The 71,938-nt window shown below is 47.5% G+C and overlaps 2 protein-coding genes across 2 annotated transcripts; one reads left to right on the top strand and one right to left on the bottom strand.

Moving 5' to 3' along the window:
- Positions 1 to 55,069: 55,069 nt before the first annotated feature.
- On the top strand, positions 55,070 to 59,594 carry LOC123071878 (E3 ubiquitin-protein ligase RGLG2). The gene is made up of 11 exons (XM_044495447.1): positions 55,070 to 55,702; positions 56,534 to 56,618; positions 56,705 to 56,845; positions 56,927 to 57,040; positions 57,122 to 57,219; positions 57,763 to 57,842; positions 58,006 to 58,111; positions 58,232 to 58,359; positions 58,453 to 58,639; positions 58,759 to 58,815; positions 58,929 to 59,594. The coding sequence occupies exons 1-11, from the start codon at positions 55,376 to 55,378 to the stop codon at positions 59,007 to 59,009; spliced, it is 1,404 nt and encodes a 467-aa protein (XP_044351382.1). The 5' UTR covers positions 55,070 to 55,375; the 3' UTR covers positions 59,010 to 59,594.
- Positions 59,546 to 61,954, bottom strand: LOC123071879 (probable proline transporter 2). The gene is made up of 6 exons (XM_044495448.1): positions 61,716 to 61,954; positions 61,371 to 61,595; positions 61,124 to 61,218; positions 60,725 to 60,911; positions 60,273 to 60,613; positions 59,546 to 60,192 (listed from the first exon to the last, which is right to left on the bottom strand). The coding sequence occupies exons 1-6, from the start codon at positions 61,822 to 61,824 to the stop codon at positions 59,812 to 59,814; spliced, it is 1,338 nt and encodes a 445-aa protein (XP_044351383.1). The 5' UTR covers positions 61,825 to 61,954; the 3' UTR covers positions 59,546 to 59,811.
- Between the last annotated feature and the right edge of the window lie 9,984 nt (positions 61,955 to 71,938).

The raw sequence follows: 71,938 nt of genomic DNA, 5'->3' as shown, positions 1-71,938 counted from the left end.
GATATATTATCATTGACATCTTTTATGATTGGGAGCACTCATTAAAATATGACATGCTAAAGAGTTGAGGTTGGACAAGGAAGATAACATAATGAGTTATGTTTTCTTATATCTGAGATAAAGTATGTTGTCATGGATCCTCTAACATGTTGAGCTTGCCTTTCCCCCTCATGCTAGCCAAATTCTCAGCACCAAGTAGAAATACTACTTGTGCTTCCAAATACCCTTAAACCAGTTTTGCCATGAGAGTCCACCATATCTACCTATGGATTGAGTAAGATCCTTCAAGTAAGTTGTCATCGGTGCAAGCAATAAAAATTGCTCTCTAAATATGCATGACTTAGTAGTGCGGAGAAAATAAGCTTTGTACGAACTTGTTGTGGACGTAATAAAAGCGACAAACTGCATAATAAAGGTCCACATACAAGGGGCAATATAAAGTGACGTTCTTTTGCATTAAGATTTTGTGCATCAACCCTAAACGCGCATGACAACCTCTGCTTCCCTCTGCGAAGGGCCTATCTTTTATTATTATCCTCTACCTTATGCAAGAGTCATAGTGATCTTCACCTTTCCTTTTTCATTTTATCCTTTGGCAAGCTCAGCATGTTGGAAAGAGTATGATATATATATATATATATATATATATATCTAATTGGATGTAGGGGAGCATGAACTATTATTGTTGACATCACCCTTGAGGTAAAAGGTTTTGGGGCAAAACTATAAGCCCCTATCTTTCTCTGTGTCCGATTAAAACTCTGTAACCACAAGTATCGCGTGAGTGTTAGCAATTGTGAAGGACTAAGTGATAGTTGAGTATGTGGAGTTGCTTTTAAGCTCTGACATAGACTCTTTCCGATGTTATGATAATTTGCAGTTGCTTCAATGACTGAGGTTATAATTTGTTGGTGCTCAATAAGGTTTCTGATTCATATTTTTTGCTTTGTGAAAAGATTATCACTTGAACATAAGTAATCATATGACAAAATCTCTACATGTTGCTGTTATGGAAATAATCATGATGCCTTCATGCCCGTATTTTATTTTTATCGACGCCTCTACCTCTAAACATGAGGACATATTTATTGTTATCGGCTTTTCGCTTGAGGACAAGCAAGGTCTAAGCTTGGGGGAGTTGATACGTACATTTTGCATCATGCTTTTATATCAATATTTATTGCATTATGGGTTGTTATTTCACGTTATGTCACAATACTTATAGCTATTCTCTCTTATTTTACAAGGTTTACATGAAGAGGGAGAATGCTGGCAGCTGGAATTCTGGGCTGGAAAAGGAGCAAATATTGGAGGCCTATTCTGCGCAACTCCAAAAGTCCTGAAACTCCATGGAATATCTTAAAATAAATAAATAAAAATCATCGCCAAAGATGAAGGCTAGGGGGCCCACACCCTGCTCACGAGGGTGGGGGCGCGCCCCCTTGGGGCGCGCCCCCCTACCTCGTGGGCCCCCTGGTGGCTCTCCGACGCCCATCTTCTCCTATATGAAGTCTTTCGATGAGAAAAAAATAGAAGGCAACCTTTCGGGATGAGACTCGGCCGCCACGAGGCGGAACCTTGGCGGAACCAATCTAGGGCTCCAGCAGAGCTGTTCTGCCGGGGACACTTCCCTCCGGGAGGGGGAAATCATCACCATCGTCATCACCAACGCTCCTCTCATCGGGAGAGGGCAATCTCCATCAACATCTTCACCAGCACCATCTCATCTCCAAACCCTAGTTCATCTCTTGTATCCAATTCTTGTCTCCAAGTCCGGGATTGGTGCTAGTAGGTTGCTAGTAGTGTTGATTACTCCTTGTCGTTGATGCTAGTTGGTTTATTTGGTGGAAGATCATATGTTCAGATCCTTTATGCACATTATTACCCCTCTGATTATGAACATGAATATGCTTTGTGAGTAGTTACGTTTGTTCCTGAGGACAATGGAGAAGTCTTGCTATTAGCAGTCATTTGAAGTTGGTATTCGTTTGATATTTTGATGAGATGTATGTTGTCTAGCCTCTAGTGGTGTTATGTGAACGTAGACTACATAACACTTCACCATTATTTGGGCCTAGAGGGAGGCATTGGGAAGTAATAAGTAGATGATGGGTTGCTAGAGTGACAGAAGCTTAAACCCTAGTTTATGCATTGCTTCGTAAGGGGCTGATTTGGATCCATATGTTTCATGCTATGGTTAGGTTTACCTTAATACTTTTGTTGTAGTTGCGGATGCTTGCAATAGAGGTTAATCATAAGTGAGATGCTTGTCCAAGTAACGGCAGTACCCAAGCACTGGTCCACCCACATATCAAATTATCAAAGTACCGAACGCGAATCATATGAGCGTGATGAAAACTAGCTTGACGATATTCCCATGTGTCCTCGGGAGCGCTTTTCCTATTATAAGAGTTTGTCCAGGCTTGTCCTTTGCTACAAAAAGGATTGGGCCACCTTGCTGCACTTTATTTACTTTTGTTATTTGTTGCTCATTACAATTTATCTTATCACAAAACTATCTGTTACCACTTATTTCAGTACTTGTAGAGAATACCTTGCTGAAAACCGCTTATCATTTCCTACTGCTCCTCGTTGGGTTCGACACTCTTACTTATCGAAAGGACTACAATAGATCCCCTATACTTGTGGGTCATCAATACATCATGATCTTTCAAACACGAGGAGCTTGCCAAAGGATAAAATGAAAAAGGGAAAGGTGTAGGTCACCTTGACTGAAGCATAAAGTAAAGGTAGGAACATAAAGTAAAAGATAAGCCCTTCGCAGAGGGAAGCAGAGGTTGTCATGCGCTTTTAGGGTTGGATGCACAAAATCTTAGTACAAAAGAACGTCACTTTATATTGCCACTTGTGTATGGACCTTTATTATGCAGTATGTCGCTTTTATTGCTTCCATAACAAGGTCGTATAAAGCTTATTTTCTCCGCACTAATAAATCATGCATATTTAGAGAGCAGTTTTTTTTGCTTGCACCGATGACAACTTACTTGAAGGATCTTATTCAATCCATAGGTAGATATGGTGGACTCTCATGGCAAAACTGGGTTTAAGGATAATTGGAAGCACAAGTAGTATCTCTACTTGGTGCTAGGAATTTGGCTAGCATGAGGGGGAAAGGCAAGCTCAACATGTTAGAAAGGTCAATGACAATATACTTTAACTGAGATGTGAGGAAACATAAACCATTACGTTGTCTTTCTTGTCCAACGTCGAATCTTTTAGCATGTCATACTTAATGAGTTCTCACAATTATAAAAGATGTCCAAGATAGTATATTTATATGTGAAACCTCTCTTTCCTTATTACTTCCTATTAATTGCAACGATGACCAAGACTATGCTTATCATCTCTCAACAACTTTTAAGCCTCATACTTTCTATGTGTGAAGTTATTACCATCCATAAGATCAATATGAAGTCTTTTATTTTTTTTATTCTTTCTATTTTTCTCAAGATCATAGCAAGAAAGCAAAGCCCTTGACTCAACACTAGTCTTTATTATAGATAGCTCACGGACTCGATTACATAAAAGAGATCACAAAGCAAAACTAGAAACTACTTGATATCAAAACTTCAATCTACTTGATCAAGATACTACTAGAAAGGATTGAACTAAATAAAGCGGTAAAGCTAGGAGTGTGATGGTGATACGATACCGGGGCACCTCCCCCAAGCATGGCAGATGCCAAGGGGAGTGCCCATACTCATGTGATTATGCCCTCGGAAGTGATGGAGGTGATGATGATGATGATGGATAATCGCACATTGAGCGTAAAAGCTCCTCCAACTTGCGGATAATGCCCTTGAGTCCGGCGATATGATCCTTCAACAAAATATTCTCCTGTGTGAGATATTTATTCTGTATGCGAGCTAACTCAATCATCTTGAAAGCTTCTGATGTGGAGCATCCCACGTTCATCCCCATGTACACTTCGACTACTCTCAAAGCCCCAAGAGGACATATGACGAGACCTCGAATATACACCACTGGACACAAGGTGAACTCGCTCCTCTCCGAACCTTCACTTTCTACATGTGAGACATGGCTACTACCTCATGCATGGATCTTGCATATACTCAGGTACGACCGAGACGACCATGGAGAATCCAAGGACCAAGGCCAAGCATGGAAGAGAAGGAGGAAGAGAACCTGGCCGCTCCAGAACAAGCGGTACTACCGCCTACTCCAAGCGGTACTACCGCTGAAGCCACCCAACCGGAACAACCGGTCGACTACCGCCCAACAACCGCCCGAGCGGTACAACCGGCCGACTACCGTCTAACAACCGGCCGCCATTCTGTGATCAAGCGATGCAAGGCCGGTACAGAGCCGGTTCTACCGGTTTCTGCCCAAAGACCGGAACAACCACACCGACCTCCGGTACAACCGCTGGCTCCTTCGACGCCAACCTCCAGAAGCCAGCGCCTGACCTCCCAGCGGTAGTACCGCCTTCCTCGGCCGGAACTACCGCCCCTCATGAGCTCTCAGCGGTACTACCGGCCCCATGACCGGTACTACCGGCCTGCCTGCACGCAGTGCACTTACCCCTTCGTGGCCTAGCACTATATATACTCGTCTCCTAGCTTCGTATTAGGTTTAGCATAGGTTTAGCTCATATTTTGTGTGAGAGCCTTGCTCATCCACTTGGCTACTTCTCCTCGGAGCTCAGGACCTCTTCGGAGAAGATCCCCCAAGCGGATTCAAGACCCCTTTCTAGGGAAGACCATCAAGGCCTCCGTACAGAGAAGAACGGTTCCTTTGTATCCTTACCTTTGTTGATTGTGGATCATATGTATCTCTTTGTGTTCGGTGATCTAGCACTTGTGTGATTGATCTCTTGTTGATTGAGTGTTTCTCTCGTTCCTCCCTGTGTTTTCCTCATGTTCTTCCGCGTGTTCTTCGTGATTCCCCGTAGGATCCTCTCCAAACGTGAAAGATCGTCCACATAGGGTTCCGCCCTACATCATCTTGGTATCATGAGCCACGTTGATCACGTTTTTGGAGCCCCTACCCCCTGTTTTCTAGCTTGATTTTGTTGTTTTCTTCCTAAATTCGAAAATTCCCACCAAAAATAGCCCCAAATTTTTTTGTGATTTGTTGGTTTGATGATGTTTTGTTGATTTTGATCCGTGGATTTGCTTGGTTTCAAGTGGATCTAGCATTCCCCCAAGTTTCCCCTCTTCTCATCCACGAAATCCATCCAATTTTGGCCCCGAAATCATCCGCCCCAAAATCGCGCCCCGAGTCGATCTGCGAAAAATCCCGACACGAGCGGTACTACCGCCCCTCCGAGCGGTACTACCGCTGAGTACCACAAGCGGTACTACCGCCCGTCCGAGCGGTACTACCGCCCATGCCAGTTTCAGCGTTCCGAGTTTCACCGTTTTGCCCATAACTTCCCCATCCGGAGTTCGATTTTCGCGTTCTTTAGCTCGTTGAGTAGCTATTGACATCCCCCATCCATATAGATAGGTTCCAACACCATTAGACTCCATAAAATTTTCGAAAATTTGGCAAGTTTGCCTAGGCCTTCCACCATATAATCCGCATAGCCACCACCGACTTCCGCAACCTAACCCATTTTGTTCCATATAGCATTAGTGGTTGCTTGAGTAGTAATTCGAGTCTCCTAAGGTGTTTCGGCTACTTAGGGACAATTGCTTCTTCATCAACCACCACCACCACTTCCGCATAGGCGTGCCCACCATACACTTCCGCCACCCCCAACTTAACCCAATAGTTGTTTGAGCTTGTTTGAGTTGTGGCTTGTGTCTCCTAAGGTGTTTCGGCTACTTAGGGACGGCAACTTCAACTTCGACACATGTATAGCCATCACTCCACTTCCGCATTGCCAAGTGCAAACCACCACCGCTTTCCGCTACCACCATTTTGACATTTGACGTTTGAGATTTTGAGTTCGCGGTTTTTCCGTTTCCTAAGGTGTTTCGGCTACTTAGGGACGAGACTCCATCATCTTGGTCTCTACATCAAGAACACCGCCACTCATCATCGCCACGGACGGTAACCTCCATATCATCTTGGTATCGTGGTATCCCTCCATTGTATATTCCCCTTGCAAATTGCATTGTTAACACCTAGCCCATTTTGCGTTACTTGCCTATCGAGACTAGCCATTTGAGTATTGCCGGCAACGTGACTTGTGCACATTAGTGATCATACTTCCCATAGCATACATACCATATCATCGTGGTACATATATTGGTATCATATCTTGTGTCACAAGTTTGTTCCCGCATATACACAATTGCTATCTTGGTTTGTGCATTGTGCAAAAGTGGCCATAGAAAAAAAGCTTTTAAGCAAAAGAAAGAGAGCAAAGAAGCTTGTAAGCAAGTGCCATAGCATCATACCACATTGCATATAAGATTGTCATATCCAATCATCTTGGATCATCTTGAGAGAACACCGGGAACCATACATACATAGCATACTTGGGATAGAAAGTTTATCCATCTTGCATCTTATAGGTTGTGCACAAGTGTCATATCCGCCTATTGAGCAATCGTGCTAGCGTCTCTCTTGAGTTGTGCAACATGAGCATTTTCCGTGGATTCCACATTTTGTGCTCATTCCTTGGTTGCACGACCCCATTTATCTATCCATGTGTGTGTTTCCGTGTGCCACATATTGCTATTGGTCTATTTGTTTCACTTGCGAATTTGTGAATCTCTTTCAACATTATTGACTCTTGCTAACATTTTGCATTAAATTTTTGTGCCACTATCCTCACCGAGCTCCACTATAAGCTTTACTTGTGTAGGTGTGAGAACCGACAAGGATTGGTACCAATAGTGCTATTTCATTGTCCGCATTTAAGTGAACTTGATTCATTTTCAACATCGGTCAAGGTACATTGGTATAAGTTCTTCTCTTTCTCCCACTCATATTTGCTCGAGTCTTATGATGGATAGGCAAGGCATTTCCTCTCCGGTCCTCGACAACAACGACGGCGTGAACAACTACATAACCAAAGCGTCTATCTTCGATCTACAACGACAAGTGCAAGGCACACAATCAAGATTGCGAGAGCGCATCGAGAACATCTCCATCGACATTCATCACTCCGAAGCAAGGAGAAGGGACTACTTCGACAAGAAGCTTGCCGCACATAAAGAGGAGCAAGATGCAAGGATGGAGGAGATTAGAGCCTTGATCAAGTCTTCTTCCCCTTCTCATCTTCAAGGAGGCGACATTCAAGCCACAAGTCTTCGGAGCGCAAACAAGATGCAAGAGCAAGTCGTCCAAGTCAACATCTACATGGCGACCACCATCACGTTCATGATCAACATCGTCATGAAGGGCAAGTCACCTCCAAGCATCATGTGCACGACGACGACGAACACCTCCAAGGAGCTCAAGCACGACAACGACATCATCATCATGAAGATGCTCCACAAGCGCAAATGCACAAGTCCCAACAAGCCCTACTTCACGCCAAGTCGAAGATTCATAAGCAAAAGAGAAGACCGCGAGACAAGCACCACCAAGACGGTGCTACGGCTACATCAACCACTTCGGCATCTTCGCCAAGTGTTCTCAAAGCATCTTCGCCTTTGGACGTAAGGCATCTTCGCCTACTTCCCACAAGTACGTGTAACGCCCCGAGCCCGATGTGCCAGGTGTCATGCAGTTATTCGATGTTGTTGCGTTGTCTTTTTCTTGCGTGTTGCATTCATCATTGCATCATGTGCATTGCATCATGTCATCATGCCATCATGTCTTTTCTTTTCTTACTCAACTAAATAAATTTTATGGATCTTCGATCCATTTAAATCGAGGGAAGGATGACTTCTCTTTATAATATATCCTCCCGATATTAGTGGAGCTATTATAAAATAATCCATTCTTTGGAGTCACCATAACACACTTGCAAAAATCCCAATGCCTTTTATTATTTCAATTCTTGGCCTCTAACTTTGCCATATATTCTTTCGTCATTTTCCGGAGCTCCACCTAAATTTTCAACATTTTTGGACATTTCTAATTCCTATCCCTTGTTCAAACCTTTTCAATTAAATTCAAATGACTTTGAATTTAATTCTTGCAATCATGTCCAATCCTACTTTTCTTTGACCGGGCGCATTTTTGTGAGTCCGGAGAAATTAACCACATGCCCTAATTCTTCTTCCAACCTTCTCTTGTCTTCTTTCCTTTCTTCTAATTCTCTGTTAATGAAAAGAGAGAGGAGGAAGAGAGAAGCCCAGCCGCCACTTGTGTCCAGCTAGGCCCATTTGGCCCAAGGCCTCCCGCAGCCCACTCCCTAACCTAAACCCTAGCCCGACTCCCTTCTTCCTCTCGTTTTTCCCCTCGCGCCGCCAGGAGAGCCCCAGCGCCCGATCCCCAACTCCTCCCGATCCCCTCATCCTCTCCCTCTCGTCTTCTCCCGAGCTGCCGCCCTGTTGCATCGCCGCCCCGCCACCCGCACAGCCGCCACCCCCTCTCTTCCCGAGGCCCGAGCGGGAGCGCCCGGCCTCGTCTTCTCGCGCGGCCAGCCGCCTCGACGGCGACCTCCAGGTCCACCGCCGCGCCCTCCTTCTTCTTCCTGCTCGAGGAGCCCCACGACATCACCATGGATGGCTGCCGCCCGGTTCGGCCTCTTCTTCGAGCAGAGGAGGACGCCCGTAACCATTGCCTCCCGCGGCGCCCTTTGACCTTGCTGCCAGCCGAGCCCGAAGCTCCGCCACTGCTCCTCGTCGCCGGAGTCCCGCTCCTCTGCCTCCCTGCTTCGTCCGCCGTGACGTCCGGCCGCCGTGCCGTCATGCTGCAGCGCCACCGGCCTCGACCTTCCTCCCCCCCCTCGCCGCGGCTGCACCCTGCATGAGCTCCGCCTCCTCTCCCGCGCCTTCTTGCCTCCTCCGCGCCCATCCCCTGTTGCATCTCCGTCGGCACCATCGCTGTGCTATGGAGCTCCTGCCTGAGCCGTCCCTTTCGGCCAACTCTGTTCCTGCCGCCGCTGCTTTGATCTTCCCTGGTGCAGCTTGTTTTCCAACAAACGGCAACCCGATGGTTACCTCCACGCCAAGTACCATCGACCCTTGAAGACCCCGTGACGTCAAGTTCCTCACGACGACCCCGGACATCTACGAGACGAACGTGTACAACTACCGTCGCCGTGTACAACTACTTCCACTACTTTCCACGATGTCCATGAACCACTACCGTCGCCCCGAAGATGTTGGATTCGTCAAGTACCTCTCCGAAAAACGAACGTGTACCACTACTTCCACGACGCCCGTGAACGTCTACCTCCACGACGACCCGTGAGCGTCTACGGGATGTACCACTACCGTCGACCCGTGAACGTCTACTTCCCTCTACGAACGCGTACCGTCCCGTTTGCACGCTACAAAGGTATAGCCACCGAGATACGTCCGAGAACAAATGCTTGTGTTGTATGAGACGCACCCCTTTGTCTGCACCGTGTCCGTTTTGACACTCGTTTCCATGCTCCTAACCCGTGGGAACCCCGGTTACCGGGAGCACCCCACCGTTCATCACATGACACGCTCCCGTCACTTTCTTTTGCACCGACGTCTCATTGAGTTGTTGGCGTGGCACCCTTTTTGTTCCGCCATGACGACTAAATGCTTCATAATGCTCATGTCAACTTTTAATAAAAATTGCATAAACTTGTTCATGTCATCCACATCATGATAACAACAATTAATATGTTTAAATTGTTGTTGCAATAAATTACTAATGCATATGGGGATTTACCGGATTTGTTGTTTGTTATATCCGGCCCCATTTAAATTGCTTAGTTAGATAGTTTCTTTTATGCTTCACCTCTTGTCATGCTTAATAACATTTAATATTGTTGGGTACATTACCGGGAGAGAACTAAATAACTTCAATGTGGTGTTTCGTCAATATGCAACTCGTTGCATATTGAGCTCCACTTAATTTGTAGGATTGTTTTGTGCATTTGGTCATACCATGCCTCTTTAACCGGACATGCATCATACTCGTTTGTGCATCATGCCATGTTGATGTGTTGGTTATTTACTATGTTGTGTGCTTCTTTTCCGGTGATTGCTTCTTCGGGTTGGTTCCGATAACGTCGCGTTTGTGAGGATCCGTTCGACTACGTCCGTTTATCTTCTTCATGGATTCGTTCTTCTTCCTTGCGGGATTTCAGGCAAGATGATCATACCCTCGAAATCACTACTATCTTTGCTATGCTAGTTTGCTCGCTCTTGCTATGCCAATGCTACGATGCCTACCATTTGCTTGTCAGCCTCCCAGATTGCCATGTCAAACCTCTAACCCACCATGTCCTAGCAAACCGTTGATTGGCTATGTTACCGCTTTGCTCAGCCCCTCTTATAGCGTTGTTAGTTGCAGGTGAAGATCGAAGTTTGTTCCTTGTTGGAACATGGAGATGTTGTTCCTTGTTGGAACAGGTTTACTTGTTGGGATATCACAATATATCTTACTTAATTAATGCATCTATATACTTGGTAAAGGGTGGAAGGCTCGGCCTTATGCCTGGTGTTTTGTTCCACTCTTGCCGCCCTAGTTTCCGTCATATCGGTGTTATGTTCCCGGATTTTGCGTCCCTTACGCGGTTGGGCTATAATGGGAACCCCTTGACAGTTCGCCTTAAGTAAAGCTCTTCCAGCAATGCCCAACATTGGTTTTACCATTCGCCACCTAGCCTCTTTTTCCCTTGGGTTTCGCGGACTCAAGGGTCATCATTATTTTAACCCCCCCGGGCCAGTGCTCCTCTGAGTGTTGGTCCAACTGTCAGCTACCGGTGACCACCAGGGGCAACTCTGGGTTGGCCTACCCGTACCTAAGACAATCTGAGTGTGCCCTGAGAAAGAGATATGTGCAGCTCCTATCGGGATTTGTCGGCACATTCGGGCGGTGTTGCTGGTTTAGTTTTACCCTGTCGAAATGTCTTGTTGTACCGGGATACCGAGTCTGATCGGAATGTCTCGGGTGGAGGTCTATTCCTTCGTTGACCGTGAGAGCTTGTGATGGGCTAAGTTGGGACACCCCTGCAGGGATTTAAACTTTCGAAAGCCGTGCCCGCGGTTATGGGCAGATGGGAATTTGTTAACGTCCGGTTGTAGAAAACCCGAAGTTGACCTTAATTAAAATACATCAACCGTGTGTGTAACCGTGATGGTCTCTTTCCGGCGGAGTCCGGAGAGTGAACACGGTTGTTGGAGTTATGCTTGACGTAGGTAGTCCAGGATCACTTCTTGATCATACCTTTATCGACCGTGCTTTGCCTTCTCTTCTCGCTCTCATTTGCGTATGTTAGCCACCATATATGCTAGTCGCTTGCTGCAGCTCCACCTCATACCTTTACCTTACCCATAAGCTTAAATAGTCTTGATCTCGCGGGTGCGAGATTGCTGAGTCCCTGTGGCTCACAGATACTTCCAAAACCAGTTTGCAGGTGCCTATATATCCGCGCAGATGACGCAACCAAGCTCAGGAGGAGCTCGATGAAGATCTTGTCCTTTGTGTTGTTTCTGTTCTAGTTGATCAGTAGTGGAGCCCAGTTGGGGTCGATCGGGGACCTTTGTCGCATTTGGGGTTCTTCTTTTATTTTGGTTCCGTAGTCGGACCTTGATTGTATCTGGATGATGTAATGCTTTATTCATGTAATTGTGTGAAGTGGCGATTGTAAGCCAACTATGTTTCTCTTTCCCTTATGTATTACATGGGTTGTGTGAAGATTACCTCACTTGCGACATTGCTTTCAATGCGGTTATGCCTCTAAGTCGTGCTTCGACACGTGGGAGATATAGCCGCATCGAGGGCGTTACAAGTTGGTAATCAGAGCCTTCCCCGACCTTAGGAGCCCCATTGCTTGATCGTTTTTAGCGGCCGAGTTGTGTCTAGAAAAATGTTTTGAGTCATTTAGGAATTATATATCGGAGAGTTTAGGAATTCTTTTTACTCCTCAGTCCCTTCGTCACTCTGGTAAGGCATCCTGACGTAGAGTTTTGACTTTTCTCTTCTCAAATTTCACTAAAATTTTTAGGATCACGCGGGTATCTTGGAATCGTTCCGATGGTTTTATGATGAGAACATTGTCTTGGTGCCTTCTGTCAGGGGTTTTGTGGAAGTGTCCCGGGGAGTTGAGCTCTGAGGTGTTGTCGTCATAATTTTATCGTTGCAGTTCTGGAATACCTGAGTTTAGTACGCCGACATCGAAAATCTCTTTTATGCAGTTGTTGGTGAGATAACCCCGATAACCCAGTACTGAGGTGAGTACGGGAGTATTGCCATGACTCGTATAACGGATGCTTTTCGAAGGTTGAGGTAGACGATTTCCGAAGGTTTCTTGGTTATGTGTTGAAGGATGGATACAGCTGGATGTAGGATTTGCTAGTTTTGGGTGAGATATTATGCTTCCCCTGTATCCCCAACACCTGATTGCATAACCGGAAAATTTCGGGAGTTTCATAGGTGGGAATTCAAGTAGCTCTTAGGATATCTTTCTGACGGATGTATGATATGAAATTGGGGTTCGACGTCTAGTGGTCCGCCTATTCACGGTTGGTTTTACAGTGGTCTCGTTGTGTCTTAAAGAGTCCTTGGCTATGCCGACTCGGGGACACTTCGTATGTCATGTGCACTGCCTTGTACATGATGGTGCTGTACGATCGAGCCCGTGTAGGCCCCACCACGAAAACTTCGGACGAAATCTCTATCATATGTTTGTTCCGGCTTATTTTGCAAGCCAATCTTTTGTTTTGTTTTATTTGTGGTATTCGAGTTGCTTCGAAGTCAAATGTTGATTCCATACCTTCCCCAAATGGTGTTCTCATACTTCTATGTGAATACTAATCCTTCTCGATCATCGAGTTTTTCATGTCAATCCTTTTAACCGGTGTGCTTCTCTTCAAGTGGATCCGTTCATTTCAACATCCGCAAGATCACCTCTCAGTTCTCTCAACGGTGTTTGTTTCATCCGTCCCAAGTTGTTTTTGTTTTCCCGCCCTCCCACCCCTTTTTCTTCAAGGATTCAGATTTCTTAACCAAGTATCCTTTTATTTTTGTGAAGTTTCTCCATTCTTTTCCGTCAATGTTCTTATCCGGTGATTTCCCATGAAGATGCTCAAGAGTTTCAAGTTCATCATCCTCCGTTTTTTTTGCTTCTCCGGTGGATTCAAGTCAAGTTTTGTTGATCATACCTTTTTCCTCATTTCAATGTCTTCTCATACCGGTGCACCTCATTATCATTCTACTTCTCGCTATTTGTTATTCCGGAGTGCTCAAGATATCTCGAAGATTCGTGTTTCCACTCTGCATTCGTTCAAGCTCTTTCGAGATTGGTATCTCATTCAAGTCATTTAATTCAACCGGTGCAACATCTCTTTTAAATCTTTTCAACGGTGTTCTTTTGAGTGGGCCCTAACCCACAGGTCTTTTCCCAGGATCTTACCTGACTCTTCTAATTCTCCCGGAGATGTCCTTAAAATTCTTTCGAAGTTTGACGTAAGAATGAGTTATCATCAGTCAAATGCCATCTCCTAGTTCTTTCACAATTATTTTTCATCGTTGGCTCAACCTCTTCGTTTTGATTCTTTCGGAGTGTCTATATAATTCTTGGTGGTGTTTCGCGTTGTCATTCTCATCATTTGAAGACCGAATAAGAGTTTCTCTTTAATCTTGCTCTATTCTCTTCAAGATTCATGGTGCTAGCTTGTTGCCATCCTCTCATAATTATTTTCGATTGTGAGAATCTTTTTCACCCATCAGGAGATATTCAAGAGTCTTCTCAGTTTGTCATCCGGAGTCCATCAATTCAGATTTATTCATTCTCAGTTTGCAGTTATCATTCTCCGATCTTACCGGTGCCTTGTTCAAGTGATCTTTAATCGGCTCGTGCTCTCTTCGTTCTCATGTATCTAAATACCCTAAAGTATCTTCATTCATTTTGCAATTCTTCCCGGTGATTTGTGCATTTGCTACGTTCAATTTCAATTCTTACGGTGGTTCCTTCAAGAGTTCTCTTTCTTTGTTGTCATATCAATTCATTCGTTCTTTCCAAATCCTACCGGTGGTTCGTTGAAGACCTTCTCAAGTTTATGCCATATCTCTCTTAATCCTTTCTACAAGAATAAGTGGTATGCCAAATCCGTTGCTTGTCATCAATTTAAATTGGTGAAGGATACGCATAACATAATTCTTATTCTGGTTTCATCCAAGTGATTAATCCTTTCCTTCAGAGTTTGTCCAGGAGGAATAAAATTCTTGGCTGCTTGTTGTTCATCTTTCTTCCGGAGTTCTAAGTTTTCCGCATTATCTCGTCGCGAAACTCCATCTGAATCATCGCAAGGCTTCACCTTGTGTTTCAACTTCTCTTTCTTTTTATCATCCTTTTATTACCAGAGTTCTTCATGGAGGCTCTACATGGTGGTTCATCAAGGATTCCTTTCATTCTTCAATTGTTCTTCAGGTTTTCTCTCGAAGTTATGACCCGCCAAGCTATACTCTAAAATAAACATGGTGCTCAACACATGTTTTGTTTTGAGGAGCTCAAGTATTCTTCATCTTGCATTTCGAAGTGCAATTCTTTCTACCTTATCTTTTGAGGTGGTATTATGTTATTCTTGATAATGTTCCCTTCGTGTTTCATGATTCACAAATTATCAAGAATGAGGTAGTTTAAATCCATTAATCTCGTCATTGGAGTTATCTTGGATTATATTTCACCTTAAGCCTTCCCTAAGGATGGTTGTTATTATGGTGCTTATAAATGATCCAAGTTTCTTCATTTATCCTCCCGGTGAAATAAGTTTCTCGTCTTCTTGTTCATATCAATCCAATATTGTTTTTCGTAAGTGGCAGGTTGTCACCTCATTATTTGAGATGTACTCCACAAGACCATAGCAAGCTTATCTTTTCGTTGTTGGTTTTCCAACAACTCCGTTCTAGCATTTGTTGTTATCGTGCTCTCTCAAGATCTTGTTTCACTTTGTTCATTCCATTCCACTCTTTCTTCTATTCCGGAGGCATTGTGATGCTCCTCTTTTCAACCCATCATCTCGTTTGTCAAAGATCATGTTCTTTTCGTGCTTATCCATTTAACCAGAGTGTTGTGTCCTCTGCTCAAGTTCTTTTCATCTTATCTAGTCTTGTATCACTTTTCAATCGGAGTGCTGTTCGAATTTGGTCTTCCTTGATCCCCTTCCTTAACCGGCGCGTTTTCAATATATATCTTCCCTTCAACCTCAAGGTTTCGCAATGCTCTTTGTCCCTAGTTTCTAACGGAGTGTTTTCGACTTTGTTCTCCTTCGTTCTATTCTTTTCTCGAATTTGCTCAACCTCTCAAGGTTCATGGTTTCACTCATTGGTCAAAGAAGCAACTTAGTTTTACCGCTTCTCTTTCCCTTTCGTTTTCCCTCCGGTGCCATTCTAGATCTCGGGACGAGATCCTCTCGTAGTGGTGGAGTGTTGTAACGCCCCGAGCCCGATGTGCCAGGTGTCATGCAGTTATTCGATGTTGTTGCGTTGTCTTTTTCTTGCGTGTTGCATTCATCATTGCATCATGTGCATTGCATCATGTCATCATGCCATCATGTCTTTTCTTTTCTTACTCAACTAAATAAATTTTATGGATCTTCGATCCATTTAAATCGAGGGAAGGATGACTTCTCTTTATAATATATCCTCCCGATATTAGTGGAGCTATTATAAAATAATCCATTCTTTGGAGTCACCATAACACACTTGCAAAAATCCCAATGCCTTTTATTATTTCAATTCTTGGCCTCTAACTTTGCCATATATTCTTTCGTCATTTTCCGGAGCTCCACCTAAATTTTCAACATTTTTGGACATTTCTAATTCCTATCCCTTGTTCAAACCTTTTCAATTAAATTCAAATGACTTTGAATTTAATTCTTGCAATCATGTCCAATCCTACTTTTCTTTGACCGGGCGCATTTTTGTGAGTCCGGAGAAATTAACCACATGCCCTAATTCTTCTTCCAACCTTCTCTTGTCTTCTTTCCTTTCTTCTAATTCTCTGTTAATGAAAAGAGAGAGGAGGAAGAGAGAAGCCCAGCCGCCACTTGTGTCCAGCTAGGCCCATTTGGCCCAAGGCCTCCCGCAGCCCACTCCCTAACCTAAACCCTAGCCCGACTCCCTTCTTCCTCTCGTTTTTCCCCTCGCGCCGCCAGGAGAGCCCCAGCGCCCGATCCCCAACTCCTCCCGATCCCCTCATCCTCTCCCTCTCGTCTTCTCCCGAGCTGCCGCCCTGTTGCATCGCCGCCCCGCCACCCGCACAGCCGCCACCCCCTCTCTTCCCGAGGCCCGAGCGGGAGCGCCCGGCCTCGTCTTCTCGCGCGGCCAGCCGCCTCGACGGCGACCTCCAGGTCCACCGCCGCGCCCTCCTTCTTCTTCCTGCTCGAGGAGCCCCACGACATCACCATGGATGGCTGCCGCCCGGTTCGGCCTCTTCTTCGAGCAGAGGAGGACGCCCGTAACCATTGCCTCCCGCGGCGCCCTTTGACCTTGCTGCCAGCCGAGCCCGAAGCTCCGCCACTGCTCCTCGTCGCCGGAGTCCCGCTCCTCTGCCTCCCTGCTTCGTCCGCCGTGACGTCCGGCCGCCGTGCCGTCATGCTGCAGCGCCACCGGCCTCGACCTTCCTCCCCCCCCTCGCCGCGGCTGCACCCTGCATGAGCTCCGCCTCCTCTCCCGCGCCTTCTTGCCTCCTCCGCGCCCATCCCCTGTTGCATCTCCGTCGGCACCATCGCTGTGCTATGGAGCTCCTGCCTGAGCCGTCCCTTTCGGCCAACTCTGTTCCTGCCGCCGCTGCTTTGATCTTCCCTGGTGCAGCTTGTTTTCCAACAAACGGCAACCCGATGGTTACCTCCACGCCAAGTACCATCGACCCTTGAAGACCCCGTGACGTCAAGTTCCTCACGACGACCCCGGACATCTACGAGACGAACGTGTACAACTACCGTCGCCGTGTACAACTACTTCCACTACTTTCCACGATGTCCATGAACCACTACCGTCGCCCCGAAGATGTTGGATTCGTCAAGTACCTCTCCGAAAAACGAACGTGTACCACTACTTCCACGACGCCCGTGAACGTCTACCTCCACGACGACCCGTGAGCGTCTACGGGATGTACCACTACCGTCGACCCGTGAACGTCTACTTCCCTCTACGAACGCGTACCGTCCCGTTTGCACGCTACAAAGGTATAGCCACCGAGATACGTCCGAGAACAAATGCTTGTGTTGTATGAGACGCACCCCTTTGTCTGCACCGTGTCCGTTTTGACACTCGTTTCCATGCTCCTAACCCGTGGGAACCCCGGTTACCGGGAGCACCCCACCGTTCATCACATGACACGCTCCCGTCACTTTCTTTTGCACCGACGTCTCATTGAGTTGTTGGCGTGGCACCCTTTTTGTTCCGCCATGACGACTAAATGCTTCATAATGCTCATGTCAACTTTTAATAAAAATTGCATAAACTTGTTCATGTCATCCACATCATGATAACAACAATTAATATGTTTAAATTGTTGTTGCAATAAATTACTAATGCATATGGGGATTTACCGGATTTGTTGTTTGTTATATCCGGCCCCATTTAAATTGCTTAGTTAGATAGTTTCTTTTATGCTTCACCTCTTGTCATGCTTAATAACATTTAATATTGTTGGGTACATTACCGGGAGAGAACTAAATAACTTCAATGTGGTGTTTCGTCAATATGCAACTCGTTGCATATTGAGCTCCACTTAATTTGTAGGATTGTTTTGTGCATTTGGTCATACCATGCCTCTTTAACCGGACATGCATCATACTCGTTTGTGCATCATGCCATGTTGATGTGTTGGTTATTTACTATGTTGTGTGCTTCTTTTCCGGTGATTGCTTCTTCGGGTTGGTTCCGATAACGTCGCGTTTGTGAGGATCCGTTCGACTACGTCCGTTTATCTTCTTCATGGATTCGTTCTTCTTCCTTGCGGGATCTCAGGCAAGATGATCATACCCTCGAAATCACTACTATCTTTGCTATGCTAGTTTGCTCGCTCTTGCTATGCCAATGCTACGATGCCTACCATTTGCTTGTCAGCCTCCCAGATTGCCATGTCAAACCTCTAACCCACCATGTCCTAGCAAACCGTTGATTGGCTATGTTACCGCTTTGCTCAGCCCCTCTTATAGCGTTGTTAGTTGCAGGTGAAGATCGAAGTTTGTTCCTTGTTGGAACATGGAGATGTTGTTCCTTGTTGGAACAGGTTTACTTGTTGGGATATCACAATATATCTTACTTAATTAATGCATCTATATACTTGGTAAAGGGTGGAAGGCTCGGCCTTATGCCTGGTGTTTTGTTCCACTCTTGCCGCCCTAGTTTCCGTCATATCGGTGTTATGTTCCCGGATTTTGCGTCCCTTACGCGGTTGGGCTATAATGGGAACCCCTTGACAGTTCGCCTTAAGTAAAGCTCTTCCAGCAATGCCCAACATTGGTTTTACCATTCGCCACCTAGCCTCTTTTTCCCTTGGGTTTCGCGGACTCAAGGGTCATCATTATTTTAACCCCCCGGGCCAGTGCTCCTCTGAGTGTTGGTCCAACTGTCAGCTACCGGTGACCACCAGGGGCAACTCTGGGTTGGCCTACCCGTACCTAAGACAATCTGAGTGTGCCCTGAGAAAGAGATATGTGCAGCTCCTATCGGGATTTGTCGGCACATTCGGGCGGTGTTGCTGGTTTAGTTTTACCCTGTCGAAATGTCTTGTTGTACCGGGATACCGAGTCTGATCGGAATGTCTCGGGTGGAGGTCTATTCCTTTGTTGACCGTGAGAGCTTGTGATGGGCTAAGTTGGGACACCCCTGCAGGGTTTTAAACTTTCGAAAGCCGTGCCCGCGGTTATGGGCAGATGGGAATTTGTTAACGTCCGGTTGTAGAAAACCCGAAGTTGACCTTAATTAAAATACATCAACCGTGTGTGTAACCGTGATGGTCTCTTTCCGGCGGAGTCCGGAGAGTGAACACGGTTGTTGGAGTTATGCTTGACGTAGGTAGTCCAGGATCACTTCTTGATCATACCTTTATCGACCGTGCTTTGCCTTCTCTTCTCGCTCTCATTTGCGTATGTTAGCCACCATATATGCTAGTCGCTTGCTGCAGCTCCACCTCATACCTTTACCTTACCCATAAGCTTAAATAGTCTTGATCTCGCGGGTGCGAGATTGCTGAGTCCCTGTGGCTCACAGATACTTCCAAAACCAGTTTGCAGGTGCCTATATATCCGCGCAGATGACGCAACCAAGCTCAGGAGGAGCTCGATGAAGATCTTGTCCTTTGTGTTGTTTCTGTTCTAGTTGATCAGTAGTGGAGCCCAGTTGGGGTCGATCGGGGACCTTTGTCGCATTTGGGGTTCTTCTTTTATTTTGGTTCCGTAGTCGGACCTTGATTGTATCTGGATGATGTAATGCTTTATTCATGTAATTGTGTGAAGTGGCGATTGTAAGCCAACTATGTTTCTCTTTCCCTTATGTATTACATGGGTTGTGTGAAGATTACCTCACTTGCGACATTGCTTTCAATGCGGTTATGCCTCTAAGTCGTGCTTCGACACGTGGGAGATATAGCCGCATCGAGGGCGTTACAGTACGCCTACATCGACTTCATCAAGTCCAAGGCGACCACCTACAAGCGAGGGTGACACTTCCATCTTCGGAAGCCCCCCAAGGAAGATGGCCGAGCATGGGAAACTCCCTTCGGTCATGGAGACGAGCTATGAGGTGCCACATCATATGGACCTCCAACTCCAAGACGGCGACAAGACGGTCGAGCAAGGGCCATCCCCTTCGACTACGGCGACAAGCGCGAACCTCTTCAACAGCATGAAGATGGTGCCCATATTGGACTCATCCTCCGAGTCAAGCTACGCGACCGCGCATGGAGACATTTGCACCAACATCTCTCCGACACCCACATATGAAGAGATGCCCCATTTGTCATGTGAGGAGAGCCACCACCCCATGAGAGAGATGAGTGACTCCACAATACGTGACATTGAGAGCATTTCCTATGAGATGATGAGTGTGGCCACCACTAGCCCCACACATGAGAGCATGCCACACATCCTATGTGATGTTGAGCACCATTTGAGTGACTGCACCAACCATATGAGTGAGAGCATCCTTGAGGGAGTGAGTGAGCCACAACACTTAGAGAGTGAGGTAGTTGACACGGCATGTGAGGCCACTATGATTTCTAACGACTTAACCTCTACTCCTAGTGTGTTTTCTTCTTTGGTGCTAGGTCTCCTACATGACGACACGCCTATACGCGACGAGTACATCCCTCCAATGGGAAAACCGATGGCCATGGTGGACGATGATGCACCCCCACATGGTTCCATCAAGATGAAGAGGACAACGAGACGATCTTCAACACCTCACCTACAACACATGAGCGACGCTCCAAAGGTAACATAGGTGATGGTGCTTCTCTTGTCCCACTAGTGGACTCTCTTGACCTTGATTGCTCCAATGATGTTGACCCACCTATTGCCATGCTTCATGCTAGTGAGACTTCTTCATGCCTTGACTTACCTATTTATGATGAATATGATGATGAGCATGTTGAGTTGCCTAGTTGTGATGCTATGCTCCATAGGATATCATGTGAAAATTCTATCGGTCACTTCATGTTTGACAATCCATTGACCTTGTCATATGCTATGAGTGAGATCTCCCATATTGCCTCATTACAATCTCAACATAGTAACTATGCATACCCCATTAAAATCAATCCCATTTGCACTTATGGCATAGATGACGAGATGATGGTCATTGGCTTTTGCTTCTCTTGTGATGATATTGCCATGCTTCCTTTACATGATTTGTGCAATTCATCTACTATGCCATGCCATGATCACATTGAACCGAATATGCATTGTTTTGGAGGTTGTCAACATTCTCCACGTGATGTTTCTACTCATGCTCATGAGGAGACCCCCATAGTTTCCTCAAACATATTAGGAGATTTTGATGCATTCCATCCTTTGCATGTTTCTCATAATGGCTTGCACCATATGCTTTCCATGAATAACAATGCTCTAGATATTTCTCATGATGCATTACATCCTTTGAGTCTCCATTATGCCATACATAATAACAAACCTATCATGATGGATGACATGTTTCTATATCACGCATCTCATTTATTTGAGCATTGGATATTTTGTGCTAACCGACACATGCCCGTGCGCACCATGATGGATGATGTGTACATATACCATGCACACACAATTTTCTCTTTGTCTTTGTTTTGTATAGGTACTTATGAACACTCGTCAACCTCACAATCCCATGAGTTGACGAAACGAGCTCTTGAGAGCAACGATGACTTGGGATCCCGTGGACTATCCTTACCACCGTTTCCCTCGCGCAAGGACTACGCGCATCTCTTCTACTTGGCTCTCACACGGCTATGGACTATTTACCACTTGTCACCTTATGCTCATTTTCCCGTGTTCACTTTGCATGTTATACTTGCTTCTATGCATTTGCCATGCAATTGTGACCCTTGCTTGCATGTACCCATGATTCACCATTATGATACTTCTATGTGTATTTGCATGCTTGGTGGAGATCCTTGTTGCTTTTGCCATGTTTATCATGTGCCCCATGCTATTGTTGATTGTTGTGTTGGGAGAGTCATGATGTCCCATTGCTATTTACATATGGCCTCTCGCCAATACATTGATGATATTTTGCTCATATCTTGCTTTCATGTTTGTGCTCTGTCATGTCCATTATTCATGCCCACTATTTGTACACATGACATGCTTGCCATGATTCCTTCTAGTATGTTGCATCTTCGCACTACTAGCTTGCTTGACGTGATTGCTATGATTGCTTGCTTGGTTGCATCACCCATGTTCCACTATCACTTGCTTTCTTGGGTTGATGACATATATGCTCATGCCTCTCACTTGATTTGTCATAATCATTGCCTCTTGTCTCCATTAGTTGCATCTCTCATATCACCTTGTATTGAGTGCCAACTTGCTATGCTTATTGATCTTGGAGACTTGGACACTTTACTTGTGATGCATGATTGTTTGATTGAGCCTCTTGTATTTGGGTGTTCTTACATCATATGCATCCATACTATGCAATGCTCCCTTGTCCTTTCTTATGATGAGCATGATGCATACACTTGTTCGGTATATTACCACTCGAATGACAGATTTTGCATGTCCGCTAACCTCATTTGTTTTTCCGAGTGTTTGTCATGTTCTTTCGTTTTGAAGGATTCACAAGGCATTACCGTCATGAGACATATTGGTTATGTGAAGGCATACACGATGTGCGACACCAACATTTTCGACATCCTCATAAAGGTGAAATCCTTCTCTTTGAGTCATCCTCAAATACGCTTATTGGATGGGTCACTCTTTCATTGTTGTTTCCTTCTTGTTGTCTACATGTTACATCTAGTGAACGGAGGAACGACATTGGAGATTGGCTACATGGACCTTCACATTGAGGAGCGCCCGCACTTCTTGGATGCACCTTCGAAACTCCACTCATGCCTCGACATCGAGCTTTGGTACACCAACACCTCCATATTTGTTGATTGTGCTCATACATGTCATGCTCGATGGACTTATCATACTTACCAAAAATTTACACCTCATGCATGGATTGACTCACATTATGATTGCCTTGTTGCATCTTGTATTCCCATGTCATCCATGATATATGAGCTTGTGCATTTCCTTAGCAAATTTGTTGTGATCTACCTTGATGGCATATTCATACATCATGACCATATTGTCGACCCTCAATTGCATGATAACATACACATGTTGAGCATCCATTGCCATATTCATGCTATTGATAAACTGTCTCACTATGACATCATTTTGCACCGTGGTTGCATTGATCATACTTACAATACATTTGTGTGCACAATGATTGCATCTCCTCCCATGAATTCTTTGCATCTCATTCTAGATCATCTTGATAAGCTTCATGCGCTTTGTCACGACCAATCTTGCCGCACGGACTCATTCTTACATGATGGACACTTTGTGTGCGCTAACCATTGTATTTCCGAGTGTTGCTTGTGTTTGCTCTTTTTGCATGTCTATCATTTCGGCGACACCTTGGACTACTTGGATTGCGCCATGTCTTCAACTTCGTCCAACTACAAGTCTGTCCGCGACAACCGTTTCCATGGTGATGAGGATCACGATCCGAGGTCGGATCTTTCCCAAGGGGGGGAGATGATGCGAAGCATCCCACGTTCATCCCCATGTAGACTCCGACTACTCTCAAAGCCCCAAGAGGACATATGACAAGACCTCGAATATACACCACTGGACACAAGGTGAACTCGCTCCTCTCCGAACCTTCACTTTCTACATGTGAGACATGGCTACTACCTCATGCATGGATCTTGCATATACTCGGGTACGACCGAGACGACCATGGAGAATCCAAGGACCAAGGCCAAGCATGGAAGATAAGGAGGAAGAGAACCTGGCCGCTCCAGAACAAGCGGTACTACCGCCTACTCCAAGCGGTACTACCGCTGAAGCCACCCAACCGGTCGACTACCGCCCAACAACCACCCGAGCGGTACAACCGGCCGACTACCGTCTAACAACCGTCCGCCATTCTATGATCAAGCGGTGCAAGGCCGGTACAGAGCCGGTTCTACCGGTTTCTGCCCAAAGACCGGAACAACCACACCGACCTCCGGTACAACCGCTGGCTCCTTCGACGCCAACCTCCAGAAGCCAGCGCCCGACCTCCCAGCGGTAGTACCGCCTTCCTCGGCCGGAACTACCGCCCCTCATGAGCTCTCAGCGGTACTACCGACCCCATGACCGGTACTACCGGCCTGCCTGCGCGCAGTGCACTTACCCCTTCGTGGCCTAGCACTATATATACTCGTCTCCTAGCTTCGTATTAGGTTTAGCATAGGTTTAGCTCATATTTTGTGTGAGAGCCTTGCTCATCCACTTGGCTACTTCTCCTCGGAGCTCAGGACCTCTTCGGAGAAGATCCCCCAAGCGGATTCAAGACCCCTTTCTAGGGAAGACCATCAAGGCCTCCGTACAGAGAAGAACGGTTCCTTTGTATCCTTACCTTTGTTGATTGTGGATCATATGTATCTCTTTGTGTTCGGTGATCTAGCACTTGTGTGATTGATCTCTTGTTGGTTGAGTGTTTCTCTCGTTCCTCCCCGTGTTTTCCTCGTGTTCTTCCGCGCGTTCTTCGTGATTCCCCGTAGGATCCTCTCTAAACGTGAAAGATCGTCCACATAGGGTTCCGCCCTACATCAGCTTCCATCTTAGTTAGAGTAAAGAGGTTAGGTAGAGGGATGTCTTCTTCTTTCACTACCGGGGCTTGAACCTCCATGGCTTCCTTAATCACTTCATCCTTGTTGATCTCTTCCGGTTCTTCTCTTTTAAGCTCCATCTTCAATAGCCAAAGCATCCTTGTCTTCATTGTTGAAGGAGGGTGACGCCATAGTGCTCTAGATCTGTAACAGAAAACAGCCCGGAACGAAAACAGAGGATATTTGCATGATACGGTGGTCAAAACCGTTGGGAGTTTATATAATGAATTTTTACTGACCGAAATATGCAATATGCAAGAAAACAGAGTCCGGAAGGCACACGAGGTGTCCACGAGACAGGGGGGCGCACCCAGTAAGGGTGGGCGCGCCCTCCACTCTCGTGGAGGCCTCGTGTCCTTCATGGACTACTTCTTTCTTCCTAAAATTCTTAAATATTCCAAAACTGATAAAAATTGCCTTTAGAATTGTTTTGGAGTCGGTTTACTTACCGTACCACATACCTATTCCTTTTCGGAGTCTGGAATGTTCTGGAAAGTGTCCCTTATGTATTCCTTCGGGGTTACGGTTTCAATAATATTAGTTTCAACATTGATAGGATTACCTGAAATATAATGTTTAATTATTTGACCGTTCACCACCCTCGGACTTGTGCCTTCGAAGTTGTTGATTTTTATGGCACCCGAACGATAGACCTCCTCGATAACGTAAGGACCTTCCCATTTAGAGAGAAGTTTTCCTGCAAAAAATCTTAAACGGGAGTTGAATAATAACACATAATCACCTACGTTAAACTCACGCTTTTGTATTCTTTTGTCATGCCAACGTTTGACTTTTTGTTTGAATAGTTTGGCATTCTCATAGGATTGGGTTCTCCATTCATAAAGTGAGCTAATATCAAACAACCTTTTCTCACCGGCAAGTTTGAAGTCATAGTTGAGCTCTTTAATAGCCCAATATGCTTTATGTTCAAGTTCTAGAGGTAAATGACAAGCTTTTCCATAAACCATCTTATACGGAGACATACCCATAGGATTTTTTATATGCAGTTCTATAGGCCCACAATGCATCATCAAGTTTTTTGGACCAATTCTTTCTAGATCTATTAACAGTCTTTTGCAAAATTAATTTGAGCTCTCTATTGCTCAACTCTACTTGACCACTAGACTGTGGGTGATAAGGAGATGCGATTCTATGATTGACATCATACTTAGCAAGCATCTTACGGAAAGCACCATGAATAAAATGTGAACCACCATCAGTCATAAGATATCTAGGGACTCCAAACCTCAGAAAAATAACTTCTTTAAGCATTTTAATAGAAGTGTTATGATCAGCACTACTAGTTGGAATAACTTCTACCCACTTAGTAATGTAATCAACAACAACTAAAATATGTGTGTAACCATTAGAGGCAGGAAAAGGTCCCATATAATCAAAGCCCCAAACATCAAATGGTTCAATAACAAGAGAATAATTCATAGGCATTTCTTGACGTCTACTAATATTACCAATTCTTTGACATTCATCACATGACAAGACAAACTTACAGGCATCTTTTGAACAGAGTAGGCCAATATAAACCGGATTGCAATACCTTATGTGTAGTTCTGTCTCCAGCGTGGTGTCCTCCATATGATTCGGAGTGCCACTTGTGTAGGATCTGTTCCTGTTCATGCTCAGGTACACAACGTCTAATAACACCATCTACTCCTTCTTTATAAAGGTGTGGGTCATCCCAAAAGTAGTCTTAAATCATAAAAGAACTTCTTCTTTTGCTGGTATGTGAAACTAGGTGGTATAAATTTAGAAACAATGTAATTAGCATAATCAGCATACCAAGGAGTAGTACGAGAAGCATTAACGACCACTAACTGTTCATCGGGAAAGCTATCATCAATAGGCAGTGGGTCATCAAGAACATTCTCTAACCTAGACAAGTTGTCTGCAACGGGGTTCTCAGCTCCCTTTCTATCAATAATATGCAGGTCAAATTCTTGGAGCAAGAGAACCCATCTAATGAGTCTAGGCTTAGCATCTTTCTTTTCCATAAGATATTTAATAGCAGCATGATCAGTGTGAATAGTAACTTTGGAATCAACAATATAAGGTCTAAACCCATCACATGCAAACACACCTGCTAAGAATTCTTTTTCAGTAGTAGCATAATTTCCCTGGGCAGTATCAAGAGTCTTACTGGCATACTGGATAACATTTAATTTCTTATCAACTCTTTGCCCTAGAACAACACCTACAGCATAATCACTAGCATCACACATAATTTCAAAAGGTAAATTCCAATCAGGTGGCTGAACAATAGGTGCAGTGATCAAAGCTTTCTTAAGTATTTCAAATGCTTCTACACAATCATCATCAAAGACAAAAGGAATATCTTTTTGCAATAAATTAGTCAGAGGCCTAGAGATTTTAGAAAAGTCCTTAATGAACCTCCTATAAAAACCGGCATGACCAAGGAAACTTCTTATAACTTTTATGTCCTTGGGACATGGCATCTTTTCAATAGCATCAACTTTAGCTTTATCAACTTCAATACCTCTCTCGGAGATCTTGTGCCCCAAGACAATGCCTTTGTTAACCATAAAGTGGCATTTTTCCCAATTCAAGACGAGACTAGTGTCTTTGCATCTCTGCAAAACTCGATCTAGGTTGCTCAAGCAATCATCAAAAGAAGATCCATAAACGGAGAAATCATCCATGAATACTTCACAAATCTTTTCACAAAAGTCAGAGAATATAGCCATCATACATCTTTGAAAGGTAGCAAGTGCATTACATAAACCAAAAGGCATACGTCTATAAGCAAAAGAACCAAAAGGGCAAGTAAAAGTAGTTTTTGATTGATCTTCCGCTGATACATGTATTTGAGAGAAACCAGAATAACCATCCTGAAAGCAGAAATGTGTACGTTTGGATAGTCTTTCTAGCATTTGATCAATAAAAGGTAAAGGGTAATGATCTTTCTTAGTAGCTTTATTTAATTTACGGAAATCAATTACCATCCTATAACCTGTAATAATTCTTTGCAGAATCAATTCATCTTTATCATTAGGAACAACAGTAATACCTCCCTTTTTAGGAACACAATGGACAGGGCTTACCCATTCACTATCAGCAACGGGATAAATTATTCCTGCCTTGAGGAGCTTCAACATCTCATTTCTTACCACTTCTTTCATCTTAGGATTTAATCTTTGTTGAGGATCTCTAACTGGTTTGGCATCTTTTTCCACTTTAATTTTGTGTTGGCATAGAGTAGGACTAATGCCCTTAAGATCATCCAGAGTATATCCAATAGCAGCACGGTGCTTCTTCCGAGTTTTCAACAATCTTTCCTCTTCCTGCTCTGAAAGGTTAGCACTAATAATAACATGATATATCTTCTTTTCATCAAGATAAGCATATTTAATATTATCAGGTAATGGTTTTAGTTCAAACACGGGATCACCCTTGGGTGGAGGAGGATCCCCTAAAATTTTAACAGGTAACTTATGTTTCAGGATAGGTTCCTGTTTGAGGAATGCCTCATCTATTTCCCTTCTTTCTTTCATAAACATATCATTTTCATGGTCTAGTAAATATTGTTCTAACGGATCAGTAGGAGACACGGTAATAGAAGCAAGACCAATTATTTCATCTTTACTAGGTAATTCTTTATCATGGGTGTCGGGGAAACTGATCCACGAACACCTATGGGACCGGCGGACCGAGCCCCTTTCGGTTCGGCGGGGGGCGGAGGTCGCACGAAGAGCAGATCGAGGCGAAGCACACGAGCAGTTTACCCAGCTTCGGAGCTCTCCGGAGAGATAATACTCCTACTGCTGCTTGTCTGATTGTATTGTGTTCTTGCTCTAGAGAGCTAAGTGTTTTCTGGCTTCGAAACAATCCGAAACTCTCGAACTAGTCGAACCGAACCCCCTCTACGTTGCGCATGGGCCCCCTTTTATATGCACAAGGGGTCACCGACAGGTGGCAACACAGAGAAGGGTAAAAACGTAAAAAGAGAGGTGGTTGGTACAGCCACTTGTACAGTGTACTCTACCTAACCCTGACAGCAGGGGACAAGGGCATTAAATGCCCGTCTGTGTCGCCCTAACAGTGTAGAAAAGGACCGTCAGGGGCGCCACCGTCTGCCACGATGGCGATCTTGTCAGCATCGCATGCCACCGCTTACCGCTGGCTGCACAGCCTTCCGCCACGCGTGCCTGGAAAGGCCCCCAGGGCGACACGTTGGTGGATGCGCTGGAGCGTGGGCGCAGAGTGGCCGCTTGCCGCGGCAACCGTCTTGCCTCGGTCGTGGTCTTGTCGCGCCCGGAAGCTTGTCGTTTGCCGAGCCTTGCCGGGACGCGTGGTGCGTCGCGGCGAGTTCCTTGGGATTCCTTGGTTGGCCTTCCCGGCAAGCTCCTCTTGCCGGGGCCTTGTCTTCTTGACTTGAATACTTTGTTCTTGAATGGCTCCAAAGGAGCCACGGAGTATCTTGGCGGTCACCCGGCAAACCCTTGCCGCGGGGCGCTGCAACTGCCCGTGCACAAGTTCGGGGTACTAGGGTACCCCTATTCTAGTACACCGACAGGAGCCCCCGGGCCTGGGCCACACACGGTGCCGAGTGCTGTTGGGCCAGGCCCAAAACAGGGCACGGGCACGCACGGCCCGGGGTACGCCGAATTTTGCTCTGTACCCACCGCGCCCTCCCCCAACGGCACGCGCTGAATGCGGCATCGTGGGAGAGATCGTGGGGGGTTCTTTATTCGGAAGGGCGAATCATCCGCCCCCTCCCTCTTTATAAGCAGGGGAAACAGGGGCAGTTTCCCCACTTCGCTATTTGTTGCTCCAAGCCCAGAAATCTCCGCCGCTCCCCCCTTCTTCTCAAAGCCGAAAGAGAGCAGCGCTCCGCCCCCTATCGCCACCAGCACCACCACGCCGCCAATCTCCCCTGCCACTTCCGCCATGGCTCCGAAAGCCGACAAGGGGAAGGGCGTGAAGTCAGCCGAGGCGCAGCGGCTCGCGACGCTACGGAAGGAGCGGGCCATCTTCCCCCCTCAGCTCGGCGCCAAGGAGCTGAGGGAGTACTACTACCTTTTCTGGTCGACGGAGATGCGTGCGCACCCACGCACGAGGGTACTCCCGGCCACCGCATCGGAGCTGGCCCCAAACGGGTACCCATTCTTCACGCTATTCTTCTATTGCGGGCTCTGCCCGCCCTTATCGGAGTTCTTCTGTGATATCATGAACACATACGGCCTCCGCCTCCTAGATTTCAACCCAACGCCGTCCTGACCATGGCAGTTTTTCGCACATTTGTGCGAAAACTTTGTCAGAGTCCACCCCAATGTAGCCCTTTTCCGCCACTTCTTCATGCCTCGGGTCGAGAGAGGAGAGCCGCTTGCCAGAGGGATCGCCTGGATCTCGAGAGTCGGCAAGAAGGAAGCGTATCTGGAGGGTGAGCTTCGCAACAAATGGGAGGAGTGGAGAGCGGAGTGGTGCTGGATCGTTGAGGAGAACCCGCAGCCGTTCACTGCCGTGCGCCAAGCCCCAATAGTACGCGGCAATGATTGGAGCAACATGGCCCCGGAAGACGACAGGCTGAAGATCGCAGTCACCCGAATCCTCCGCCTTAGGCTTGCCGGGCTCACTGTAGGCGCTGTCGGCGCAGATTTCCTTCGCCGCCGCATTGCCCCCCTGCAAGAGAGAGGGAGACCTGCCTGGGAGTTCAAGAACTCGGCGGACATCATGAGGCTGCGTCCGGGCCTCAACTTCAATTTCACCATCCTGGAGCTGGATGCAATGCTCCTGGAGCTGTTCAAACGCGACCCTCAGCACCCGTTCCTGTTGCCGAGGAGCGTCGTTCCGCTGTGCAACAATTCTTCACTTGACCGGATCCGCGCGATGATGCCGTTGTGCGACTCGCACGGAATCGCCCCAACTTGGCAAGAGCCTGCGGATGACGTCGTGCGGGCGTTCTTCGACAGCCTAGAGGAAGTGCCGATCCGCGCCAACGAGCAGAGGAGCCTCACCCGTGACACTACCGACGCGGAGCTGCAGCGCATCGCCACTAGGGCGGAAGAGGCTGCGGCAGCAGCTGCTGCGGGCGAGTTCGGGTTCACTGAGGAGGAGGCAGAGGCAGCAGAGGTGGCAAGCCTTGCCAAGCGCGAGGAGTTCGTCGGCGAGGAAGATCTTGCCGGCCCTGAGGCCGAGATGAGTGAGCCCGCCGAGGAAGAGCCCGAGCCTTCAGACAGCTTGCCGCAAGTGGAGCCCCCGGCTGCACCAAGAAGGCGTCTCCGCAGGGCTGCTGACACAGCGGGGCGGCAGACGGGGCAACAGCCGCCGAGCCGCCGACACGCTCGACCGCAGCAAGCACCGTTGCCGCGGGAGCGCCTCCCGCCGCTGCGGCAACTAGAGCGGGACCTTCCTGGTCCACCGCTGCTGCTCCTGCCAAGCGGACAAGGGAGCCCACTCCTCCGCCTCGTCGCACCGGAGGCGAGCCGGACTTCGATCTCTCCGCGCTCAGCTCTGATGATGAAGAAGAAGAGTAAGCTTTCTTGTTGTCCTCGTAGTTCTTCAATTTTGTCGCTTTTATTCTGTATCTGACTTGCTTCGATCTGAATCCATTCCTTTTCAGGACGCTGGCCCAGAGAGCGGCGAAGAGGGACAAGGCCTCGGTGATCGTCATCGAAGACGATCCCACCATGTCAGCAGGAGGCGTGCCTGAGCCCACCTTGACGGACCTGGCCACTACTCCCCAGAGCAGCCCACAACGCAGCCCCCAGCGTAAGTTTATAATTTACTTCCCGCCGTCAGGTGCGCATGGGTGCTCTTTTCTCTTACTGATATCTGGATTGTTGGATTTGTGTAGGAGCAGAGCAGCCCCACCAGGAGGGCCCGGAAGCCGCCCCCGAAGCGCCATCTACTTCGACTACGCCACCAAGGGTGGAGTCCCCGGCAAGGGAGCGCTCTCCGGCAAGGGAGAACTCTCCGGCAAGGGACGACACCAGTGATCCTCCGGCGGCTGAGACCGCGACCGCAGATCCCATCACAGGTAATCCACTTGCCTAAAAACTTGCCCTTGGGTTTTTCTTCTTCTGACTTTGTTTTTGCACATTTGCTTGACTTCTCTCCCTTCTTCGTTCTTCATATCCACCCGCCACTGAGCCGATGGAGACCGAAGCCGCTGAAGGAGAGGCCGGCGCTGATGAACCCACCGGCGAAGAGGCCGCCAAGGCTGCCACCGCAGAAGCCGGCGAGGGATCCGGTGGTCGTACTGACGGCCCTGAGGCCGCAGGAGTGCCCGGCGCTGCACCGACCGCCGATCCTCCCGCCGCTGCCGCAGAGCCAGACTCCGAGGAGCCCCAGCCCGGCGCCTTCTTGAAGGCCGGCGATGGCGTCTTCATCAAGCTCCCCTGGGCTTCTAGCTCCAGGGCGCCGGTCGAGGGAGAAACCTTTGACGGAGAGGTGCTCGCTTTCGCCGGATTGGCGCTGGTCGACGCGCCAAGCAGCAGCGAGGAGCCCAAAGAGGAGCGGCTGCTGCGGAAGCTGACATCGGTCTACCGCGCCCGGCAAGCCAAGCTGGCTTCTCGGGAAGCGCTTGTCACGAGGGCGGGAGTCGATATCGAGAAGCGCGCGGAGGAGCTCCGGGATCTCAGGCAGGAGACTCTCCGGAGCTTGGCGGAGGAGCGGGAGCAAGTTGCCGAGGAGAGGAAGGCCTTCCTCCTTGCGAAGGCTGAGGTTGAAGAGCAGCAGCGGCTTGCTGCCGAGAGGCTATCTGCGCGGGAGGGAGAGTTGGCGCAGCGCAAGGTGAACCTTGACAGCCATGAGGAGGAGCTCGCCGCGCGGGAGCAAGCAATCGGCGGCGCTCTCCAAGAAGCAAGGGATGCTGCCGCGGCTGCCGAGGCCGCCAAGAAAGAGCTGGAGGTAAAAGTGGCGCAGCTGGAGGCCAATCTCCGGACGAGCGGCGAGGAGCTCGCCGCGCTCAAGCGCGAGCGCGAGAAGGATGCTGCTGCCCATGGTGAGCTGCAAGGTCTTCTCGTGGAGAGGAACAAGGAGCTCAGCGCCGCCAAGGACTCCAACGCGGATCTTGAGCTGAAGCTGGCCACGCTGACGCAGACGCTGGACGCCGCCAAGGAGCGAGAGGTGGCCTTGTCGGAGAAGATCAAGGCCGACGAGGCACTGCTGGCGAGCATTGCCGTCACCCAGAACTCGTTCAGGGAGACGGTGGAGCACTGGACCGAGGGTCTGGTGAATATCGCCGCAGTCATCGACGGGGAGCTGGCGCAGCTGGGGATGGAGGACTTCGGGTATCCTTCCGACGAGCATCTCCAACCCAGCGCCAAGCTCAGCCTGTTCTTCAAGGGCGTGGCGACGGCCCTCCAGCGGCTTCGGGAGAAGATCCCAAAGCAGCTGGCCGACGAGTCGCGCAAGATTTGCGCGGGAGTTCTTCAGAAGGTGCTGGTGAAGGTGGCTTTCCACAACCCGGGCCTCAACCTCACCAACGTCCTCAGATCCCTGCCGCCCGACGCCGATCTGGAAGCGCTCAAGGCCCTTGTCGCACCCATTGTGGACAAGGTGAGCGAGATCAGGAGGGTTGAGGGTGGTCGTGTAGACTAAGCCGCCCGCTTTATCTTTTTCCTTGTCGCTGCTGGTCATGTCATGGGAACAATGTGTTAGAGCTGCGACAAGTTATCTTGTAATATAACTTTATTTTGGATGATGATCACTATGTTATTTCCTTTACTAGATCCCTTGCTTTGTATGTTTTTACCCTACGCTTTTAGGGAACTTGTCGGCGCAGGCACTCGAGCCGCGAGCGCTGAGTGCGGGACGTCAGCAGCCTGCTGGCGGTGCCGCTCCGACAAGAAACCTTGTCGCGACTAGTTGCAGCACACTTAAGTTGTTGAGCGGACTCGAAACAAAGTAAGGGCACATCTAGCCATGAGTTGGTTCCTCCGCGCACATGTTTTCCACACAAAGCAGAGTCGTTCGAGGAAGATAACTTAAAAATTACTTAAAAATTAAAACTAATTGCTCAAACTTTGGCAACTTAGCTTTTCTGTCGTTTGCTTCCCGGCAGGGCAAATCTTCCTTAAACGACGCCTGGTCCATACCATTATCTTCTCCTTCCCCCCGGCAAACTTGTGTGCGAGGGAACCTTCTTTTCCTTTGTTTGAGAAAAAGAAAGAAGAGAAAATAAAGATATGGGGCCTTTCGGCTCGTCATTGCTTACCGGGTGTGGGTGCTGCACAAAGTGTCAGATAAAGCGTGCATATGTAGAGTAAAAAGCATGAAAGTGACAAGATGTGCGAAGCACCTGAGCTTTACTTATGCACGGGGTCTGCGCCCGGCTTTGTACAAAGGATTACATGCAACAGCGGCAATACTTGTACAAAAGGTGGTTGCCAGAATAGGTTCCGGCAACTGCGCCCTACGGGTAAAACTTACGAAGATGCTCAATGTTCCAGGAGTTGCTCACCGGAATGCCATCTTCGGTCTCAAGGCGAACAGCGCCAGGCCTAGTGACTCGTTTCACCCGATAAGGGCCTTCCCACCTCGGCGTCAACTTGTTTGAATTCTTGGCGGACTGAACGCGCCGAAGAACAAGGTCGCCTTCTCGAAGCTTCTGGCATTAACTTTGCGGCTATGGTAGCGGCGCAAAGCTTGCTGGTATCGAGCAGCTCGTACAGCAGCCTGAAGACGGTCCTCCTCAAGGAGCAGCGCGTCATCTTGTCGCAGCTGCTCTTGTTCAAGCTCATCATAAGCGAGCACTCGAGGTGACCCGTATACGAGTTCCGTGGGGAGAATTGCCTCCGCTCCATAGACTAGAGTGAAAGGCGTCTGGCCAGTGGCTCGATTTGGCGTCGTTCTGATCGACCAAAGAACCACCGGCAGCTCCTCGATCCAGTTTCTTCCGCACCTGCGCAGCCTGTCGAAAGTCCTGGTCTTGAGCCCACGCAGCACTTCAGCATTTGCCCTCTCCACTTGACCGTTGCTTCTCGGATGAGCAACAGAAGCGAAGCAGACCTTGGCGCCAAGGTCTTGGACGTACTGCATGAAGGTGCGGCTCGTAAATTGCGTGCCGTTGTCGGTGATGATCCTGTTAGGGATCCCGTAACGGCAAACAATCGACCTAAAGAACTTGACTGCTGACTGTGCTGTCACCTTCCTCACTGGTTCCACTTCCGGCCACTTCATGAACTTGTCGATTGCAACGTACAAGTACTCGAAGCCCCCGACAGCTCGGGGGAAAGGGCCGAGGATATTGAGCCCCCAGACCGAAAATGGCCAGGATAAAGGGATCGTCTGGAGAGCTTGAGCTGGCTGGTGAATCTGCTTGGAATGGAACTGGCACGCTTCACACTTGGTTACTTGTGCAGTTGCATCCTGGAAGGCTGTCGGCCAAAAGAAACCCTGCCGGAAAGCTTTGTCTGCAAGTGCTCTTGCGCCAATGTGGTGACCACATATGCCTCCATGTATCTCTGCCAACAGCTTCTGTCCGTCTTCCCGGCAAATACACTTCAATTTCACACCGTTGAGTCTTTTTCTATACAGTATGTTGTCGACAAACTGGTACATACTCGACTGCCGGGCTACTTTTTCCGCTTCTTCTTGCTCTTCGGGAAGTTCTCCTGTCTGGAGGAAACGGACAATCTGCTGTGCCCATGCTGGAGCTTGTGGCTCGACAACAAGGACTAAAGGCACATCTGCTGCTGCGGGAACATCCGCTTCTACGGCGAGAACCTGCGGCTCAGCCGGAGCTTGATGTCCCCCGGCAAGCTTGCCGGAGCAAAACTTGTCGGGAGCGTCTGCTTCGACGGAGCAAGCACTAAGACTTGCTGGAGCAAACTGCTCCTCAGCATCTTTGGCATTGATCTTGGGGACCTTCTTGGCGGCGGCTTCGGGGAGCTCTGTCGAAAAGTAGTCACTGGAAATCAACTTCCTCTTCTTGATCTGTCCAGTCGATGGTGTCACGGATGGTTGAGTCAGCTTGAGCACAAAGATCCCTGGTTCCACAGGTAACTTAAGTGCGGCGCACTTTGATAGGCCATCATCAATGTCATTCTGAGCTCTTGGAACATGTTCCATCTGTAGGCCGTCAAAGTGCTCTTCTAGCTTTCTCACTTCATCAACATAAGCTTCCATCAATGGACTCTGATAACTCTTGTTCACTTGGCAGACGACAAGCTGTGAGTCTCCCCTGACAATGAGTTTCTTGATCCCATGGTCTGCCGCGATCCTGAGACCGGCAAGCAAACCTTCATACTCTGCAGTATTGTTCGTTGCTTGCTCCTTGGGAAAGTGCATCTGGACTACGTACTTGAGGTGCTCTCCGGTGGGTGCGATAAGCAGCATGCCCGCACCGGTGCCTTGCAGCGGGAAGGCACCATCAAAATACATCAGCCACTCTTTGCTTGCTTCCTTGACGGGGATGCTCGTCTCTGGAATCTCTTCATCTGGTGTTGGCGTCCACTCTGCTATGAACTCTGCCAATGCTCTGCTTTGGATAGTTGAAGTGCTTTCAAACTTGAGGCCAAAGCTTGACAGTTCCAGTGCCCACTCGACAATCCTGCCTGTTGCTTCTGGATTTTGCAGTATCCTCTTCAACGGAAAGCGAGTGACAACTGTGATCTCATGTGCTTGGAAGTAATGGCGCAGCTTTCTCGAGGCCATGAGAAGGCCGAAAAGCAACTTCTGCACACCGGAGTACCTTGACCTAGCCCCCTGCAAAAGGGAACTGACAAAGTAAACTGGGCGCTGCACCATTCTCTTCTGCACCTTCTTATGTGTCTGCGCAGATCCATCTTTGTCGGGACCAGAGCTTGTCAGACCAGAGCTTGCCGGACCAGAGCTTGCCAGTGAAGTCCCCTGCTTGTCGCTGGATGCATCTGCCGTGGTTGCTGGCTCATCATCTGCCTCCCTCTCTGCCACTAACACAACACTAACCACTTGATTGGTTGCTGCTATATACAGCAGCAACTTCTCTTGTGGCCTAGGTGCGACAAGTGTTGGAGCGGAGGACAGGTATCTCTTCAAGTCCTGCAGCGCAACCTCCACTTCCGGAGTCCATTTCGTTGGACCTACCTTTTTCAATATTTTGAAAAACGGCAGGGCGCGCTCAGCAGATCTAGAGATAAACCTGCTGAGAGTAGCCATGCAACCGGCAAGTCTTCATACATCCTTGACGCACTTTGGTGCTTCAATCTGCTCAATGGCCTTGATCTTGTCGGGATTGGCTTCAATCCCCCGCTGAGACACAAAGAACCCGAGAAGCTTGCCGAAAGGGACTGCAAACACACACTTCTCGGGGTTCAGCTTGAGGTTGATCCTGCGCAGATTTGCAAATGTTTCATCTAGATCTTGGATCAGGGTTGCTTTGTCCTTGCTCTTGACCACTATGTCATCCATGTAGGCTTCCACAGTTCTGTGCATTTGCGGCTCAAAAGCGTGATGGACAACCCTTGCAAATGTTGAACCTGAACCAGCATTCTTCAAACCAAAGGGCATCCGTACAAAATAGTATGTGCCACATGGGGTAATGAACGCAGTTTTCTCCTCATCCTCTTCTGCCATGAAGATCTGATGGTATCCTGAGTATGCATCAAGAAATGAAAGCAAGTCACATCCGGCTGTGGAGTCAACAATCTGGTCGATGCGCGGCAAGGGAAATGGGTCTTTGGGACAAGCCTTATTGACATCGGTAAAATCGATACAAAGCCTCCATTTCCCATTGGCTTTGTGCACGACAACAGGATTGGCCAACCACGTAGGATGGAGCACTCCTCTGACAAGGCCTGCTGCTTCCAACTTCTTGATTTCTTCTGCAATGAATTCTTGACGCTCCACTGCCTGTTTCCTAACTCTTTGCTTGACGGGCCGCGCATGAGGACAGACGGCAAGGTGGTGCTCAATTACTTCCCTGGGAACACCGGGGATGTCAGACGGTTGCCATGCAAACACGTCAACATTCGCCCGCAGGAAAGCAACGAGCGCGCTTTCCTATTTAGGATCGAGCGTGGCACTGATGGTGAAGGTACCACCAGTACCGTCCTCCTTGGCGGACACCTTCTTGGTCTCTGGTGGAGCTGCCATTGCCTTCTTACACTTGCCGATGGAGCTCGATGGTGCGTCCTCGACGGTAGCGCAGCACTCCGAAGAGGTGCGCTTGCCGGAGTGGGCATCAGAACTCTTGCCGGACTTGGTCTTCTTCTTCCCCCCGAGAGCTTCAGCGGCAAGTGACTTGCGATCTGTTGCAGCTGTTGCCTCCCGATAGATCTTGTCGGCGCAGATAAGGGCATCCTTCTTGTCGCCCGGGACAGAGATGACGCTTATCGGGCCTGGCATCTTCAGTATGTTGTATGCATAGTGAGAGGCTTCCATGAATTTGGCAAGTGCTGGACGACAGAGTATCCCATTGTAAGGCAATGGGAAGTCAGCAACGTCAAAAGTGACCCTCTCAGTCCTGAAGTTCAACTCGCTGCCAAATGTTATCGGCAACGTGATCTTTCCCTTCGGCTTGCTCCTTCCCGGATTGATTCCTTGAAATGTGCCGGTCTCTTCGAGCTCGCTATCAGGGATCTGGAGTTTCTGGAGCACCGCGGAGGAGATCAGGTTCAAGCCGGCCCCGCCGTCAACTAGCATCTTAGTGACCTTGAGGTTGCGGATAGTTGGTGATACCAACATCGGCAAGCACCCGACCGTAGTTATGCGATCAGGGTGGTCCTCAATATCAAAGATGATGGGCATGCTGGACCATTTCAGAGGCCTGCGTGACTCGACGGGTGGTTCTGCCGCATTGACTTCCTGCACCCATTGTTTGAGCTGGCGGTGTGAAGTATGCAGAGAAGCACCGCCGTCAATGCACAGGACCTCTGTGGCTTTCTGGAACTCCTGCTCATCAGTCTCGTCATCATCCATGTCTTCGTCGTCGTCGTCATCTTCATCCTTGTCGCGGCCGCGGGGAGGTCTATCTCCTTGCCGCTGCTTGGCCTTGCCGCGGCGTCCTCCCCGGCCGGGACGTTTCTTGCCGGATCCCCCAGCACCTTCCTGGGCCTTCTCCTTGTCGCGCCGCTCGTATTCAGCCTTCTGCTGCTCAACAAGCTGCTCGACTTTCTTGCTGCTCTGGAGGTCATGGCCCTTGGTGCGGTGGATCTTGCAGTACTGCTTGTTGGTGCCGTCCTGCTTGTCGGCGACCGCCACAGCCTCCGCGGCAATCTCCTTGCCGGAGCCACCAGCTTTGGCTTTCTTGGCGCCGCCTCCGCTGCCGGACTGCTCGACAACTAGCACCTCTTTGCCTTTATTCTTTCTGTTATTCCGCCGCCGGTTTTTCCTTGCCGGGGCAGTATCCTCACTGTCAGATCCTCCTGCTCCTATATTCTCTCCGGGGAGTCTCCTCCCTTCCTCAGCACGTGCACACTTGTCGGCCAGGGCATATAGCTCACTGACGTCTCTGATCTTGCTCATCGCCATCTCCTCCCGCATCCTGCGGTTCCGCACGTTCTGATGGAACGCGCTGATTACCGCAGCAGGATGGATGTCTGGGATGTTGTGCTGCACGTTGCTGAATCTCTGTATGTACTTGCGCAGGGGCTCTCCCTCCTTCTGGGCGAGCAGGTGAAGGTCACTCTCTTGGCCATGAGGCTTGTGGCCGCCTGTGAAGGCGCCGACAAACTGATGGCACAGGTCAGCCCAGGAGGATATGGAGTTGTCCGGCAAGTGCATGAGCCAGGATCTGACGTTGGGTTTGAGCACCAGCGGGAAGTAGTTGGCAAGGATCTTGTCGTCTCGCCCCCCGGCAGCCTGCACCGCGATGGTGTAGATGCTAAGGAACTCTGACGGATGCGTCTTGCCGTCGTACTTCTCCGGTACATCTGGCTTGAAATTCTTCGTGCTGGGCCACTGGACTTGCCGCAGCTCACGAGTGAACGTAGGGCAACCTACCGCGTACGGCAAGTCACCTGGTTCTCCGGGCGCGTGCATGTCAACAGAGGGCCCAACGCGCTTGTCGGATTGACGTCGCGCTTCTCTTCGGCGCTCGATGCGAGTACGAGCGTCTTCTTGCTGTCTATCGTGAAGAATTTGGCGCTGATCGCGACGAGTTCGTGGATCCGACGATGCGGTGGAGTCGCTGTCGAGGTGTATCCGGTGAGTCGGCGATCTTGGACTTCGGGGTGGAGAGTGCACGGTGGTTGCACCATCACCAGTTTTGTCGCCGTCGGCTCGCGCCTGGCAACCCTGCCGCGGCAGCGATGTATTCGGCTGCCGTGGAGTGTCGCCGTTGGCGTAGCCGATGAGACTCTGAATGGTGGCCCTCCATTCGTCGATCTTGTCCGACGTCGGAGGGTAATCCAGAAGCAGTTGAGCTCGCGCTAAAGCTTCCGCTGGAGTGGTGGGCGGCAGTGGCGAACGGTGCGAGGAGCGGGATATGCTCGGACTTCTAACTACGTTAGAAGGAGCAGTATCCCGTCCAAGCGACCGTGCCTCACTCGTGCCAGCATGTTGGCGTGCATGCTGGTCTTGAGCGTCCCGAGACCCGCCAGCTTGATCTTGATCCAACAAGCGTATGGTACTGCGAATACCATGACGCTGTCGGTCCTGCGTCTCCTGAGAGGGACGCGGCGGATGCGAAGACACCAAGGTTTGTGCAGCCTTGTCCTTGGACCTGGCAGCACCGTGAGCATCCTCGCCGATGTCTGTTCTTCCACCAGCGTCAACCCCACCACCCATTTGTTCCAGTGGCGGTGAGATCGACGCGGACGGAGCAGCTGCCTCCGAAGCCTTCTTCTTCGGTGGCATGTTGATGAAGAAAATGCAGATCTAGCTCGTGTGAACGCCGGATCAGGTTCACGCAATCTCGACGCCCCCTACCTGGCGCGCCAAAGATGTCGGGGAAACTGATCCACGAACACCTATGGGACCGGCGGACCGAGCCCCTTTCGGTTCGGCGGGGGGCGAAGGTCGCACGAAGAGCAGATCAAGGCGAAGCACATGAGCAGTTTACCCAGCTTCGGAGCTCTCCGGAGAGATAATACTCCTACTGCTGCTTGTCTGATTGTATTGTGTTCTTGCTCTAGAGAGCTAAGTGTTTTCTGGCTTCGAAACGATCCGAAACTCTCGAACTAGTCAAACCGAACCCCCTCTACGTTGCGCATGGGCCCCCTTTTATATGCACAAGGGGTCACCGACAGGTGGCAACGCAGAGAAGGGTAAAAACGTAAAAAGAGAGGTGGTTGGTACAGCCACTTGTACAGTGTACTCTACCTAACCCTGACGGCAGGGGACAAGGGCATTAAATGCCCGTCTGTGTCGCCCTAACAGTGTAGAAAAGGACCGTCAGGGGCGCCACCGTCCGCCACGATGGCGATCTTGTCAGCATCGCATGCCGCCGCTTACCGCTGGCTGCACGGCCTTCCGCCACGCGTGCCTGGAAAGGCCCCCAGGGCGACACGTTGGTGGATGCGCTGGAGCGTGGGCGCAGAGTGGCCGCTTGCCGCGGCAAGCGTCTTGCCGCGTTCGTGGTGTTGTCGCGCCCGGAAGCTCGCTCGCCGAGCCTTGCCGGGACGCGTGGCCGTCGCGGCGAGTTCCTTGGGATGCCTCGGTTGGCCTTCCCGGCAAGCTCCTCTTGCTGGGGCCTTGTCTTCTTGACTTGAATACTTTGTTCTTGAATGGCTCCAAAGGAGCCACGGAGTATCTTGGCGGTCACCCGGCAAGCCCTTGCCGCGGGGCGCTGCAACTGCCCGTGCACAAGTTCGGGGTACTAGGGTACCCCTATTCTAGTACACCGACAATGGGGTTGTCTACGAAATTTAGCAAAATTAAACTCATGAGTCATATCATCCAAGCCAATCGTAACAACATCCTTTTCGCAATCAATCTTAGCTTTAACAGTGTTCAAGAAGGGTCTACCAAATATAATGGGACAAAAGTCATCTTGAGGGGAAGTAAGAACAAGAAAATCAGTAGGGTATTTAACCTTCCGACACAAGACTTCAACATCTCTAACAATCCCAATTGGTGAAATAGTATCTCTATTAGCAAGCTTGATAGTAACATCAATATCTTCTAACTCAGCGGGTGCAATGTCATGCATAATTTCTTTATATAAATCATAGGGCATTGCACTAGCGCTAGCACCCATATCACATAAGCCATGGTAACAATGATCTCCTCTTTTAACAGAAATAACAGGCATGCCTACAACAGTTCTATGAATCTTAGCATCTGGTTTTCCAATATTAGCAGTTTCACCACAAAAGTAAATGACATGCCCATCTAAATTATCATCCAAGAGATCTTTAACCATAGCAATACTAGGTTCAACTTTGATTTGCTCAGGAGGTGTATAAGTTCTAGTATTACTCTTACGAACAACAGTCGAAGTTTGAGCATGATCCTTTATCCTAGCAGGAAAAGGTGGTTTCTCAACATAAGTAGTAGGAATAATAGGATCGTTATAAGTGATAGTCTTTCTTCAACTTTAATAGGTGCAACTACCTTTACTTCAATGGGAGGATTATATTTAAACCACTTCTCCTTAGGGATATCAACGTGAGTAGCAAAAGATTCACAGAAAGAAGCTACTATCTCAGAGTCAAGTCCATATTTAGCGCTAAATCCATGAAAAACATCGGTATCCATAAAAGATTTAACACGATCAAACTTAGGTGTCATACCTGACTCCTTACCATCGTCAGAACCCCAATCTTCAGAGTTGCATTTAATTCTTTCCAATAAGTCCCATTTGAGTTCAATAGTCTTCAGCATATAAGAACCAACACAAGAAGTATCGAGCATGGTGCGATCATTTAGAGAAAGCCGAGCATAAAAATTTTGAATAATCATTTCTCTGGAGAGCTCATGATTGGGGCATGAATATAACATTGACTTAAGCCGCCCCCAAGCTTGAGCGATGCTTTCTCCTTCACGAGGCCAGAAATTATATATGTAATTACGATCACGATGAACAAGATGCATAGGATAAATGCATCTTCATAGGACACCCAAAACAGTTGGGTATACCTCCTATTTCAGATCCGAAAGCAAAAGTGATTGTTTCTAGAAATGGGTCCTTTCTCGAGGAAAAGTTTCTCTCGAAAGAATTGAGTGGGAGGATGGTGGAGACTTGATGAGGTTATTGAACCATCACTTCAACCAGTGTGTAGCAGGGCACATGGAGATGTTCCTGTGGCGCCTACACCAGTTGAAGTGGAAGCTGATGATAGTGATCATGAAACTTCGGATCAAGTCACTACAAAACCTCGTAGGTCGACAAAGACGCATACTACTTCAGAGTGGTATAGTAATCATGTCTTGGAGGTCATGTTGCTAGACAACAATGAACCTACGAGCTATGGAGAAGCAATGGTGGGCCCGGATTCCGACAAATGGCTCGAGGCCATAAAATCCGAGAGAGGATCCATGTATGAAAACAAAGTGTAGACTTTGGAAGAACTACTTGATGGTCGTAAGGCTGTTGGGTATAGTTGGATTTTTAAAGGAAGACAAACAATGATGGTAAGTGTCACCATTAAGAAAGCTCGACTTGTCGCGAAGATGTTTTCCGACAAGTTCAAGGAGTTGACTACGATGAGACTTTCTCACTCGTAGCGATACTAAGAGTCTGTTGGAATTATATTAGCAGTTACTGCATTATTTATGAAATCTTGCAGATAGGATGTCAAAACATTGTTTTCTCGACGATTTTCTTGAGGAAAGGTTGTATATGATACAACCAGAAGGTTTTGTCAATCCTATAAGATGCTAACAAGTACACAAAACTCCAGCGATCCTTCTAAGGACCGGAGTAAGCATCTCGGAGTTGGAATATACACTTTGATGAGATGATCAAAGATTTTGGGTTTATACAAAGTTTATGAGAAACTTGTATTTCCAAAGAAGTGAGCAGGAGCACTATAGAATTTCTGATGAGTATATGTTATTGACATATTCTTGATCAAAAATGATGTAGAATTTATGGAAAGCATATAGGATTATTTGAAAAGTGTTTTTCAATGGAAAACCAGGATTAAGCTACTTGAACATTGAGCATCAAGATCTATAAGGATAGATCAAAAACGCTTAATAGTACTTTCAAATGAACACATACCGTGACAAGATTTTGAAGGAGTTTAAAATAGATCAGCAAAGAAGGAGTTCTTGGCTGTGTTATAAGGTGTGAGTATTGAGTAAGACTCAAGTCCTGACAACGGCAGAAGAGAGAGAAAGGACGAAGGTCGTCCCCTATGCTTTAGACGTAGGCCCTACATTATGCTATGTTGTGTACCACACCTGAAGTGTGCCTTGCCATGAGTCAGTCAAGGGGTACAAGAGTGATCCAGGAATGGATCACATGACAGTGGTAAAAGTTATCCTTAGTAACTAGTGGACTAAGGAATTTTCTCGATTATGGAGGTGGTAAAAGAGTTCGTTGTAAAGGGTTGCGTCGATGCAAACTTCGACACTAATCCGGATGACTCTGAGTAGTAAACCAGATTCATATAGTAGAGCAGTTATTTGGGATAGTTCCAAATAGCGCGTGGTAGCTGCATCTACAAGATGACATGGAGATTTCTAAAGCACATACGGATCTAAAAGGTTCAGACCCGTTGACTAATAACCTCTCTCACAAGCGAGATATGATCAAACCCCATGGGTGTTGGATTCATTACAATCACATAGTGATGTGAACTAGATTATTGGTTCTAGTGCAAGTGGGAGACTGTTGGAAATATGCCCTACAGGCAATAATAAAATGGTTATTATTATATTTCCTTATTCATGATAATTGTCTATTGTTCATGCTATAATTGTATTAACTGGAAACCGTAATACATGTGTGAATACATAGACCACAACATGTCCCTAGTGAGCCTCTAGTTGACTAGCTCGTTGATCAATATATGGTTTTGGTTTCCTGACCATGGACATTGGATGTCACTGATAACGGGATCACATCATTAGGAGAATGATGTGATCGACAAGACCCAATCCTAAGCATAGCACAAGATCGTGTAGTTCGTTTGCTAAGAGCTTTTCTAATGTCAAGTATCATTTCCTTAGACCATGAGATTGTGCAACTCCCGAATACCGTAGGAATGCTTTGCGTGTACCAAACTTCACAACGTAATTGGATGGCTATAAAGGTGCACTACAGGTATCTCCGAAAGTGTCTGTTTGGTTGGCACGAATCGAGACTGGGATTTGTCACTCCGTGTGACGGAGAGGTATCTCTGGGCCCACTCGGTAATGCATCATCATAATGAGCTCGATGTGACTAATGAGTTAGCCACGGGATCCTGCATTACGGAACGAGTAAAGAGGCTTGCCGGTAATGAGATTGAACAAGTTATAGGGATACCGATGATCGAATCTTAGGCAAGTAACATACCGATGGACAAAGGGAATTGTATACGGGATTGATTGAATCCCCGACTTCATGGTTCATCCGATGAGATCATTGTGTAATGATGACCCACAAGTGTATGGGATCTATCGTAGTCCTTTCGATAAGTAAGAGTGTCGAACCCAACGAGGAGCAGAAGGAAATGATAAGCGGTTTTCAGTAAAGTTTTCTCTGCAAGCACTGAAATTGTAAGTAATAGATAGTTTTGTGATAAAATAAATTGTAACGAGTAACAAGCAATGAAAGTAAATAAAGTGCAGCAAGGTAGCCCAATCCTTTTTGTAACAAAGGATAAGCCTGGAAAATTTCTTATAATGAGAAGAGCGCTCCCGAGGACACATGGGAATTATCGTCAAACTAGTTTCATCACGTTCATATGATTCGCGTTCGGTACTTTGATAATTTGATATGTGGGTGGACCGGTGCTTGGGTACTGCCCTTACTTGGACAAGCATCCCACTTATGATTAACCCCTATTGCAAGCATCCGCAACTACAAAAAAGTATTAAGGTAAACCTAACCATATCATTAGACATATGGATCCAAATCAGCCCCTAACGAAGCAACACATAAACTAGGGTTTAAGCTTCTGTCACTCTAGCAACCCATCATCTACTTATTACTTCCCAATGCCTTCCTCTAGGCCCAATAATGGTGAAGTGTCATGTAGTCGACGTTCACATAACACCACTAGAGGAAAGACAACATATATCTCATCAAAATATCGAACGAATACCAAATTCACATGACTACTAATAGCAAGACTTCACCCATGTCCTCAGGAACAAACGTAACTACTCACAAAGCATATTCATGTTCATAATCAGAGGTGTAATAATATGCATTAAGGATCTGAACATATGATCTTCCACCAAGTAAACCAATAAGTATCAACTACAAGGAGTAATCAACACTACTAGCAACCCACAGGTACCAATTTGTGGTTTTGGATACAAGATTGGATACAAGAGATGAACTAGGGTTTGAGAGGAAATGGTGCTGATGAACATGTTGATGGAGATTGACCCTCTCCCGGTGGGTGGATCGTTGGTGATGACGATGGTGATGATTTCCCCCTCCCGAAGGGAAGTATCCCCGGCAGAACAGCTCTGCCGGAGCTCTAGATTGGTTCCGCCAAAGTTCCGCCTCATGGCGGCGGAGTTTCTCCCGTAAGCTTGCCCACGATTTTTTCCAGGATGAAAACCTTCATATAGCAGAAGATAGACACCGGGGGGCCACCAAGGGGCCTAGGAGACAGGGGGCGTGCCCAGTAGGGGTGGGCGCGCCCCCACCCTCCTGGACAGGGTGTGGGCCCTCTGAGGTGTTTCTTCCGCTCAATAATTCTTATTAAATCCAAAAATAGGTTTCGTGGAGTTTTAGGTCTTTTGGAGCAGTGTAGAATAGGTTTCCAATGTTTGCTCCTTTTCCAGCCAAAATTCCAGCTGCTGGCATTCCCCCTCTTCATGGTAAACCTTATAAAATAAGAGAGAATAACGATAAGTATTGATATATAATGTGTAATAACAGCCCATAATGCAATAAATATTGATATAAAAGCATGATGCAAAATGGACGTATCATGGAACATGTGGGAGCCAATATGGGTATCCAGATCCCGCTATTGGTTATTGGCCAGAGAGGTATCTCGGTCATGTCTGCATGGTTCCCGAACCCGTAGGGTCTACATACTTAAGGTTCGGTGACGCTAGAGTTGTAATGGGAATAGTATGTAGTTACCGAAGGTTGTTCGGAGTCCCGGATGAGATCCTGGACATGACGAGGAACTCCGAAATGGTCTGAGGTGAAGATCGGCACATTAGACGAAGGGTATTGGAGTCCAGAATTGTTCCGGAGGTACCGGGTGACGACCAGCGTGTCCGAAAGGGGTTTCGGAGGCCCCAGCAAGCATTGGGGGGCCTTGTGGGCCAAGGGGAGGGGGCACACCAGCCCACTAAGGGGTTGTGCTCCCCTCCCACCCCATCTCACGTAACCTGGAGAGGTGGGGGCGCCACCCCTAGGGCAGCCGCCCCTCCCGGCTTGGGGGGGAAGTTTCCTAGGGGTGGGGGCGCCCAAACCCATCTAGGGTTTCCCCTGGCCGCAGCCCCCTCCTCTAGATCCATCTAGAGGGGCCGACCCCCTCTCCACTTTCCCCTATATATAGTGAGGGGGTGGGAGGGCAGCCGTACCCTTCCCCTAGCGCAGCCCCTCCCTCCTCATACATCTCCTCCTCCTCCGTAGTGCTTGGCGAAGCCCTGCTGGAGAACCACGAGCTCCACCACCATCACGCCATCGTGTTGTCGGAGTTCTCGCTCAACTTCTCCTCTCCCCTTGCTGGATCAAGAAGGAGGAGAAGTCCCTGGGCTGTACGTGTGTTGAACGCGGAGGCGCCGTCCGTTCGGCGCTAGATCGAATCTTCTGCGGTTTGAATCGTCGCGAGTACGACTCCATCAACCGCGTTCTTGTAACGCTTCCGCTTAGCGATGTTCAAGGGTATGAAGACGCACTCCTCTCTCTCTCTCTCTCTCTCTCTCTCTCTCTCTCGTTGCTAATCAACTCCGGCGCCCGCACGTTGATGCACTCGGACGTTTGGCCTCATTGGCATCCACTATTTAAAGGCGGCCACACCCGACAAACAGCCCGCCACAACCCCATCCACTCCACATCCTTCTTTTGTGCACCACATCCACCATGACCGTGAGCGAAACGCTGTGTGGGAGAGCATGTCGACGGAGATGAAGCACGAGATCGCCGCCCTTGTCGCTGCACGGCAGAGCCGCCGTGCGAGACGGATTGAGGTCGAGATGCCGACCAGCTCCCCCGAGGTCTTTGACGACGACGACCCCACGATGGAGACGTGCTCTAACAATGACTCAACATTGGAGCCCGTGCCGGTGCATGTTGGCTTGACCAAGGAGTAGGCGCATGCGCACTTCAACACGGCCATGGCGGAGGAGCAGCCTGCGTCGGCACCGATGTCACTGTTCCAGCAGGTGCATGAAGAGCAGCGATCCTCCTCGAGCAGCACCCGCTGGCGGAAGGCCAGATCAATAGTGAGCAAGTGAGCGAGGAAGCCGTGGCGGCCATGACCGCGGTGAACTCCAACTTTGTCGTCGAGCAGCAGGCGTTTTACGAGGTCGCCCGCGCTCAAGCCGCCACTCGCAACACACAGGTGGTGTAGCTGGTTGCGGACACGATGCTGACAGTGCAAGTGACCGCGGACCAGAACACCACCAGTTGCTCGTCCTACGTGCCGCCAAACACTGTTTGGCCGCGTCGGTGGGACAACAACAGTGTTGGTTCCTCCATTTGCATCGTGGACCTCATGTCCATCGGCGACGGATAGGTCGCGGACTCCTCCGAGAATGAGTAGGGCATGGGAGCAGCATGGCCTGGTGTCCCAAGTGGGCCGATCTGTCTCCCGTGTTCTATTCTTCCTCAACAGAGACCGCACCTTCACTTCACGAGTCTTGTCACGCCTGCTCATGGAGACGGCAAGGGGGTGGAGCAGTGAGCTGCCTCGCTCATATCCGGCAGGCGGTTTTTATGATGAGGACCCCTCTTCCTACGCGCCGGATGCCATGGAGAGAGTGGAGAATATGGCGCAAGGAGGATATGGGGAGCGGAGGTGTGGTGCGGTTCTTGCCAGCGTATAGCCTCGTTTAAATAGACGGTGGACGCGAAGAGTCAACCAGCGTTGTGTTTAATGTCGTCTGACTCGCGAACGGATGTGTGGCCGGAGTAGGTTTCTCGGCATATATGCGACTTTAATGGTGGCAGACAATGACACGTGTTTAACTGGGCGTGCAGCAGCCGACGCGAGGCTTCAATGTCAGCGCTAGTGAGAGATTCCGTCTGCTCTGGGCCGTTGTCAGTGCAGAGCGGTCGCTCACACTGGCATAAATGCGGGTAGCTGGAGCCGAACGAGAACACGTGTGGATCCGCTTGGTGGATGATTAGGGCCGGTTCAGCCTTGGAGATGCCATTATTTCAGCCACAAAACGAGTAGTTTCTCCCCACGTGTAAATAACACTCCCTCACTTCTTGAGTTGGTTGACCAACACATATACATTGACCAGATATGAGATAGATTCACTTTCTTATTCCCTCTCATCAAATCAAATTATACATAGAATGGAGAACAGCAGGTCTAGTCAGACGGATAGACATAAGCGTGTTTCGAAAAGTCACATAGCAACTGATAGTGAAAGGTAAAACGCTCCCAGCAGAGCCAAGGCATCAATCTCGAGCAAAACCGGCGTCCGGTTTCAGACTACAGCAGTGCGCGCAGCGGCGCATGTCGTTCTCCTCCGGTCAGCGACGATACATACGTAGTGACATCCTATGCAGGGAATGTGTCGTGGCAAAATTTCGTGTTTTGACATTTTTCTAATATCTATTCATGATTTGATCCTAGTTTAAAAAAATCGAGATCTGACCCTTTTGCTACCGCCAGGGTTCATGGCGGTAGGGTGTAACAGCCTACCGCCAGGGACCTTGGCGGTAGGAAACATCCCTACCGCCAAACATAATGGCGGTAGCATGTACAACCCTACCGGCACGAGCAAGCACTGTGTTCAATACTTAGCAAAATTTTACGGTAGGGCATGCAACTCTACCGTCAGGGGCCTTGACGGTAGGCAGTTATATCCTACCGCCATAGACCCTAACGGTAGCAAAAGGGTCAGATCTCGAAAAAAATTCAAACTAAAGTCAGATCTTGAATAGGTATCAAAAAAGGGTCAAAACACAAAATTTTGCCACGTGCCGTCCATTTGCGCGGCGGCGGCAAAAGGTGACTTGCCTTCGTTGCCAACCTCGTTCCTGAAGTGGCCAATGACAAAAGCCTTTTCCCCTATCGTGCAGTTTCCATTTACTTTCCCAATTTTTACGGCGTAGTCAGCGACTCGGCATTTGTAGGTCCTTCATGCTGCTGTCTTAATTAAGCTTCCTAGAAGGCAGGATTAAGCCCCTCTGATAAATTACCGAATGCAGTTTATAATCTGACACGCAACATAATGAGACGGCTGCGCCAACCTGCAGGAGGGGATTAGATTATTTGCCGCGCTTTATTAGGGTTTGATTATTAGCGGTGCCGAGAACTGAGCTACTCAGTTGACAAGGCGTGAGAGTTCGCAGCCAGCCCATCAGGTTTCAAGTCTTGGCTTGAACATTTGATGCTCATGAAGTTTTCTTCTATAAAAAAATGTCAAGGCTAGTCTAGCCCAGATTGATCTCGTTTTTTATTATTATTAGCGGTGCGGATGATAAGATGAATTGATGATGAAAAAGAGTAGCCTGATCGGTCATCTCCCCGGCTGCTGCAATGGCATACGGAACCGGTAAACACAGCCTTGGTTCCTTCTGCGCTAAGTATTTAGATATGTACGAGTCATTGTCATACATATCCACAGCCCATTGTACTGGCGTATACATGTGTCGCACCGCTCCACCTTATCAATTTTCAGTATACCTTGTGTCAATTGTGATGTTTTCCAGGACCGAAATGCAAATATGCAAATATATGTATTCCCTCCCTTTCTTAGTCTGTGTATAAAATTTATCTAAAATCAAACTTCGTAAAGTTTGATCAGCTGTATAGGGAAAAAAAATCAGTAGTCGCAATACAAATTCGATATCATTAGATGCATCATGAAATTAATTTTCATACTCCTACTATATACCTTTAGTATTGTAAATAAATTGGATAAACTTTATGCAGAATTCAAACAAATTTTATATGCGGAGTAAAAAGATGAGAGTACATACCATAGCTGGACTGGCAGTGTCGCTTCGAGACAAAATGCGGTAGAGCACGCACGTCGCTGACAACCAACAACGCGTGAGTACCTAGTCATCGTAATACATCCTCTGTTTGAAAACAGTATGCATGTATCCATCGTAATATCGTATTCTGTATTAGTATTCGCCATTCGGTTGCTTACGGAGCCACAGTGATGCGCGCGTACAGGCCCTGTGACGTAACACTGGACCTTTCAGCGGGCACAGTCAAGGGAAAATGACATGACATGCATGCACGTACAACTCACTGAGCACAACAAGTTGCTACATATTTCTTCGGCATAATACAACCACTTGTGTAGCAAGACCATCCCACTAGCCATGCAATTTGAGAAAAACGCTCGTTAAACTTCACGTTTGTTTGGGTTAAATTAGCGCGCTGCTGCGTCAAAGTCGCCGAATGGCAACGAGACAAATTTGTTCAGTTGAAATTGAAACCATGAGCAACTAGATGAATCAACGGTCGCAACTGCCGGGGAGCCTGCCGTTGGAAGCGGAGCCGAGGAAATTGCCGGGGAGGGACGTACGTGATCTCGAAGAGAGGGATGCGTCAAGGTCGGACAGTCAAACGAGATGAAATTACTTATGCAAAAGGATAGTGTACAATATATGGAGGTGGACAGTACCCACCGTAGATGTATACTATGTCAATGAAAACAAATGTGAGCAACCAACCCTTGGTAGGTTATTATAAGAGTTAGGTAGGGTTGAATAGGTAGAGAATGGATGAAGTTGCTGAGAATGTCAAGACTTGCGTGTAGTTGAACAAACTCTTTTGATTCAACAAGGCACGCCATGTGTGATCAATAAATAACAACCGGAAAGCAAATTTACTAGTACTACCAAGTTTTTCTTTAACTGCCCTCGTTTCAGAAAAGCTTTCTTTAACTAATCGCTCGCTATTAAGTATTAAATGTATACTTTTGGAGGATTGGATCTGATATCACCATCACATGTAGATGTAGGCATGTAGTACAACCTAATACAAACAAATGTGCACGCTCAAAAAGCACAAAGCACACATGCTCACTGTGCCAAAAGCTATCAACCTTTTTATTTTCATGTTCTCTCTCTCCTTTTTTTTTTTTGCGATGGACTCCTTTTGAGAGAATCACGAGGCTATACATGACATGAAGTAGAAATACTGTACTATACCCTAGGAAGTAAGTACTCCCTCTGTAAATAAATATAAGAGTGTTTAGATAACTAAAGTAGTGATCCAAACGCTCTTATATTTCTTTACAGAGGGAGTACTAGGTACGATTTACGAAAAAACCTTTCGTTCCCGGATACAAGTGCTCCTAGTGGTTAAAATAGTTTTTTGATATATATTTTTTTGTCAAAAACACCAAAAAAATCGAGCTGGATTACTATTTTTGAAATACATATAATAGGCTTGGCCCTTTCGATCTTTCCGATTGTTGTTTCTTGAATTTTGGTTGTAATTTCTTAAGTATTGATTTAAATTATACTTTTGTGTTTAGTGATGTAAAAGCTCATTTTCTCATTAATAAGAAGACTATATAGGAGAGATGGCCGTGTGGTTGCACCTGAAGTAATCTACATGTCGATATTAATATATTCCCTTTATCGGAAAAAATGTAATCTACATGTTTGTTGAACTGATAAATTGCCATGAAACAATTTAAATGGTTGCGAGAAGTTTGGTTGTGTTTCTATAGATTTGAATTTGCTTTTACAATCCCTATAGCTTGGTTTTTTTTGTACAACATGCCATTCTAATTTTGATTTTTTTTTGTGCAATGGTAAAGAACATCATAACATGCATGACTGATGTTTTTGACGGTTTTCTACAATGATATGGAAGTTTAAAAAATATTTCCCGTACCAGGTATTTGGTGCTTGAGAGCCAAAACATTGCACCCTAATGGATCGTAGTGATTTGTGTTTCTTGGTGAGAAAACCGAGTAAACGTGTGGATCATAGTGGGAAAATATCCATGGATCCTAGACCCAGTTTATATGGGGAGTAAATTGTGTTTGCTCCCGCCACCCGTTGAGTTCAATATCGGTGAGCATGCATAAGATGCCCCAATCCAAGTATCCTCTTAGGAGGCTAATCAAACCTATAGCTATAATATTTATAAAATGGAAAAGTGTATATTATGTTCAAAATGTTGGAAACAATTCATACTTGTATCATAATAAAATAAAAATAAATAACAACATCAGATATAGGCATGTAGTACAACTTGATAAAAACAAACATGTCCGTAGAAAAGCACAAACAACACAAGATGCTCTCATAAAATCTCCCCCTTCCCTTCTTTTCTTCTCATAGACTCGAGCATGAAAATTTGGGGTTATGCCAATAGTCATATGGTTGTTTTTTTAAATTCTGTGGCAACACAAATTTCTTACCAAATGAATATTATTTCTCTTATTTCTTCTTCTCATTTAGCACACATGAGCTCGCCATAGGTTGAGGGGCAAAGGCTTGAGCGGTTAGGGTTATGTATGGGGTGTTAGCAATTACCGAGGAATAACTGGATGTCCCCGTATTTAGTGAGATGTACGACCAATGGACATGCTGATGGTGGTGGTAGCTAGCTAGTTAGGACAGAGCAACGAGATGAAGCTGTAATTATGCCGGTCATAGGCGGCCGGTGGGGTGGAGCTATGGATGGGTCGATAAGTAGTGAGAGGAGACAACCCATGCATTAGAAAAGGCAGGGGAGCTGATGGTGGATCTTGTATGGAGGAACCACCGTAGACGTAGAAGAAGGTAGCGAAACAGTGGTGATCCAACATTCACTCGGATGGGCGATGGAAGAGAAAGGGATGGTGACAATGAATGTGTTGATTGGAGGGGTAAGGTAAGGCATTGCCCCCAATGACATCAAGTCTAGGACGGTGACACACGTGGTGGTAGAAGATGGTGTGCTGGTGCCTTGGATGATCGGTGCTGAAACTCTACTAACTATTGATGGTCAAGAATGGGGTTGAAGGATGGAGGGCAAATATGTGACGCGGTCATCGCAGCTAAAAAAGTGCCATTTTGTGTGAAGGAATGGCATGACGAACACTATCTCGAGCAGGTGATTACACCAACAAAGTAATCCATGTGATGGCTTCCCCCAGATGCGTGTTGGATTATGGCAAATGCAGACAGAGCGCTATCTAAGGATGGATCCATAGGTGCTAGGGGTGCAATTCTTCGGGATCATCATGGCTCATTCATCGCCAGAGTGTACTTTTTTCTGTTGTCCACCACAGAAACAGAGCTAGCAGAGTTGCATGCTTCCAGCGAGTGGTGAACCTGTCGGTCGAGGTTGGGGGGGGGGGAGTATCCATGAGCTAGTACTGGAATTGGACTACATAGGGATGGTCAATAAGCTCAAGTCAAGGTTGAACCATTTGTAGAAGAGGTGAAGAATCTGCAGGTCTCCGTTTAGCAGGTTCAAGTGCGATGGGATGGATGGTCTGCAAATTAGTAAGAGAAGGTTGATGTAATGAGCTTTTGAGAACGTGGCTTCATAAATTTCTAGGATGTATTAGGAATGCTATGATCTCAGATTTATCCGAGGTCTTCGAATAAAAAGCAACGATTCCATCTAGAAAACCTAGCCCACGTACAGTTGGTGGTTAGTCATCATGGTGCCCTCGCATATTTTGTTTTAGAAACACAATATAGACGGCAAACGCACACAAGCACACACATTACACTCATCCCTCTATATGCACATATCACACCCTTGCCCCTTATGAGCATGTAAGAGACTGAGCCAACACAAGTTTTGAGATTGACGATGTCACCACATGCACACTGCCCTCTCCTTGTCTGCCGAGGTACCACTGCTCCTTATCTGCCGAGGTACCACTACCCTCTTCTTCTTTTGTGGGGTACCATTGCCCTCTTAACCATACAACCACACATTTATTCTCGTGTCCTTGCATATTTAACCTCCTTTGGTAACTTAAAATTGCCATACCCTACAAACCATTAAGTGCGACTCAGTAGTACACTAAACCGTGTGTGCTCCGGTCGCATAACCAGTGAGGTACCAGATGTTTAATCTGCAAAATCCAAATACACAAAGGACATTTCGACAAACAATTTCGTGCAGAGTATATTTTTTCTCCACTTTATTACTGTACTATTTTTAAGGAAAAACAATCAAAAGACATCTTAAATCTGATATAATTGTAAAATAAATACTCCTAAATCAGTAGAGTGAACAGACCACTGTACGCAGAAGGAAGGATGTCATTTATCACTTGCCTAGCTGCCTATATATCTTTCGAAAGCTACCCTAAATAACATTCGAGCGGAAAGCTGGCTCGCTTTCGAGGATCACGATGCGAAGATTCCACGTAGCAAGAGCAAGAGCAGTGGCAGGTGGCGAGCAGTTTCCTCCGGGATGGGTTTTCTTGCACGTGACCGCTAGGCGTGTGGGAGATGTGGACCGCACGACCCGCTGGATATATACTCCTTCTTTTTTTTTTTGAAATGGATATATACGCATCCTCCGGCCTCCGCCCCCCAAAAAGACACCCAGCCAAATCAAAACTCCAACCACCGTCAGCCAAGCGAACAGCAGCCCAGCACAGGACGCATCCCCGGGGCCCGGCCGAGGCAGGCGGCGAACGAAGCACACAGGAAGCATCCTCGCGACTCTACAAACCTCCAAGCCGTCGCCGCGGTCGCGTCCCCATCTGGTCTTCCCGGCCGCCGTTGCTACAGCAGCCACCGCCTCCACCGCCACCGCGTTCTGATCTGCGGAGATACCCATCTACTACTCTTCAGGCGAGGGCGGAGGGACAGACACAGAGCGGGAGAGAGGCATGGGGGGCGGGCATTCGAAGAGCGAGTCGCGGGGGGACGGGAGCGGGAACGGGAGGTACGCGCACTCGGCGTCCTTCCAGCAGCCGGCGGCGCCGCAGTGGGGGCCGCCGGGGGCAGGAGGGTACCCGTACGGCGCCGGCCAGGACGCGCAGGGCGGCTACTACGGCGCGCCGCCGCAGCAGGGGGGCTACGCCGCGCCGTACCCGGCGTACCAGCCCGCGCCCGTCGCCGCGCAGCCGCCGCCGGCGCGGGCGGGAGCGGCCAACAAGCCGCGCCTCGACAGGCGCTACTCGCGGATCGCCGACGACTTCCGGTCCGTGGAGCAGGTATGTACCCGTGTGTGATTTCGAGTTTGTTGGGATTATTATTAGTTCAAGCAGCGGCTGCAATTTCGCGAGTGTTCGTCTGGATTTGAGTAGATCGGAATAGTGAATTCGTGCGTGGTAGCCGAGTCCCTGGTTTCGCATCTTCGGATTGCTGGGAAGTTGGTGGCGCCGCCGATTTGTGCTTCGTAGTCGGTCAATCTGCAGCCCATTCGAGATTTCTAGAGAGTTCAGCATATGCTCCATTAGCTGGTCAACCGAATTGAGTTCACGCCGAATCGGAACGAGATCACAAGTTAATCTCGTGGTCAACCATCAATCACTGTTGATGAATGATTCCCGCACACGATAATAAAATTGGTTGGTCGCAGCTCACCACAAGAATTATACATGTTTATTGGGTGGTTGCCAACTTGGTAATTATGTTTGCTTGTACTAGTTGGTGTGTGTTGCTTGGTCTTCTCAAACAGGATAATGACCATGAGTGGCAATGATCTATCGCCTCAAGTTCTGGGATGCTCAGTCGCCAAATGTATCGACTAGTAGATGCCTGTATATTGTCACAGCGTGGTGCAGTTTGCCTGACAGTGACTGATTCACTTTCCTGATTAAATCTGTGCATCATACTTTCCTATCGGTTTCGCAAGTATGGCCCACTGCATTTCTTACTGCAACTAGTAGCTTACCAATCAGAAGTTTGTTCACCAACTTCTGTTAGGTTCTGGCGTTCTTTCTGTGTACTGGCTTCAGTGTCAATAGTATAAGATTCAGGCACATAAACAAACAATTGATTTTCAAAATTTGGATAGTTAAGAATTGATAATGTGTTTGCAGGTTACTGATGCTCTAGCTCAAGCTGGACTCGAGTCTTCGAATCTCATCGTGGGTATTGATTTCACAAAGAGCAATGAATGGACAGGTTAGTGCTTGTGAACCACCTGTTTGCTTTATTCCCAATAATCGGTTCCACCGATCCTGATGCTAATGATTTGTTCCCTTTATCAGGCAAATTCTCCTTCCATGGACGTAGTTTACATCACATTAGCAATGTGCCAAATCCTTATGAACAAGGAATCTCGATTCTTGGACAGACATTGTCTAAGTTTGATGAAGATAACTTGATTCCCTGCTTCGGATTTGGAGATGGTAAAGATCATGTAATAGTTGATCATTTCTCACCACTGTGACGATTTATCTAAACCATGCCCATTTATTTGCTTTTTTCAGCATCTACACATGACCAAGACGTATTCTGTTTTTACCCTGATGAGAGACCGTGCAATGGATTCTCAGAAGCTCTTGAGCGATACAGGGAGCTCGTTCCACATTTGCGCTTGGCTGGTAAGCTTAAGTCACCCTATTGTCTTTCAAGTAGGTTTGATTGGTGTGTTAGTTCTGAGTATTAATGTTGATTTTGAACAGGACCGACATCTTTTGCACCAATAATTGAGATGGCTATGACCATCGTGGAGCAAAGTGGTGGGCAGTACCATGTTCTGCTGATAATTGCTGACGGACAGGTACTATGTTAACACTTTCCCCTCTTCTGATGGGACATGTAATTGCACAGTTGCTAGTTCTGACTTCTGAGCAGTGGGCATTCTAGACATGCTTCATTCAGAATTGTTGCATTCCAACTGCAAGATGCTTTTTTTCTTGTTCTGTTAACATAGGCATGACTGTTTGTCTGTATGCATATCTGGAGTGCTGTTATGTATAATAATAAACATATAACAGAAGAAAACTTCTATATCTGGTAAAAAGCTATATAACTTTTATTTGAAGATCAAACTCCTATATCTGGTAAAAGCTGTATAACTTTTGAAGAACTTCAACTCGATATTTATGTGTTTGCGAAATCGTAATTATTCTCCCAGGATATGTATCCTTCTTTTATTAATCTGAAATATGTACCCTGTACTCTAGTGTCAAACTGTCCTCTTCGCACTTGATCAAATAGTTGATATTTGCGGTTGTCATATTTTCCATGTTCTCTCTGCTGTATAAACCTCGAAACTGGTATGTTCTTTATGTTCTCTTGTTAACTTGTGTACTTTACTTAGGTCACAAGGAGTGTAGATACTGCATCTGGGCAGCTGAGTTCCCAAGAGCAAAAGACTGTTGATGCCATTGTGAGGGCCAGGTTAGTCCTCAATATTACCTTCGTTATAATGTTTTGATATGTTCAGAGTGATGTGCACCTCACCCTCATTTTTGCAGTGACTACTTGCTTTATTGTGTGCACTAAATTTATTGCCCTCCCATGTCATGGATGTTGCTCATCGCTTCAGTTTTTTTGTATGCAGTGAACTGCCGCTATCTATTGTGTTAGTAGGAGTTGGTGATGGCCCATGGGACATGATGAAGGAATTTGATGACAATATTCCTGCCCGGGCTTTTGATAATTTTCAAGTAAGTCACAGGGGAACGTAGTGATAAAAGATCTGATATGATTGATGTCATATGTTTTTCCTTTTCTGAACCTTGACCGACTGACGCCATTGTAACACTGAGAATCTGTTACTTGCCCAGTTTGTCAACTTCTCGGAGATAATGTCTAAAAACATGCCACAATCAAGAAAAGAGGCAGCGTTTGCACTTTCAGCCTTGATGGAGATACCACAACAGTACAAAGCAACTGTTGAATTAGGAATATTAGGGTATATGCTCCCCCACCCCTTTCAAGTGCTTGATTCGTTATTTTTTTTATTCATTCTGAAATATGCACTGACTTCTATCATTGTGGCAAACAGTCGTCGTTCTATGAAGGCTCCAGAAAGGGTTCCTCTGCCTCCCCCTGGTGGAAGCCACGATGCTTATTCCTATGGATCTAAAAGCTTTAGTAAACCTCAGCCTAGTACATCTTCATCAGCGTATCCTCCCTATGAAACAGCACATACTGCGGCCCCTGCCGCACCGTCTTCTGCTTATGATAATCAGGTAAAAGGTTCATCTGTCGTGATTTCAGATGTCGCTTGATCTTGGATTTCCTATTTCCTTATGCAGAAAATTTGCAGTCTCGGTTGTCTTACTAACATATTATTATTACTCATCTGCAGGTGTGCCCTATCTGCCTTGTGAACCCGAAAGACATGGCTTTTGGCTGTGGACACCAGGTGAGTGGATTAGCGCATTTGTTGTTGCTTCTTGGGAAATCATTTTCTGTTTTTTGTGCGTGGGTTGAAACGTCGGCGTCAACATCATTTCTAACAAAGCATTTGCTTTGCAGACCTGCTGTGAATGTGGACAGACTTTGGAGTCATGTCCAATCTGTCGGAGTCCAATTACCACCAGAATAAAGCTATATTAGCAAGTGGTGGTTTGGATCATTGCGAATGGGTGGCGTTACTGGAGACCACCACCCCTGCGTCACACTGGACGACGATGGATTGCAAGCTCTCCAAAGCTCGGTCCATGAAGGGCTCGATCGGCTCTCGGAGATTACGCCAGGCATCGGTCTGTGTCTGTGTCGAGTTCTGCAGGGCCGATGAATCCGCCGCCGCTCCAAAGACGGGAGCAGGGGCCGGTCTCGAGTATCTACACCCACCCAGGAATGATCCAAACTCCAGCCGGAGGAAACAGATGCAGGTTTTCAAGGGCCATTGGCATGCGAAAACAACAAAAAAAGAGAAATGAAAAGAAAACGAGAAACTGCCGCTGATGGATCTTTGTGTGTGGTACTTGCAAGTTGCAACGTGAGTACATATGGATGGATGTGTGATCTGACTCGAGGGTTAGAGAATTCGTTCTTGAGCTGCCGTTTCAACCGGGATATGCTTGTTTTTTGATTGATTGATTGATGCGTCTGTACAAATCCGCCCGCAGTGATCTTCTTCCAAGGGGAAGTGGCATTATTTTATTTTATTTTATCTTCGGTTTTCGTTTCGAAATGCAAGTTGCTTCTTGCTCAAATGGCGTCCAATGCAGGTGGTTCACCACTTACTACTAATATGTGTACTGCTATTTTAGTGTCACGTTTGGCATGCTAACGTGCCCACGAATTGACACGGATACGATGATCTGGTGGTGGTATTAGTAGTACTGTTATGTCACGGTTGGGCGCACGCACTGCATCATCATCCTGCCGTCCTGCGCGGCGGGATAGTCGTGCTCTAGGTGTCGGCGAAGAAGCGGTAGACGCTGGCGTTGTGCAGGATCAATCTGACGGCGGCGGCGGAGGTGGCGAGGCCGACGGCCGAGGAGACGACGATGACGCCCCAGTGCCAGAGCCTGCCCCATCTCCCGTCGCACTCCCCTTTGATCTTGAGGATGATCATGCTGGGGAACATGAAGGTGAGCGGGAAGAGCGCGAAGGAGCCGAAGAGGTTGACGAAGTCGCCCATGAAGGGGAAGAGCGCGGTGACGAAGACGTTGACCCCGAAGAGCAGCCCCCTGGCGAAGAGGCGGCGCGTCATGTTGTAGCGCGAGAACATGCCCTCCTCCAGCCTCTGCAGCCCCGTGTCCATGCCCTCGTGGATCGGCACCGTGAACAGCTGCACCGCCATCATCACCAACGTTACCTATGTAGTCATGTAGATTGAGCAGATGAGACGGATCGGTCGAGTTCACGTACGTGCTGCGAGACGATGCTCTGGAGGAAGGCGGTGGCGTTGATGAGCACGGAGGCCCAGCGCGGGCCGGAGAGCTGGTTGGGCAGGTACTCGGACGCGGCGGCGCCGTACGCCCAGTACCCGGCCACGCTGATCCCGTAGTACCCCGCCGCGCCCACCGTGTACTGCAGCGCCAGCGCCCGCCGCATGTTGCCCACCGCCGGCTTCCGCAGCGTCGACTGGATCTCCGGGAGCAGGCCCGAGGTGTTGCACACCAGGATCGCCGCCACCGCGCCCAGCGCGTTGAACACCTTCTCCGCCTCCGTCCCGTGGACGGCGTAGTCCCGCCGCGAGTTCGACCGACCTATCGCACGTACACAATTCGTTACAACAACCTCGGCGAGCTCTCGCTGTCGAAAGGAATGAAATGCATGCACGCAATATATGCGCGTGGTCACCACCACTCCACCAGTACCGTCTCTGACGAGGACGGCCAGCAGCGCGACGTCGAAGGTGATGGTGAGCGCGGCGGAGGTGGCCAGCCAGTTCCGCATGGCGGAGATGGTGGGCACGAAGTAGGCGAAGGCGAAGTAGACGAACCCCGTGGCGGCGATGAACCACTGCAGCCGCGGAGGGGTCTGGGTGAACTCCGCGCTGATCGCCTGCAGGTGCAAAGCAACGCACGCACGCACCGACGCACGTTGACTCGGGTTATTAGTTAATCGTGCAAGTTGCTCGCGCTAATGCTATTTTGACTCATGATCAACCAATAATCATGCTGTTGTGTGTATGGAAATATTACTACCAGTAGTATGAAGTTTGTATTGAGAGAAAAATATTATAAAGTGGTGATGGCCGATCGAGAGTGGTAAACCTTGAGTGCTCTCCCGCCGAGTAGAATGAAGCCCATGCTTCCCAGGAGCAGGGTGGTGAACTGCAGGAACCAGGTGAGGTAGTACATTTTCCTCCCTTCACACGCACAGCAAGCAGAGCATAATCAGTGAGGACGTGTCGGATGCATTTCGTTCTCCATTATAATTAGTCACGAAGCTCTCAAGTCATTTAGTCAGCCTAGCTAGAACGCTTTTTGGAAAAGAAAAAAAGAAACTCTAGCTGCGTACCGAAGACGAAGCCCATGAGGTCCCTGTAGCGGATGAACCTCTGGCCGTCGACGACGTGGAGGCCGGCGAGGAGCCAGTTGGCGTACCAGGCGGCGGCGGCGAGGAGCAGCAGGCAGGCGGCGCCCCAGCCCCACCCCAGCGGCACCATCATCAGGTTGGAGAAGCTGAGCACATAGGCGCAGTTGAACCCCGTCACCAGCAGCAGCCCAACCTGCTGCCATGAATCTGCAACGCGCTCAGCACGCGGCATGCCATTGCCATGCCATGCATCTCGAGGTTAATCAGCAATCACCTAGCAGCAGCAGACACGTACTACAATTTAAGACTGACGTTTACACGACGAACCTGTGTCTACTGCGTGGGCGGTGGCCGCCGTGGTGTACCCGCTGCTGTCGCCGCCGGCCTTGTGCTGTGGTCCGGCTCCCGCCTCCGTGTCCAGCGACGAGGAAGCCATTGCTAACTGATCGCTCCTCTCTGGTTCTCTTTTTCTGCTACGTCGTCGAGCTGTGCTAAGCGAATCTGTTTGAACGAACCTCTAGGCAGGCAGGCAGGAGGAGAACCGGCGAAGGATATGGCCGCCCAACAGCTCATATAAGCGCCCAGATATATAGACAGAGGAGTGAGGTCACAGATTAAAGGTCTTGTGATGATCATGCATGTCGTTGCCAGGATACAGTAAAGATGCACCACTAGAGTCGGCCTGCTCAGCACGAGGGCGGACGTACGCACGTATCCGGTGCGCGAGTGCGTAGGACCCTCCCCTAAAAACGACGTACCTGCAAAATCAAATCAAATCAAACTGCAAGTGGCAGCAAAATGTGATGTGATAGTATCTTATTAAACGTGATGCTCCTCCAGCAATGGATCAACACAAAAGCTTGGGATCTCGAACGTCATTTAATTTATTTACACCTGATGCTCTTCCGTGTCTGGCTAGTAGTGTCAACTGATGCATTTGTTGATAAAAAGTGGTTTACCGGTTAATAAATAAATAATGATCGAGTGCCCGGGCAGGGGCAGCACGTGACGGAGCCTCCGTGGCATGTGGCGCTGCCCCGACCGATCGGGCCGGGCGACCATGGCGCGCGTAAGCATCGGTCGCGTTACGTGCGTACGCCGTTTCGTTGTACCTTGCACCGTCGTCGCACGCACGCCACTTGCTGTGCCTCCATCGATCGATCGGCGGCATGGTGTGCCCAGGCCTTTTCCGTTAGGCCAAAATGTCAGGGAGGTTGGGTGACGCGGCGCTCAACTGCTTATCCCATCGGCCGCCGCATCCAAAGCAGTCAAGCAGGTGCGCGGGACGGCGTACGTTGGTGGTTTTGTCAAGCGCGACGTTTTCCTTTTTGCAGGGGTCAAGAGCGATGCTGTTCTCATTCTTGCTTGATAGTTTTTGTTACGCTCCCAGTGGGATGAATTTACTGGATACAAGTAATTGTCACAATCTGAAAGAGTTCTAGGGTTCTGAAGGAGAAGAAAGGGGATCCAGGAGGAGAGCCGCCGCCTACAGCCTAGTCGTTTCTCGTCACCTCACGCAGGAGGGATTCGCTTCTTCTTAACCTGTCTAGTGGTGTCCCAGATGTGGGCCGCGTAGCGGCTGTTGGGCTGGGTTGGACGACGCGGTCGCTCCGGCCCAGCCAGGATGCCAGTGGGCTGCCCTTTGGATGCCTCTGCAGGTGGGAGCGTGACATCCCCTTCCCCTTGAGACGCAGCTTGATCCCAAGCTGAAGCTTTTGGGAAGTGCTGCGGGAGCTCGTCCCGATCTTCCCAGGTGGCGAACTCGGGCGGTTGACCAGTCCAGCGGGCCAGGACTTGAGGCACCATCGAGTTGCCGCGTCGAATCACCCGTTGCTCCAACACTTCGTTAGGTGTAGGACTTGCCGCTGCCGTTGCCGGAAGTTGCTCTTGAACCAGCTCCGTTGGCGGGAGGGCTTGGCGTAGCTGGGAGACATGGAAAACGTGATGTACCATGCTGGAATCCGGAAGCTTGAGTTTGTATGCCACAACACCGATGCGTTGAAGTACTTGATACAGTCCGAAGTAGCGGAAGGCGAGCTTCTGATTGGCGCGAGTGGCCACCGAGCGCTGGATGTACGGCTGCAACTTGAGGAAGACCCAGTCGTTGACGGCGAAGACGCGGTCTGATCGGCGTTTGTCGGCGGAGTCCTTCATTTGTTGGCGCGCGCGGAGCAGATGTTGCCTGATGAGCGCCACCATTTGAGCTCGGTCTTGAAGCCACTCCGTCAAGTCTGGGGATGCACAGGCCACCGGGTCGACGATACTGAAGTGTTGCGGCGCATGTCCATATAAGACCTCAAACGGGGTCATGCCCAGAGCTGCATGAGGTGAGGTATTATACCAGAATTCAGCAAGGGGCAACCAGGCATACCATTTTGTTGGACAAGCATGAACGAAAAAGCGAAGGAAAGTCTCCAGGCATTGATTCGCGCGCTCGGTTTGCCCGTCGGTCTGCGGGTGCTGCGCCATACTCATCCGGAGCTTGGTGTGCGTGAGCCGGAAAAGCTCTTTCCACAGTGTGCCGGTGAAGATTGGATCGCGATCGGAGACAATCGACTCAGGAAGACCGTGCAGCTTGTAGATGTTTGCCACAAATGCTTGCGCCACTTGGAATGCCGTGAAAGGATGGGAGAGTGCAATAAAATGAGCATAGCGCGAGAATTTGTCCACCACCACCAGAATCAAGTTGTAGCTGGAGGAGCGAGGCAGGCCTTCCACAAAATCCATGGTAATCATTTGCCATGCTTGGCTGGGCACCGGCAAAGGTTCAAGGAGGCCAGGATAACGTACCCGTTCCGGTTTGGCTTGCTTGCATGTCTGACAGGCCTCGACGAAGAGATGGACATGATGGTTAAGACCAGGCCATGTGAAGAGGTGACGCACGCGCCAGTAAGTCACATTGAACCCCGAGTGGCCACCAATGGCACTCGTGTGCAGCGCATTGAGCACTTGCTTCTGCAGCTCTACGTTGTCACCCAACCAGATGCGGCCATGTTGCCTGATGATGCCTTCTTGCAATGAAAAACCATCCTGGGGTCCTTGTTGTGTTGCCAATCGTGCAAGCAGGCGTTGTGCAGTGGGATCGTCTTGGTATCCATGCTGTACTGCCTCCAACCAAGCTGGTACTGCCGTGGTGATTGTTGCGAGATCTCCTTGAGGGGGTCCAGGCTTGCGAGATAGAGCACCAGCGGCACGGTTGTCTGCTCCTTTCTTGTAAACTATGTGATAGCGCAGACCGAGCATCTTGGCCATAATCTTCTGTTGCCATGGTGTAGTAAGCCGTTGATCTTCAACGTGTATTAGACTTTGCTGATCTGTGTGAACAATGAACTCATCATTCTACAGATAAGTACGCCAATGATCCACTGCTAGCAATATTGCCAACCCTTCTTTTTCATAAGTGGAAAGCATTCTGTTACGGGGTCCCAACGCGCGGCTGATGAACCCGATTGGGTGTTTTTCCTGAGATAAGACTGCACCAATGCCCAAATCCGATGCATCCGTTTCCAACTCAAAGGTTTTCTTGAAATCCGGCAGCGCTAAAACAGGTGCAAATATGAGCGCTTGCTGCAAGGCTCGAAATGCTCCATCCTCAAGTTCTGTCCATGTAAAAACGACCCCTTTCTTGAGTAAATCGGTTAGCGGACAGCATGTAACGGCAAACCCCTTGACAAATTTGCGGTAATAGCCCGCTAGGCCCAGAAATCCACGGACCTCTCTGACATTGGTTGGGACTTGCCAGTTTTGTACAGCAGCAACATTTCTGGAATCAGTGCGCACACCATCTCCACTGATTTCATGTCCCAAATAGCGGAGTTGCGGGCTGGCAAAGGTGCATTTGCTACGTTTGATCTTCAGGCCATGTTTCTCAAGCAATTGAAACACTGGGCGCAACAGCTGCACATGGGTGTCTTCATCACTGATGTGTACTAAGATGTCATCCCTGAAAACCAACACTCCTTTGCGTAACAATGGTGCAAAGACGACGTTCATGCCCCCTTGGAAGGTTGATGGCCCTCCCGTGACACCATTTGGCATTACCTTAAACTCAAAATGTCCATGGTGCGTTTTGAAGGCTGTTTTATGCTCATCCTCGGGTCGCATTCGGATCTGATGATAGCCAGCTCGGAGATCCAAACTAGTGAACAACCAAGATCCCACTAGTTCGTCCAACAACTCATCAATGACTAGGAGAGGATAACGATTCTTAATGGTGACTGCATTGAGGTGACGGTAATCCACACAAAAACACCACGTAAGGTCTTTCTTCTGCACTAGCAAAATAGGTGATGCGAAGGGACTTGTACTTGGTTGGATGATGCCTTGAGCCAGCATATCAGCCACTTGTCGTTCCACTTCATCTTTCTGCGCTGGACTATGCCGGTACGACCGCAAATTGACTGGTCGAGCACCAAGTACCAAAGGAATGGAATGATTGAAGGATCTTTGCGGCGGTAACCCTCTAGGCTCTTCAAATAGCATGCCATACTGTTTCAAGAGATCTCCAATAGCTGCAGGAATTGGTTCTTGCGCCATGTCTGCTGCTGTAGCACAAAGTTGCACCACACGCGCCACAGCTTTCTGATTCAACAGCTCCTGCATTCCATCACCCGAGATCAAATGACAGCTGCTGGTATCTGCTTGAGCACCGGTGAGCTGAATGCGCTTGCCCTCATAACCAAATGACATAGTCTTCTTCAACCAATGGACTTGCATGGGACTATGACGAGCGAGCCAATCGATGCCCAAAATGACATCATAACAACCAAGTGGTAGGACCTTGAGATCGGTGGTGAATGTAATTCCTTGAGAGCGCCAGTAGCAAGCTGGAATCTCTTGGTCACAGTCCAAAACACCTCCATTGGCAACCCGAACAGTAAGTGGCTGCTATGTCTTGAGCTAGCGTTGGTTTTCCCCGAAGAAGAGAGGGTGATGCAGCAAAGTGTAGCGTAAGTATTTCCCTCAGTTTTGAGAACCAAGGTATCAATCCAGTAGGAGGCTCCTCAAAAGTCCTACGCACCTACACAAACAAACTGAGAACTCGCAACCAACGCAACAAAGGGGTTGTCAATCCCTTCACGGTCACTTACGAAAGTGAGATCTGATAGAGATAGTATGATAAGATAAATATATTTTTGGTATTTTGTGATATAGATGCAGAAAAGTAAAGATGCAAATAAAAGTAGATTGAAAGCAAATATGATAAGAGATAGACCCGGGGGCCATAGGTTTCACTAGAGGCTTCTCTCGAGAGCATAAGTATTACGGTGGGTGAACAAATTACTGTCGAGCAATTGATAGAAAAGCGAATAATTATGACGTTATCTAGGCATGATCATGTATATAGGCATCACGTCCATAACAAGTAGACCGACTCCTGCCTGCATCTACTACTATTACTCCACACATTGACCGCTATCCAGCATGCATCTAGAGTATTAAGTTCATAAGAATGGAGTAACGCATTAAGCAAGATGACATGATGTAGAGGGATAAACACATGCAATATGATATAAACCCCATCTTGTTATCCTCGATGGCAACAATACAATATGTGTCTTGCAACCCTTTCTGTCACTGGGTAAGATCACCGCAAGATTGAACCCAAAGCTAAACACTTCTCCCATGGCAAGAAAGATCAATCTAGTAGGCCAAACCAAACTGATAATTCGAAGAGACTTGTAAAGATAACTCAATCATACATAAAAGAATTCAGAGAAGATTCCAATATTATTCATAGATAAACTTGATCATAAACCCACAATTCATCGGATCTCGACAAACACACCGCAAAAAGAGATTACATCGAATAGATATCCACAAGAGAGGGGGAGAACATTGTATTGAGATCCAAAAAGAGAGAAGAAGCCATCTAGCTAATAACTATGGACCCGTAGGTCTGTGATAAACTACTCACAACTCATCGGAGAGGCTATGGTGTTGGTGTAGAAGCCCTCTATGGTCGATTCTCCCTCCGGCAGAGTGCCGGCGAAGGCTCCAAGATGGGATCTCGCGGAAACAGAAGGTTACGGCGGTGGAAATTGTGTTTCGTGGTGCTCCTAGATGTTTTCGGAGTCCGTGGACATATATAGGAGGAAGAAGTACGTCGGTGGACGCCCGAGGGCCCACAAGACAGGGGGGCGCGCCCTACAGGGGGGGAGCGCCCTCCTATCTTGTGGGGCCCTCGGAGCTTTCTTGACTTGCACTCTAGGCTCTCCGAATCAGATTTGTTCCAAAAATAACGCTCCCGAAGGTTTCATTCCGTTTGGACTCCGTTTGATATTCCTTTTGTTCGAAATACTGAAATAGGCAAAAAAACAACAATATGGGCTGGGCCTTCGGTTAGTAGGTTAGTCCCAAAAATGATATAAATGTGTAGAATAAAGACCATAAACATCCAAAAGGGGAAATATAATAGCATGGAACAATCAAACATTATAGATACGTTGGAGACGTATCAAGCATCCCCAAGCTTAATTCCTGCTCGTCCTCGAGTAGGTAAATGATAAAAAGAGAATTTTTGATGTGGAATGCTACCTAGCATAATTCATCATGCAATTTTCTTTCATTGTGGCATGAATGTTCAGATCCAAATAATACAAAATAAAAGTTCATAAAGACATAAGAAATAGTAATACTTCAAGCATACTAATCAAGGTAATCATGTCTTCTCAAAATAACATGGCTAAAGAAAGTTATCCCTACAAAATCATATAGTCTGGATATGCTCTATCTTCATCACACAAAGTATTTAATCATGCACAACCCCGATGACGAGCCAAGCAATTGTTTCATACTTTAATAATCTCAAACTCTTTCAACTTTCACGCAATACATGAGCGTGAGCCATGGACATAGCACTATATGTGGAATAGAATGGTGGTTGTGGAGAAGACAAAAAGGAGAAGATAGTCTCACATCAACTAGGCGTATCAACGGACTATGGAGATGCCCATTAATAGATATCAATGTGAGTGAGTAGGGATTGCCATGCAACGGATGCACTAGAGCTATAAATATATGAAATCTCAACAAAAGAAAACTAGTGGGTGTGCATCCAACTTGCTTTCTCACGAAGACCTAGGGCACTTTTGAGGAAGCCCATCATTGGAATATACAAGCCAAGTTCTATAATGAAAAATTCCCACTAGTATATGAAAGTGACAACATATGAGACTCTCTATCATGAAGATCATGGTGCTATTTTGAAGCACAAGTGTGGAAAAAGAGATAGTAGCATTGTCACTTCTCTCTTTTTCTCTCATTTTATTTTTTTCTTTTTCTTCTTTTTTTCTTTTCTTTTTCTTTCTTTGGCTTTTCTTTGGCCTCTTTTTTTCTTTCTTTCCCTTTTTTTCTTTTTGTAAAGTCCGAAGTCTCACCCCGACTTGTGGGGGAATCATAGCCTTAATCATCCTTTCCTCACGAGGACAATGCTCTAATAATGAAGATCATTACACTTTTATGGATTTACAACTCAAAGCTAGAACAAAATATGACTCTATATGAATGCCTCCGGCGGTGTACCGGGATATGCAATGACTCAAGAGCGACATGTATGAAAATTATGAAGGTGGCCTTGCCACAAATACGATGTCAACTACATGATCATGCAAAGAGCAATATGACAAAAGTAATGTGTGTCATATGAACGGAACGGTGGAAAGTTGCATGGCAATATATCTCAGAATGACTATGGAAATGCCATAATAGGTAGGTATGGTGGCTGTTTTGAGGAAGGAGTATGGTGGGTGGATGGTACCGGCGAAAATTGCATGACACAAAAGAGGCTAGCAATGGTGGAAGGGTGAAAGGGTGCGTATAATCCACGGACTCAACATTAATCAAAAGAACTCATATACTTGTTGCAAACATTTAGAAGTCATAAAAAATCAAAGCACTACGCACATGCTCCTAGGGGGATAGATTGGTAGGAAAATACCATCGCTCGTCCCCGACTGCCACTCATAAGGAAGACAATCAATAAATAAAATTGTGCTCCATCTTCATCACAAAGCGGTTCACCATACGTGCATGCTACGGGAATCACAAACTTCAACACAAGCATTCTTTAAAACCATAATCACCCAACTAGCATGACTTTAATATTACTACCTCCATATCTCAAAACAATTATCAAGTATCAAGTTGATCATAGCATCCAATTCACTTCCTATGATAGTTTTTATTATACCCAACTTGGATGCTCATCATTCTAGGACCAACTTTGTGACAATAGCAAATACCATGCTGTTCTAAAAGACTCTCAAAATGATATAAGTGAAGCATGAGAGGCGAGCAATTTCTTCAAAATTAAGACACCACCGTCGTGCTCTAAAAGATATAAGTGAAGCACTAGAGCAAAAACTATCAAGCTCAAAAGATATAAGTGAAGCACATAGAGTATTCTCGCAAATTCTAATCAAATAGGCTTCTCCTGAAAGGTGTGTGCAGCAAGGATGATTGTGGTAAACTAACAAGAAAAGATTAATATAATACAAGACGCTCCAAACAAAACACATATCATGTGGTGAATAAAAATATAGCTCCAAGTAAAGTTACCAATGAACGAAGACGAAAGAGGGGATGCCTTCCCGGGACATCCCCAAGCTTAGGCTTTTGGCTACTCTTGAATATCTTGGGGTTCCATGGGCATCCCCAATCTCAGGCTCTTGCCACCCTTTATTCCATAGTCCATAAAGGCTTTACCCAAAACTTGAAAACTTCACAACACAAAACTCAAGAGGAAATCTTATAAGCTCCGTTAGTGAAAGAAAACAAAACCACCACATAAGGTACTGCAATGAACTCATTCTTTATTTATTTTGGTGTTAAACCTACTGTGTCCAACTTCCTTATGGTTTATAAACTAATTTATTAGCCATAGATGCATTGAAATAAGCAAACAACACACGCAAAACAGAATCTGTCAAAAACAGAACAGTCTGTAGCAATCTGTAACTAACGCAAAGTTCTGGAACTCTAAAAGTCCTACAAAAATAGGACGTACTGGAAAATTTGTCTATTGATCAGAATAAAAAAAAATCAATGCAAAACACGTTTCTGTGATTTATTGATTTTTTTCTCGTGAGCGTAAAGTTTCTGTTTTTCAGCAGAATCAAATCAACTATCATCGTAGTTTATCCTATAGGTTCTACTTAGCACAAACACTAATTAAAAGATAAAACACATCTAAACATAGAGTAGATGCAAGATTTATTACTAAACATGAGCAAAAACAAAAAACATAAAGAAAAATTGGGTTGCCTCCCAACTAGCGCTATCGTTTAACGCCCCTAGCTAGGCATAAAAGCAAGGATAGATTTAACTAGTGCCATCTTTGGCACTTAATGAGGGGGATCTCCTTTCTATGGCATCCAATCTTCTATTCAAAGTAAGCACATGGCCATTAATGGAAGAAGTAAGATTAAGCACGTTACGGAAGTTTGCCTCCAAACTAGACTTCATCTCTTTAATAATTTCATTTTGATAAAAGCACAAGAGAGTAGTTGATTCAACCTTATCATTCAAAGGGTGCCCAAATATGGTTTTCATCTTTTCATATGTATCTATAGCATCCCTTTCAAGAAAATTTCCTTCAAAAATAGAATCTAAAACTTGTTTAAAAGAAACCGGCAAGCCCACATAAAAACTCTTTAAGTAATCTTCAATTTGATATTGTGGCACATAGCTAGCCCGAATTCTTAATAACCTATCCCAAGCATCTTTTAAAGACTCATCAAGTAAATAACAAAAAATTCCAGAGTCATCCTCATCAAAATTATTCAAGCTCTCATTGGAGACCCCGGTGGGTCTTATAGTGTCATTGTTCATGAGCTTAGAGAGGATAGATGGGTTGTCCAAGGCACTAGAGCTCGGGAGAAAACCCTTAGTTCTTTTTGACTCGGCCATGGCAAAGGGAAGGCAAACGGAAAAGAGAGGAGGAGATTGGGAAAGAGAGGGCGAATAAAACGGCAATGGAGAAGTGGGGGGAGAGGAAAAAGAGAGGCAAATAATGTAAATGCGAGGGAGATGGGTTTGTGATGGGTACTTGGTATGTCTTGACTTGAGCGAAGACCTCCCCGGCAACAGCACCAGAAATCCTTCTTGCTACGTCTTGAGCTAGCGTTGGTTTTCCCCGAAGAGGAGAGGGTGATGCAGCAAAGTGTAGCGTAAGTATTTCCCTCAGTTTTGAGAACCAAGGTATCAATCCAGTAGGAGGCTCCTCAAAAGTCCCACGCACCTACACAAACAAACTGAGAACTCGCAACCAATGCAATAAAGGGGTTGTCAATCCCTTCATGGTCACTTACGAAAGTGAGATCTGATAGAGATAGTATGATAAGATAAATATATTTTTGGTATTTTGTGATATAGATGCAGAAAAGTAAAGATGCAAATAAAAGTAGATTGAAAGCAAATATGATAAGAGATAGACCCGGGGGCCATAGGTTTCACTAGAGGCTTCTCTCTAGAGCATAAGTATTATGGTGGGTGAACAAATTACTGTCGAGCAATTGATAGAAAAGCGAATAATTATGACGTTATCTAGG

This window comes from Triticum aestivum, chromosome 3B (assembly GCF_018294505.1).
Source record: "Triticum aestivum cultivar Chinese Spring chromosome 3B, IWGSC CS RefSeq v2.1, whole genome shotgun sequence".
NCBI classification, from domain to species: Eukaryota; Viridiplantae; Streptophyta; class Magnoliopsida; order Poales; family Poaceae; genus Triticum; species Triticum aestivum.
The sequence above is the reverse complement of the archived record's forward strand: the minus strand, read 5'-3'. Positions and strand labels throughout refer to the sequence as shown.

What these genes read in the sequence shown, in the direction of transcription:
- LOC123071878 (XM_044495447.1), top strand. Translation starts at nt 55,376, where the DNA reads ATGGGGGGCGGGCATTCGAAGAGCGAGTCGCGGGGGGACGGGAGCGGG. An exon ending in CTGCTTCGGATTTGGAGATG is followed by an intron (nt 56,846 to 56,926) that starts GTAAAGATCATG and finishes TGCTTTTTTCAG; the next exon opens with CATCTACACATGACCAAGAC. An exon ending in GTTGAATTAGGAATATTAGG is followed by an intron (nt 58,360 to 58,452) that starts GTATATGCTCCC and finishes TGTGGCAAACAG; the next exon opens with TCGTCGTTCTATGAAGGCTC.
- LOC123071879 (XM_044495448.1), bottom strand. Translation starts at nt 61,824, where the DNA reads ATGGCTTCCTCGTCGCTGGACACGGAGGCGGGAGCCGGACCACAGCAC. An exon ending in CCTCATGGGCTTCGTCTTCG is followed by an intron (nt 61,219 to 61,370) that starts GTACGCAGCTAG and finishes GTGCGTGTGAAG; the next exon opens with GGAGGAAAATGTACTACCTC. An exon ending in GGCCGTCCTCGTCAGAGACG is followed by an intron (nt 60,614 to 60,724) that starts GTACTGGTGGAG and finishes TACGTGCGATAG; the next exon opens with GTCGGTCGAACTCGCGGCGG.